Source organism: Nannobrachium achirus (genome assembly GCF_963921795.1).
Source record: "Nannobrachium achirus genome assembly, chromosome: 5".
Lineage (NCBI taxonomy): Eukaryota > Metazoa > Chordata > Actinopteri > Myctophiformes > Myctophidae > Nannobrachium > Nannobrachium achirus.
In genome coordinates this window covers 46,019,305-46,091,393 of record NC_137814.1, presented here as the reverse complement: position 1 = coordinate 46,091,393, position 72,089 = coordinate 46,019,305, and the positions used below count along the sequence as shown (strand labels likewise).

Sequence of the window (72,089 nt, the reverse complement as noted above, 5' to 3'; positions counted from 1 at the left end):
ATCCATAATCACGCGTCACTCCCATAACTCTATGCTATGGTCATTGGTCACTCCCTTCTTATTATAACTCTATGGTCACTCCACATAGTTCAGTCCAGTGGTCAACAACCTAGCTGTCATGCAGCTACATTTCCATAAAGCAATACAAATTTATAGACATGTTCTCCATTTAGTACAGTATGAAGAGTAAACTTCTCAGTATTGTTGTTGCAAAAACCTTCCCTTCCCTGAAGTAACCAGTTAAATCTAAAAGCCCCTGATTGACTTTTCACATCGTTTCCGTGATGACAGTTTGGTGTGAGCTGACACCATACTGTTACTGACATCATGATACTGTTGTGTTGTGGATGAAAAAGTTCACTCATCATTATCAACATAAATATCTCTTCTGAATCAGTGTTCACCTTTATATGAACTATCAAATTCCACTTGTGATTCTTCTACTGGCCATTTCATATTCTTTAAATAAACCTGCTATATCAAAATTCTATCCAAATAGTACATTCATATTTTTTACTGTTTATTGAATAGATCGATCCCCATTTGTTAACAGGTTACATTGTTGGTATGACATCAAAATATTGTAAGATTATGAAAGTTACTTAATATAAAATGTGTACTGCTGTACAAATACAATTTCGTTTTAGCTTTGTTTTGACTACATTTTTCTAAACCTGTCTGTGATTTATTTTGGTAAAAGTGTGTACATGTTTGCTGTGCTGCTTCTTGTTGCAGTCAGAGGTGAGGTGACCTTGTCAAAAATGATGTTAGCTGATTAAGGAGACAATGTCAAAAGATTCATTTTAAATTAATATACATTTTATTAAATTTAATAAGAGCTTAGGCATAACAGTAAGAAAAATGTCACACTGGCATAACGTTCTACTTTACATTGGTTTCATCTGGTACAATCTTCACTCAAGGACATCACCCTATCTCAAACAAAAAGATCAAGGCTCGAAGATGTGATATCATAAGGCAATCAACGTTGTTATTGGTTCGGATTCAGAGTTGCATTGATCAGTACTATTCGCATCTATACAATAAAAAGTTACAAGGACAACATTTCAACTGTGATGCCTCAAACTCGGCCAGGTGCTCCGGTGAACACAAATGGCCGTGTTTGTAGGTTGAGAACCAGCAGGGGAGGGTGTTCTGAGGTAGTCCAAAATGTGATTATTTTCTGCAAGTTTTTCTGTACTTGTACATACGTAGCTAACTCCCACATGTTTCATCATTGTTAAGTACAGTAATGATACGACATTGTTAAATATAACAATGACAATTTATGAAAGAAACATTTGTGTGGAGGGGTCTCAGCTTTTTTTAAGAAGTGGGGCTCCATGAAAGTAAGGTTGGGAACCACAGGTCTACACCCTCCCCAGACCAACAGTAGGGGTTGACAGTGATAGGGACCATACAGAATTGGCAAGTACGTAATTGGGGAAGATGAAAAGAAAACCCCAAATAAAACAGATCAAACTAAAAACTTAAACAAGAAGAGTTCTTGGCGGAGTTCATTTCTTGTATTTGCCGATGTGTTCACAAGCAATGAGTTCTTGGCGGAGTTCATTTCTTGTATTTGCCGATGTGTTCACGGGCAATGATGAGTCTCTGAATTTGGGCTGTACCCTCATAGATCTAGAAAAGCAGATAAAGATTCCAACAGTTAATGATCTACAACTTTCCAATGACATTTTTTGGTGTCACAGCAGTGAATTGATGCATCATCACCACCAACCTGGTAGATCTTGGCATCCCTCATCAGTTTCTCTACTGGATAGTCGCTGTTGAAGCCGTTGCCTCCAAACACCTGAACCGCATCACTGGCCACCTGGTTGGCGATGTCTCCGGCATATGCCTTGGCAATGGAGGCGAAGTAAGTGTTTCGGCGGCCCACGTCCACCTCCCAGGCTGACCGCTGATAGCCCATCCTGGCCAGTTCCACCTTCATGGCCATTTCAGCCAGAAGGAATGACACAGCCTGGTGCTGTGGATAAACAAGACAAAGCAGTGTTTTTGAGCGGTGGTCACAACGCTCCTATACGTGGCCGTGTGTGTGGGTATGTCTGTCTGCGTGTCTGTCTGTCTGTATGTAGCCTACAGTACCTTTTTTGACCACACATGTTAAGGGAGGGGCGCTGTTGTTCAGGCCAGAGAGACACACACACACACACACACACACACACACACACACACACACACACACACACACACACACACACACACACACACACACACACACACACACACACACACACACACACACACACACACACACACACACACACACACACACACACACACACACAGGCGGCCTGAGTGACATGCATTTTATTATTAATATTTTGTTTAATATTGTTTTAATATTTTTTATTATATATATATATATATATACACAGGTATATATATTTGTTTTGCTGTTGCGCAGCCTCCACGACCACCGCTCAGTTCACACGGGTGTGATTTTAGTTACAGGTTACTGGTCAACTTGTGGAGATGTCCTATCATTTGGAAGATGGCTAGAGACAGCATCAGTTTTTCCACTTAGTTTTAATAATTCGTACTTGTGAATATACAGTAGGTCTGCCCCTTTTGAATATTCACATTTACACTATATACATGAATGTTAATAACATTAGTTAAAACAACTTTAAATAACCTATAAACTCCAAATTATTGACCGTAAAACTAACATTACGAATCTCTACAATGAATAATGTGACCTACATTGGCAATGGCGGTTCCAAATGTCTTCCTCTCCAATGCGTAATTGGTGGCTTCATCAAGTGCTCTCTGTGCCAGTCCTGTTGCCCCTGCTGCTACCTGCATCACATCAACGATCATCATCATCAATTAACAATACTGTAAATTCTGTGAGTAGTGTATGTGTATACAGTATGTGCTGTATATAAATACGTAAAATAAATGTCCAATGATATTCTGGGGTGAACATTCAGTGAAGATATTACCTAAAGCTCACAATTGCGCCATGTTGTGAGCTTGTACATCGGCTATTTTCGGAAGAGATTTGGCGTAGAGGAAAACTACAGTACGTATACAGGGTTAAACATGCAACACTTCCAGCCACTTACTGGTGGCCTGGTTTTGTCAAAGGCTCCCATAGCAATTTTGAAGCCATGTCCCTCTCCGATGAGGACATTCTCCTTGGGGATCCTCACATCCTCAAAGGTGATACCTCTGGTGTCTGAGCACCTCTGGCCCATGTTCAACTCCTACATGGTCGGAGAAAAGATATGTTATGGAGTGTTTGGGATACATCAAGGTTTCTCAAAGCAGACTGGATTGCAACATTAAGGTTGAGTCTTGGGGCCATCTGGACAACTTATAATACGTTGATTTAATATTTAATACATTTGTGGAAAACTAACAATTCAAACCCTGATGAGAACCAGTGCCAGAAATTAGGTTTCCATACAGTAAATGCATTCTTACCTTCCTACCAACTAGAATACCAGGTGTGTCAGCATCAACAATAAAGCCAGTAAATGCCCTGCTGGTAGGGCATTTAGGGTCAGGATTAGTGCGAGCCAGGAGGAAGTACCTGGGAATATGGACAAACACAAAGGTTAACTTCCTGGAGAACACAAAGAGGCATAGTTTGCATTTGCAACAGTTACTCTTTTGCTACCTCAATATTGGATTGTTGTAAGGTACTCTTGCTGTTAACACATTTTGGTTATATATAGAAGAGAACATTGTGTGAATACACACCAGTTAGCTTTTCCTCCATTTGTTATCCACATTTTCTGTCCGTTAACAACATACTCGTCTCCCACTTTAACAGCTTTGGTCTTGAGGCCAGCTACATCGGAGCCTGCCCCGGGCTCCGTCACACCATATGCCTGTCAAAAACACAACAGAGGAGCCCACATTTCATCCTGTCTTACACTTAATTAATTTAATGTTGAACAATCGTGAGAAGTTGACAAGCAATACTTACACACATAAGTGGCTCCTCTGCCATTCTGCCCAAGTATTTCTTCTTTTGTGCATCATTACCAGCAAGGATAACTGGCATTTGCTGTGTGGATCAAGATGACATTAGTAAAAAACAAAATAATATTTGGGATAAATAGACAGAGCCGAATCGAAATAAATTTGTCTGTGTAGTGTAGTATGTATCAGCCCTTAGACACAGGTTGCTCATGTTGTTTGTAGAACAGGTTTGTTGGGTTCTTAATTTGTAACATTGCTTCAAAGTGTCAGACTGTTTCTGTGCAACTCTACTGACTCAACCATGTCAACTTACACCAAGAGAGTTTGCCTCAATGGCAGTCTGGACTCCTGTGCAGCCATAAGCCAGCTCTTCTGTGATAAGGCAGGCATCAAAAATTGACAGGCCCATTCCACCTGGAAACAAAAGATTTGTATTTATTATAATTGTTCATCTAGGAATATGTATTTGTGGACTGTAAAGTTTGGGATCAGACCAAAAATGTTGGCTATTTTAAGTTACAAACTAAGCAACCGAGCGATAATCAGAGAGTAAAACAAGTAGGCTACATACCATATTCCTCTGGAATGTGAGAGTTCATCAAACCAAGCTCCCATGCTTTCGTGATGACTGGCATGGGATACTGTAAAATTAATTATAGCAACAAAAAGTTAGTGATGGTCAATCCTGGACAATCTATAAACCCTCCCAAAAAACACATTGGAAATGTTTGATCATACCTCAGTTGTTACTGTACTAGTAGCACTGTGTTGTTGTTTGTATATTATAGCATTGGAAAGCCATGTCCATGCTGCATGTGTCACAGTGTGTTAAGTGGTTAAATGGGCCCCGTCTGTGTTGCTTTGTCAATTGTTTACAGGTGGCCTACCGTGAACATATGCATTGTGAGGCTTTGATACTTTCACTTTGCCAAAGTGGTATCTGTGCCAATCACTGGCATGCCATGGTTACCCAATGAATCTCGATAAGGCCTGTGCTATAGGGAAACCCAAATCTCTTCTCACTCGCTCAAGTCCACACTCAGTCCTCCAGCTTAACCCAAAAATCGTTTGTATCCCAAATTGCTTTTAGAGGGGACAAGATCTGAGTGTCTCTCCAAGCCGCTTGGAGCATCAAATGGCAAAGTGTACACAACAGCCTGTTCTCATCCGCTCGCCGGAAGCGTTGACTGCCTATTTGTTCTGTTATTGGATAGACCATCTCCTTGGGATATGGGATACCATGGAAACCATGACTACACCCGTCTGTGAGATAGACTTCAAAGTGATAATTTAGAGGTGACAAAACTTTGATCTGCTTACTCATATCATAAAATGTAAACATAACATGCTTGCATGCGTGTTGAACAGGAAGTGAAAGTGTCCCACTTGATTAAACTGCAGAGATACTGAAGTACATTTACTCAGCCGCATCGTTGTATAGGCCGCAGGGTTCAAAACATGGGAAAAAAGTCGTGGCTTATAGTCTGGCAATTACGGTATATATCATTCTGAACTTTGATCAAAGTTACTGAAGCAAAAATAATGGGTTGATCTTTATACAACCATGCTGCTGTTTGTTGTGCATTGTGTGGGCTAGAAAACAGCTCATATATGAGAAATCCAACATCTAATATGCTGGCCAAAGTGGATGGACACTAGGGCTGCAAGCGAACCTTCGGAGATTCGAACGTTCGTTCGTTACGTTGGCAATCGAAGTTTATTTCGAAATTAATGGGTTCAGGTTTTTTTCTTTTTTTTCTTCTTTTTTTTTTACACGAAAAATAATTTTCAGAATGTGATAGGCCTATTCAGAATATCACAGTAGTAGAGATAGCCAAATACGAAATAAGTTAGGCCTACCGGTAAACACTAACAGTTAGTGGTGACCGTTATAGTAGTAACGGTCACATAAAATGCACCAGAACAGCTTGGAGCGATCAAGGACCGTCCTCCGCTCCAATTCCGCTCCTGTTTGGGGCCGCGAACCATTACAGCGCCTCGCTAACACGCTTGTTGTCGACAGTAGACTGAGTAGAGTGAGAGCAGCTGAGCTGGGCAGAGACAGACGTGTGTGCTTTGAACAGCGAACACCCAGCCATCCACGCACCCAAAGATTAAACAGCCTTTCTCCTAAGCATGAGCAAAGATGGATTTCATTGCAACCCCCTAAAGGATCTATAATGCGATTTCTGGGGTTGTTACATCGAGACCAGTTTAGCCCGAACGCGACGAGCTCCGACGCAGTCACCAAGTCTAATCATCATCCGTGCAACTCTGCTATACATTGAGCCTGTTCGTCAACAAACTGCGCAACATTTTCTCCGATTGGGTTGGATTTTCCAAGTGTTAGCCTAGGTGTTAATGCGGCCACGCATCCACGTGTTTTCAATGGATAAAACAGCGCATTTAAAACATTTCCTACACTCTTTTAGCTGGTTAAAGGTACAGTACGTTCGATGGTTCGAACGTTCGGTTTTTATTCAATTAAACGAACCATCGAAGGTTCGATGGTTCGTTAGGAAATTCCCCCCGAAGTTCGAATCCCTAAAACAGGGCTAGATTACTGCCCTAATGGACACCTGTGCAAGTGTGTCATGGAACAAACCATGACATGATGATGACATGGGAGGAGCGAGCAGGCAAGAATGTGAGGAATTGGAATGTGGTTGTCAGTCCAACCTGCTCGATTCCTCTGGACTCATCTAATTGGGACTTAGGCGAGAGTACTGTGTTAGCCGTGTTTGGATCTTCCACCCTCTTATGAGGCTCCTAACTGTTGTTTTTCAGTGAATAAAGCATAAATGTGTTGAGAGAGATATGATTGACAGGTTCAGAGGGGTCATCATTCATGGTTTCTTCTGCTTCCCTGCTTTTGCTGATGGTAGTTATTATACCCACCTCGCCACTTCTGTCATAGTCTGCAGCAACTGGAACAATCTCTTCACGGGCAAACTTCCTTGACAGTTCCTGGAACTCTTTTTGCTGGTCAGTGAGTTCTGTTGACAAAAGCAGAAATATGGGTCTGGGCTACATGTAGTCTCGCATAGCCAGACAACTATCCCATATTCCCCGAATGCTGTATAGAGTCTGGAACTACCTCCCGAAACCCAAGTAAGGGAAGCTGGCATTTCCATTCACGAAAATATATTTCAAAATATCTTCCATTTCTGCTAAGCAGCAAGCTTTACATGCTTAGATGATTTTGATTTATATTAGGATAGATCCTTGTGACTGTAAAGACGAAACAGAAGTGGTGAGGAGGCTTCACATGATCTGCTTTATATTTTACTCATGATCAGAGCTGTCAGGGATGCTGACAGAACCCTCGCTAAAAGCCACAGGACAAAAGTCCACTCGTCCTCGACAATCTTCCCTCCAGGCCCCCAAACTGGAATAAACTCCCTGTCGCACTTAGAACAGACTCACTCCCTAGCTTCCGCCGTGGACTGAAGACTCACCTTTTCAGACTCCACCTAAACCCATAGCACTACTGAAACACTCAATGACCATACATGAAGCTTAGCCGCAAATTGCAACACTAGATTTTATTTTAATCGGATGAATCTAGGGTTGCAATACCTCCCATAGGCAGCCAATGCATCAAAACAGTTTTTTTGCTATCTGATTGTATTAAACGCTGTCAAACTCACCAATATTGCGGCTGTATGGAAAGCTTGGAGTATCTTCTTTCCATCTACAAAGTGTTTGTTTCATAAAAATCCACCGTAGACATGTTATGAGCTACTTTCTATCAAGAAATTGGCCTCAGGTGATCAAGTCCTGGAGTTTGGAAGCGCTCGTGGAAAATCGCTCAAAGGTCCTGTGACCCCCTGGTTCTAAATGTCACATAATGCAGGAGGCAGCGGGACGTTGCGTAATAGAAGACGAGCGCTTCCGAAGTTCAACACTTAGAAAATAAACCATGTCTGCTCGGATTTCTTGACAGAAAGTAGCTCATAACATGTCTACTGTGGATTTTTATTAAAGAAACACTTTGCAGATAGAAAGAGGATACTCCAAGCTATCCATACAGCCCCAATATTGGTGAGTTTGACGCCGTTTAATACAATCAGATAGCAAAAAACTGTTTTGATGCATTGGCTGCCTATGGGAGGTATTGCAACCCTAGATTCATCCGATTAAAATAAAATCTAGTGTTGCAATTTGTGGCTAACCGGAAGCATATGCAAATTGTGAGAGGCAACAGCCTGGCCACGCGAGACTGGTCTATATGCAACTATACATTAACTTAAAAGATCTCTAATGCTGCATTCACACTACGAAAAGCCAAGCTAATGGTTTGCTTGGTAATTCAATGTATTCTCTATGCAAACCAGCTTTAAACATTTCCAAGCTTTTTTTCCAGCTTGGAAATATTTAAAGCTGGTTTGCATAGAGAATAAATTGTATTACCAAGCAAACCAATAGCTTGGCTTTTCGTAGGGTGAATGAGGCATAAGTCCTGGCTAGAGATGTTACCGATCAATCGGCAATGGATCGGATCGGGCCGATCAAAGCGTGATCGCGATAATCGGTGGTTTAGATCAAAATGTAAATTCACCGATCCGATCCGATCGGTGCATCCGATCAACCAGCCGTTCAGTATGCCCACTTGAGGCCATTTTGGGGTATTGATTTCCACAGTGCTGAAGGAATAATTAGTTACTGCTATGATAATAAATACATAGTAATGCTGGTAAATAACTATAAGGTAAATATATAAATGATATATGATATATGAATATATGAGTGAATTAATTAATTAAAGTTAAAACATTAACATTTAGAAAATATAAATAATATATAAATAATAACTTGATCGGATCGGTGATTGATCGGTATCGGGTGATCAAACTTTTGTGATCGGTGCTCGGTGATCGGTTCCAAAAAACCTGATCGGACCATCCCTACTCCTGGCTCAACTCACCAAATGAGAAACCCAGCGATGACAACTGCTGGGGTACAAACTTTGCACTGGCAGCAGTGCTCTGGAGCCGGATTCCGGCCTGCACACCAGCTTTCAGTACCTGAAGGTGTCAACAGAGAAGAGTCGAATCAGGACAGCATTATTTTTTCTTCCTATCGCCAAAATAAAATGCCTGGGTTTCCGAGGCTAGGACAGCATTAACAAACATGGGGTTAAATTCGTTCTACTGTGTCTAAACAGCAGCCATCAAAACCCCCATAAAAGGGCACCTGTCTGCAATGTGCAACTGGTCCTAGAAAAGGATCCTAAGCTTGACACCAAGTTATTCAGTGTAGATGATTTCTTGTATATTGTTGTTTGTCTATACATGTCCTGATGAACAAAGGACCACAATGGAAACAAGCCCTAGGGGCCTTAAGGCTTTAGGCGGGGGTTATCCTTTTAGCACAGTTGTATAATCGTACCACTGTACTATTTGCAAACGTAATAACTTAATAATTCAGCTAGTTGACGCCGAGATCAATATTCAATCAAAACAATCAAGCAACCCTGACCTTCAAGGGACAACGTCACATAACCCCATTCTTGGGAAGGGTGGGCGTGAAACACAAACACATATCAGACACTGCTGATAACAACTACTCAGCTGCTGGTAATAACTAAAACAATAAAACGCTTATGACACCAAGTAAACATTTAGCCTAACATCGTCAGCAGATCCTCATATGAACGACGTTTATTACATTTGCTTGCAATTAAAATCATGCCTAGATATGTTATGTTGTCGTTGACATGCCAGACTGAATGATTACAGGTATTAAGTTACTGGTGAATGGACCAAAACGCATTGTATTGATGTCGGTGTCAACTAGCCGCCTATAGCTATGTTAGTGACGTCGATCGCTTTTGCTCAGTTATTAAATGTTTAACTTGAACTTGCACAAAACATGACAAAACATTGAATCTGTCGCTTATAAAAACTTTGAAATCCGTTTTTGTAAATGAGAATATCAACTTATACATTTACCTTATTGAGGAGCATTGTTGATGTCTCTACAAAAATGCCTTGTCTCTCTTGGAAGAAAAGACCTACTGCCAAATGCCAGCCAATGGCAACACTCCCTTTAATCACATGGTGGGTCTGTTGGAGACCTTTTCCCTAGTTTCCTTTCGCGCATGCGTTTGTCGTGCCAAAAAGAACAGATCTACAAGGTAACAACGCGTAGCGGTGCGACTCGTTGTTAGCTTGTAGATCTACCTAACCTAACCTTGCATAACCCAGATATGAGATCAAGTAAACGTCGAAATTAACCTTCTGTTTTGCAACAATTACAAGATGTCATGTTCAAAATTAAACAAAAATAATAACCCATCATCAAATCCAAGGAAAACTAATGGGGTTTTGTTGCAGTCTTTATAATATGGAGACTTGCAGTCATGTAAGCACAATAGCTCCACCTGTTGGTGTTTTGTTCATGTTGTCTACTCTGAATATTATCTGTCCCATATTTTCTGAACACTTAAGAATGGATTACACTTTAATATGAGCATTGATTTTCCAGGAATCCTTAACCCTGTTAAAGCGTGTATAAAAATTGCACTTTTCCCCACACCATTGGCCTAGATATATTTACATAAAACCCACCCATATCAATCTCAAGTGGTTAAAAATGACTACAGCAATATAACTTGTTTTATTGTTCCATATACCTGCAGATGGTGCTGACAGCATGTGATTTAAAGGGATATTTCACCTTCAACAGGGAGCAGTGGAAGGGCCTCTCCACATACACACACTCTAAGAAAGGATTCTGTGACCGAGTAAATAGCACTATTAGAAAAAGTTATATTTACTCAATAAAATCACTGAATATCATGTATGTGATTGTTTGAGTAGGTCACACCAAACAAAATGAGTAAAAATCCAACTGTTCTTTTTGAGTTAGATGTACATATATTATTTGAGTTAATTTCATGAGAATAAATTAGTATTTGACCAACTGATTGTATTCATGAATTATACTCAATTTGTTTTGGTAATTTTCCTTCATAATATTTGAGTATGGAGTACTTATATGGATCAATTTAAAAAGACCCTTAATTATTATTCATTCCAACTTAATAATCTTTCATCTCTCACAACAACTTAAACAATTGAGTAGATTATGACTAAGATTCAAAATTGTACACAAGGGTTCATGGGAAAAAAAGGGTTCATGGGAAAATTCTACTGGAACATTCTGTCAACAAACAGCAGCAGCACACATCTTCTTCAACAAGAAACCTGGAGAGTGTTTGCAAATATTGGTAAGTAGATTTACTGTATCTTTGTGCATATAGGCTACACAAATGTATTGGGTATAACTTATGTTATTTACAAAGGTTTGCAGCTAGTTAAGGTTACAGTGAGAGGAATGTGCAAGCCCTCTAGTCATTGTGACTTTTTGCATTTATTACAAGCTATGCACAGCTGCATACAATGGTGTGTACAATGAAGATAAAATGCACAGGTATAGGCCTACATTATTATCTACATGTCTTCTTTTTTACTCTCTTCCCCTCATCTCTGTCTTCCAGGTTAGTGCAAAGTTCAGGATGATCACCACACTGAATCTTGAGCCAAAATGTATGGCAATGTTGGACTTCTATACCCCCAAACTACTGTCCATGTTCCAGTCCAAGAAGGGCAGTTTGGGCACAAATGAGTATTGTACTTCAGGTATGAAACTTTCATTTACTCTAACTGCTTTAATTATATTTCACCTGGCTAATGACAATAATTACTATATTAATTTATGCTAAACTCATCTTTATCCCCTGCAACTCTCTCTCTCCTGATTATTCATTTCTAAATGTATGTCTTAATAGCTACTAAGGCAGAGAGGAATCCCCAATCAACGAACACGAGAGGTCATCATCCGATGTCTCATCGACCATCTGGAAGAAGATAGTGTCAAGATCAAGGACTTTCAAGTTAGTAAAATAAATGTTTTGACGTTTTAATGTCATCGTGGATGAGACCATCACATGCAAAGGAACAGCATAGTGATGTCCAGAGAATGAGGTTGTGACATTGGCTGAATGGCTGTTGCATCCGTTGCATGTCTGGTCCAACTGATTAAAGATTATGCCCAGGGCTGCATGTGTGGAGACAGCTAGGATTGCTCAATGTGTGTCTGTGTGTCTTGTAACATTTAGCCTGAAAGTGAGCTCTAAACAATTATCTTCACAATGTGTGCAGGAAGGAAGCTGCTGGTGCACCTGTCAGAGTAGAAGAGAAGTTGACAGAGGAGGTGATGATGAAGATGAAGATCTACCTGCTGCAGAACCAAGAGAACTCAATGAATGAACCTACTGATGTAGGTATTGTGATTAAGGGCATCACTGCCCTCAACAATCTTGGGGGTCTGCTGCTATCTGTTGGGACTGTTCTATGCCTTTAATCTGAGATACCCCAAGAACCTCAGATATGGTCTTGAGATGTTCCAAAAAGTACTAGTTGAGTTGGATCCTGGACACCTTTCAGCCAAAGTTCAGAGACTGAAAAAATGTCTGCTTGCCGACTACTGTTCAGCAAGATGCTCTCAGAAAGTGGGTATAACCTACTGAAAGTGGATTTATTGTCAAAACAGCATTTTTGCAATGGTATTTGTTGCTGATAGTAATTAGTTAATGTAAAGTGTTTTGTTTCTGGTGCATTCGAGTCATAATGCAAACAGGTCAGTTTAGCATATAGACATTACACGTGTGCATAGTCAATATGTTTAAATGTTGAGCTACTGTAAATGCTTATTTATTATTTCATATTCCAAGTTGTGATTTTCTTTCATGCCAAATGGCCTCTGACTGTCTTTAATGTATTTTGTGGTTATGACTTACTGTTCATTTGATGGGCTCATTGTTCTTATGGTGCATAATGTTTGACAGACTGCTTACTTACAGTATGCACAGTTCAATTAGAGGTACTTATATACAGTATTGTGAACACACACTGCTCTTTAGTAAACAGAATTTTAAAAGTGTCAGGGATACCCCTTTCCTGATCATTATCTTTAAACATATTGTTTTTGCAGGCATTGTTGCATGTCATTTACATATACTAAAGTATGTTGAATGTTCATACTTGATGTGGTGTTACACTGGTCACAATTAGTTGATTAAAAACATAATTATCTGCATAATTATTTCATGTGTATTCATTTGACATCATGTACTCCTGGAGTAAAAGGTAAAGTAAATGAAAGGGGTAAATGGTACTATATGAATTAAATCAATAAAAGTAAATGAATAAAGTAAATGTGACATATTTGTTTTGTTAAATCATACTCTAATATTCAATTAGATCTACTTAATATTTCAATGTATTTACTTGTAGTCTTTTGTGGCATTGACTGAATAATTTAATTATATCTACTCAATTTCTTTAGGTCATTGTACTCAATTTTAGTTGTTAATAAGTACGTAAAAGTTTTGGTTACTTTTACTCAAATTAATTGAGTATCATCTACCTGATTTCATAACAGTAATATTTACTCAATATTTTTGAGTGTAAAAATGTTTCACCAATAAAATTGAGTAGAGCCTAGTTTTTGTTTTTAGAGTGCACCCATTGTAACTTCAATTCATTAAAAACACCCATTATTCTTTCTGGTGACTCATACTACCCTCCTAAAACGTGAGCAGGCCGTGTTTTTTCAAAAACTTTTCATTTATTTTTAATAATTATTTGGGAAAATGGAAAAAATGAAATACAAAAAAAGAATTAAAAAAATTAAAAAGTTATGGAAAAAGCACAGCCTGCTCACATATTGAAGGCAATACGAGTCACCAGAAATAATAATGGGTGTTTTTAATGAATCTATCATGGTTAAAATGAAGTTTGAAGTTACAATGGGTGTGTGGGGGGAGAGGCCCTGGTAACATTTACATCAAATATCTAAATATTCAATCAAGCTAATGTAAAAACTGCTCAGGGTATTAATAAAAGCCTGATTAGATGATAAAATTACCAAAAGTTTTTTTGAAAGTGAAATATCCCTTTAAGTAGTTCATAGCCAAGTCCATTCTCAACTACTAGCTGGGCTTAAGCCAACTACTGTCACTTTCTTTTAGCACTACAAAAAAGATGTTAACGCACATTCAGCTTTTGATGAATCCTTCATGTGGCCCTAATCTTTGGGCTGAGGTTGATGATCTGCAATAGATCACCTTTTCCCAATCAGTGGGTCGGGACCCATTTGTGGGTCACAACCAATTTTTAACAGTAAAAAGTGAAAATAGCCGATCTACAAGCTCGCAATGTGTTGTGCACTTGTAGATCTGATATTTTACCTATTTTGGGTCCCAGGCAAACGTTCTCTCTTTTGGGTCTAGACCTGAAACGTCTGGGAAACACTGATCTAGAGTGAATAACCTTTGCAGTAAATTGTCCATCAACTTGACAATACAGTATTGGCATTAAATACTTCTCTACAGTGGGTAGTGAATTGATAGGTTCTAAAAGAAAAAACGCAGACAACAGAACAGGGAGATTTGGACTTTATTATCAAACTGTTTCTACATGCTTATTTGCCTTTCTTGGCCTTTATTTTCCTCATGTAGAATTCAAGTTCCTTGCCTTCCAGGATGTAGCCATCTGCCCTGCCACACTGGCCGGGTCTGGAAGCAATGCAGGCTGCAGGGAGGAGAGGAAAATGACAGGATTTAACAGCAGAACTTGTTTTCATCCATAAACTATACCAACCCACACAGAAAAAACAACCCATTAATTAACATGTGTGTACAGCGTTATTAGCCCAAACTACAGGGCACGTATTATATTCCAAATTATTTTCTTTGCAGGACTGTTCGATCTCAGAGTCTCTAATGTCATCACTTGCACTCAGTAGCAGAACTGGACAAAGTTATCCTCACAGAAAGACATGTACTCCTGCATCATTTTAAATACACTGCCATTACTTTGGCAACTAAAATTTGACCAAAATAATTGGAAACGGCACATTCAAAACAGTTTTCTGGACTCACCGAGAAGTTTGCCCTGCTGGAACTGCTCCTCCAAGAGAGTGCTGATCTTGCATGTCTTTTTGCGTTCATCCAACTTCTTCTGGATCTTCTTCGACCTTTTCTTGTTCAGAATCTCCTCCTCCTCAGAAGTCTGGAGTGTAAACAAGCACAATACATTAGCCAGGCATACACTCCGGTTCAACACTGCAACGATTATAAGACATTCGGTTCCATTCCCCCCAACCTGTCCTAAGCAAAGCATTTTGTGCCAAGCACTCTTAAGCTGTGGTTGCACTTGATTTTTCAACACTTTTGTCATCCAATATGCCAACACATTAACTGTCAATTCTGTAAGCTCCAGAAGTGGCTCTTGTTCATAATCGTGATCCAAAGAGCCAGACCACATGCCAAGGCACATCTAAGTTCAAATCTCAGTGAGGTGTTACTGTGGGCAGTTGTGGGCACAATCGAGACAATTTAACCTATGCAAGTCCCTCTCCCATACTGGAGTGTGGCTCCAGTACTTAGGAACTAAATGCCTGCATAAAATAATCCCCATAACAGTACAGAGGTACATATCTTTTGATCCTCTAATCAGGATAAGTTCAACTGAACTTACATTATCTGAACTTGCATACATTTTCAAACAGGCCGTGGGACATTTCTCAGCAATACCCTGCCCGGTACAACCAGTCACTAACTCCATGGAGCAGTTGGCGTTCGGACTGTGTATTGCTCAAGGGCATGAACTTTTTGGACGTTATTTTGCTTATTCACTTCCCAGCCCAGATTCTCCTGCTGGTGCAGGGGATCGAACCTTCTGCCACAAGCACGTTCATTTAACCTTTGGGTTTAGGCCACCACTGTCAGAAGGCTTTCCGTCAACCAAGCGACGTCAAGCAGATAAAGAAAACAATGTTTCCGTCCATCAGCCTTTAAGTTTTAAAAAACTATAACCACAACCATGAGTGTGAGTTTTTTTTTTTACTTAAAATGTGTTTTCTCACTCAACAGTAAACACAAAGTGTAAGTGCATAGAGCTGTCTCCATCCTAAAATGACAATTTGAGGACTTTGTCAAATATTAGACATAAATTGTAACAAAAAATAGCTGATCTACATGCTCATAACGCCTTGCGAGGCGTTGTGATCGGCTATTTTCACAATAGAACCGTATTATACGAAATGTAATGTCTCAACTCTTAGAGCTTGTCAGGGTGGGGGGGTCCCCAAGTGAAAATTCTCAGATCGCAGCCTGAAAAGGTTGAGAACCACTTAATTCAGTAGCAGAACTGGCAGTTATCTTAATAGAAAGACCATATTATTAAAACCTATAACGTTTTATCCCCAGGAGTTGGGCTTAACATTCAAATACAGCTTTCAAAATAATAACACCACAGAGGACTACAGGTACACTACCAATACACCAGCTTCATGGACAATGTTTTGTTTTTTATCTCACTTGTATACTAGTTTTCAAAACCGTTTTATTCTTGTAAAACAGACTTATTTCACCAGTGCTAATAGACATACCAGTTTGGCTCCCTTCTTGCGTCCCAGAGGAGTGGCGTAGTGGGCCTCATACCACTGCCTGAATGGTACGCTGTCAACCAGGATGATGCAGTTCTTCACAAGAGTCTTGGTTCTGACCAGCTCATTGTTGGAGGCATTGTAGACAACATCAATGATCCTGGTTTTGCGTGTGCAGCCTGTGGACAAAGAATCCAGTGTATTAGCCTAAACTACAGGATACGTATAATAACATGACAAATTATTTTCTTTGCAGGACTGTTCGATCTCAGAGTCTCTAATGTCGTCACTTGCACTCAGTAGCAGAACTGGACAAAGTTATCCTCACAGAAAGACATGTACTCCTGCATCTTACGATACATTGCCATGATGAGACACTGAAAGACTTACACTCAGAGCCCCATGAGAAGTTTCCAGCATCCAACCTCAGGGCACGGTACTTCTTGTTTCCACCGCGAACTCTCACGGTATGGATACGGCGAACACCGATCTAGGAGAAAAGAGGTTCCCAGTTTTAGTATGCATTCTAACAAACTGGTCCGATAGATTCATGAATGAACAGCACATGTGTCAGAGTAACTATGACAAGTAGCATTGATAGGTCCAAATGTTAAACCAAAACGGCCTAACTGAAACCTACCTAAGGTCAGGTTTTCATCACTCACGCAGCATTAAATTGAGGGTCAGGTCAACAGGTGGTTCAGATGCTTTGCTCACCTTTGTGTTTGCAGGTGGGCGGCCAAGCTCATACTTCCTCTTCTTGTGGTAGGGCTTGCGTTTGCCGCCGGTCTTGCGGCGTTTATGCCAGTTGTCCCTCGAAATACCTGCATGGGGTCAAGGAATAAGGAGTTTTAGATGAGGAAAACGTACAATGACAGCTTCAACAGCAGATCAAATGTATGCTTGAGCAATCAGTTCTCCAAGGTGTTATCCGCACATTTACATCGGATTCCGTGTAATTCATCATGTCACTCAAGGCAAGCAATTGTTTGGTATGATGTTGTACATGCGAGGTCTAACGTGGGTTGGTTGGTGCCATGACGCTAGCTCAACCGCTTGCGTTAGCATGTTAACTCACATTACAAATAGATGGATATTTAGCGTGCAGGCTACAAAATGTAAATGTTTGGGCAAAGCAAATGCCGAAATATCCGTTAATAATGTACGCTTGTAACATTCGTGGAAAACGTTGTGTACCAGCTAGCTGCCCGATGTATCCTGGTACTAGCCTGCGATGCTAACAGGAAGAGTTAGCAGCGATACCCAACATTACAACTCGCAGCAAATACTTTAATGTCCAGACAGCAAAGTGCTCAACATATTGCCGATATATATACTTACACTTAAACTAAACATTAGACAACGACACTAAAAGCCGCAGGTATAGTTTAAGTAAAGCGGAGCATAGCGTCAGTAACCAAGGCCTGTGTATGCGAGCCGCCATGTTTGTGAGCAATTCAGACATCATGTTTAGATTATTCCACAAAACCAAGAAAATATGTCCATTAACTACTAAGATGATCTTGTGCGTGTTAATATGATATTAAGCTTCAACATGGCAAGCCGTTATTTTAATTTTCCTGCTGTAAAACATTAGATGGATAAAGATTCTCTCTCCAAACCGAGCATGAAAACACGTACCCATTCTGAGGCGCCGGCTAGAAAGAGGACCCGCAAGGGTTCATGGGAAGGTTTGAAGCTTCCATTTATCGCGATAATCTACGAGAGTATCCGAGTCTTCTCATGATTTATTGATTGAATACTTTAATAGTTACCGTATATTTTTTTCAATTGTGGTCCATAACTCAATAGAGTTGTATCGGATACCTATTTTTATATTTTATTTTATCATCAACACCAATGTTACTGAATATACTGATAAATACCAGCCAGCCAGCCCCCCCCCCCCCACACACCAACCACCACCACTGTAAAATGGCCTATCCGTGTTTCTCAAATCCTCTTAACTCTCTGACAGTGTACAAAAGGAACCAAATGGACCCATCAGGGTTCATTTCGCTCACTATGCTGTCAGAGTTACAGACTATACCACCACTGTTATATATCATTATATCAAAAAAAGTTTGACCACTTTAACCTTATGACCTGACTCTGGATAAGTGGTGAAATAGGTGCCGATCTACAAGCTTTTTTGATTGATTGAAGTTTATTAGCAGTTTGCAATAGAAAAAGTAGTTTCATGACAGCACAAATCACTGGTACAAGGTAAGGTCAACTAAAAGGAGATCCTAGAAAGCCTTACGGCTTAAAACACAGGAACCACTTTACGTATCTCATATAACATTGAAAGACAGACGGGTAGAACAACATAGGCAACTTTATCTACTAGATATCCTAAGGATAACATCAATTTCAAAAGCAGAAAAAGCATAACATCAATTACAAAAGCAGACAAAATGGGGGGACAAGAGGGGCGGGTGAGAGGCAGCACGACCCTAATTAGTTTGTTCTAGGCTGTTTGGAGCGTTAACTTAACTTTAAGGCAACTGGGGCATCGCGAGGATTCCGTAATCAATGAGGGGCCCAATACATGTAATATTGATCATTGGTTGACTTTATTGATTACCTGGTAGTCATTTTTGCAACCCAGGTAGCAGATGTGTTTTTTTTCTTGCTATCACAGTGTCACCTACTTTAATTGTGAAGTTCTCCACTTTGCTGAGTTTCTGGCTAGATCCAAAGAAAGAGGATACAGCTTACAAGCTCGCATAGGCTTATATGTTTTTTTTGTCTAAAACATTAAAATAAAAAAGGATGAAAAAAAAAATACAAACTGGGACAACATATTTTGGGACACCAAATACATATTACTTTGGGGGTCCTTGACATAAAAAAGGTTGGAGAACCACTGCTCTTTTCCAATCTAATAGTATTATTATATCTATTTATTTTCTATTTTTCTATTATTATATTATATAAAATATTATATTTTATATCTATATTATATTTTTTATATTATTTATTTTATTTATATTTAATTAAGTAAACATGGAATCACACTACGGGATCAACATCAATAAATACATTCATAATAGTAATATTAAAATCCAAAAGAATTATAACAATAATAATGACTATAAACAGTAATAAAAAGGTGAATAGTCAAAAATAAAAAGGAACACAAGAACAAAGAACCATTATAAACACTGGCAAATGAAAAAAAAAGACACATTGTTTGTACAGCAATTAATTCTTTTAAAAAAAGAGGAAAAAAAGAAGAAAAAAGAAAAACTCCCAAATTAGTAGGAGACAAAAGATGGAAAAATCTTGGCAAGAGAGCATTAATAGTCTTCTCCCTCGCAGTTTTCATTCATTCGCATTCTTCGTCTTGCCTCTCTGGCTCGTTCTGCTCTTTCCACATTTCATTTGTTTACACCAATGGTTCTCAAAGTGGATTCCAGGGACTCTGTGGGTTCCTTAATGCGGGTCTAATTTGACCCATACAAGTCTGTAACTCTTAACAGCATACAAATGTACATTTGTATGCTGTCAGAGTTAAGCGGAGACCTTGAAATGTAAAAGTTTGAGAAACACTGGTTTACACCATGGTGTTCAAGTCCATAATGAGTCATTTAGTCAACCTCCTCTATGGTTGGGCCCTCAGAGCTGTCTTGTGGCGGCATTCCTCCTGGCATTCCCCCTGGCATTCCTCCTCCCTGATGCATCTTGGTCATGATGGGGCTACACACTTTCTCAAGCTCTTTCTGCTGGTGCAGGTACTCCTCTTTATCGGCCAACTGGTTGTTCTCCATCCAGGCTATGGCCTGGTCACACAGATCAGCGACCTTCTTCTGGTCCTCTTCACTGATCTTCCCTTTCATGTCATCCTGCACAGTGCTCTTCAGGCCATAGATATAGGTTTCCAGGGAGTTCTTGGCAGCCATCCTGTCCCTCTGAATGTCATCCTCATTTTTGTATTTCTCAGCATCCTGCACCATCCTCTCAATTTCCTCTTTGCTGAGCCGGCCCTTATCATTGGTGATGGTGATCTTGCTCTCTTTGCCTGTGCTTTTATCCGCTGCAGACACGTTCAAGATACCATTGGCGTCGATGTCAAAGGTGACCTCAATCTGCGGAACCCCTCTAGGAGCAGGTGGGATTTCTGAGAGCTCAAACTTGCCCAAGAGATTGTTGTCCTTGGTCATGGCTCTCTCTCCTTCATACACCTGGATGAGGACCCCAGGTTGGTTATCAGAGTAAGTGGTGAAGGTCTGGGTTTGTTTAGTGGGGATGGTGGTATTGCGTTTAATGAGGGCAGTCATAACCCCTCCAGCTGTCTCGATGCCCAGGGACAGAGGTGCAACATCAAGCAGCAACAGGTCTTGAACATTTCCTGATGTATCGCCTGACAGAATTGCAGCTTGGACAGCTGCTCCGTAAGCCACAGCCTCATCTGGGTTGATGCTCTTGTTCAGTTCCTTGCCATTGAAGAAATCTTGCAGCAGCTTCTGGATTCTAGGGATTCTGGTGGAGCCTCCAACAAGGACAATATCATTAATCTGTGCCTTGTCCATTTTAGCATCCCTGAGGGATTTTTCAACAGGCTCTAATGTTCCCCTGAAGAGGTCAGAGCACAGCTCCTCAAAGCGAGCCCTAGTCATGGAAGTGTAGAAGTCAATGCCCTCAAAAAGAGAGTCAATCTCAATGCTGGCCTGAGAGCTGGATGACAGGGTTCTTTTAGCCCTCTCACAAGCGGTACGCAACCTCCTCAAAGCTCTCTTGTTTTGGCTGATGTCCTTCTTGTATTTCCTCTTGAACTCCTCCACAAAGTGGGTGACCACGCGGTTGTCAAAGTCCTCACCACCCAGGTGAGTGTCTCCAGCGGTAGACTTCACTTCAAAGATGCCATCCTCAATTGTCAGGATGGACACGTCAAAGGTGCCCCCACCCAGGTCAAAGATCAGGACATTTCGTTCAGACTTGCCTTTGTCCAGTCCGTAGGCGATGGCAGCTGCAGTTGGCTCATTGACTATTCTCAGTATATTCAGCCCTGCAATGGTACCAGCATCCTTTGTAGCCTGCCTCTGTGAGTCGTTGAAGTAAGCTGGGACTGTAATGACAGCATTGTTCACCGTCTGGCCCAGGTAAGCCTCTGCGATCTCTTTCATCTTTAATAGGACCATGGATGAGATCTCCTCTGGGTTGAAGGATTTCTTATCCCCCTTGTATTCGACCTGAACTTTGGGCTTTCCTCCATCACTCACCACGTTAAATGGCCAGTGCTTCATGTCTGCCTGCACCACAGAATCTTCAAACTTTCGGCCAATCAGTCGCTTGGCATCAAACACAGTATTGGTAGGGTTCATAGCCACCTGGTTCTTGGCTGCATCTCCAATGAGTCTCTCGGTATCTGTGAAAGCCACATAGCTGGGGGTGGTCCTGTTTCCCTGGTCATTGGCAATGATTTCTACTTTGCCATGCTGGTAAACCCCCACACAGGAGTAGGTGGTTCCCAGGTCAATACCAATAGCGACACCTTTTGCTGCAGACATCTTCTTGAATTAATTTTATCTATTAAATAATTAGCAGTTACAATTGCTGTTCTATTTTTTATACTATCCAATTCTAGAAGTCACAACAAAACCGACAGAAATGGCAATGAGCCTAAGTTTTACAAGCATTATATAGATGGGGTGTGATGTCAGTATGTCTGACATACATGTATCCTAGCAACTCCCCTTTGCTCATAACAGAGCATAGATTTCTTTTGAGTGGTGCTAACCATTCCTACGTCTGGCTGTGTAGGTATGAGCACGGAATTCCATGTATGGAGATAACTGACAGAACAGCCCATACAAGGAGATAGGCACCTGTGTTTAATACCATGAGAAGTGCACAAGTGCAATTATTTCATTTCTTTGGGTCATATCCCCTGCACTTTGCAAATATTGTACCTTGCATTATGACACTGACTGTAAGATATATTGCAGTCTAAAGTTAAAGTAAAGTTCTTGTTTACTTAAAAAGAAAAGTATTATATATATCCTCCCCAAGTCCATCAGTGTGTGGCAAAGAGACTGAGGTGAAAGAATGAGGCCCAGAGCCAGAGTTTTTTCACCTGTGTTCAGTGCGGAATGGAATGCAAATCCGGCATTGGTCTATTCAGCCACACCCTGCGACAAAATGCATCAGAATCACTATACAGAGCGCCACTCCATAGTCTCCTGAGACTGAAGGATGCCAATGATGACCATTAGCCTGAGCTGAGTCAGGTTCACATCAATCGGAACCTCTCCCTTCGCTATACAGTCCAGAGAGCTATATAGTGGATTGAGGTTCCAAACAGGGCTATGAAAAAAAAAATGCTTCTGCATAAGAAATAATGTATTTTTCAATTTATCATTTTCCTTCTATTTCCATTGTATTGCTCCAGTTATGAGAACATATCATCAACAAGTATCCCAACTCATTTCATGTTTATTATTATGAAGTTGGTTTGTGGAGTCCTGGACGCAAAACCCAAATCACAGATTCATGATTTCATATAGTTCTTTATTATATACAGCTATGATTGATTGGCAATTGTGTAGATGTGGTATTAAACTTGGTAATATTCCTCCACCGGTCACTTTAAGGGTATGGGTGTGTAGAGCTCCTTTAGTGAAGAAGCAAGAGACTTTACTCCTCCCAGGGGCTCATGTCTGTGTCAATAGCCACGCAGTTATAAGCAGCATAGCGGAGTTTATCCTCGCAAACCTTTGCACTGCAGGACAGAGAGACAGATGACAGGAGAGAGAAATGAAGGACACACTGGGGATTAGATAGCAATTATATCCCAGTTCAAAATAAATGTGTATGTATGTATGCATGTAAAGCAAAATGACAAGTATGAAATACAAACGTCAAATACAAAATAAAAAAAAAAAAAAAACTTGAAATGAGATTCTTTATATTTTTGTGACAAATGGATAAGTGATCGTTTTTAAATGGACCACAAGTCCTTTGGGTAGATTTCAAATTCTGTTAATCTAAAGATTCAGAATGAATGTTGGTATTTACCTTGGGTAGTTGGGTAAATAAAGGGTACTAGAGCACGTGGACGACTGTGGCAGTGCATCTGTTGTTTCAGAGCTAGTGAAGAGAAGAGGGAAAAGATTGTTTTTAGAAAAACGAAATGACAATTATCATAGTTCTACAAAGATTCCCCCCCGAACTACAGTTGACCTAAACCCGTGTTTATTTGGGCAGTAAGGCTCTACTTACCCTTGCTTGTCAGGAAAGATATAGATTGGAGCAGGTAGACGACTCCTACCGGTCACAAACCTCAGAAACCGGCTCCGGTCCTCTGAAAGCACAATTCACCAAAACTCTCATTAACAAATATATTTGTTTGCCGGTAACCCACAATGACCCCGATCAAAGTGTCCGGTAACCATCAGGGTTAAGTCTAGCTTTAGATTTAGATTCCCAGTGAATGAATTCATGTTTATAAAGTATATTCACTATATTCATTAGACACAGTGCAAACCTCATGTCCTATTATGTTACGGATGAGATACCAGAGGGCAAGTTAAAGCATCGAACATATACAGTAGAATAGTGAACAAAGTGGGTAAACTGACCATTGGTGAAATTCATTAGAGCTTCCCACAAGTATTGCACTCTAACATCAGTTTGTTCAAGGTCTTCATATCGAGCTGTTGAGGAGAGAGGAACATCAACATAAGCAATGTAATGTTTTACTATAATATGTGATAATGTTTAGGCAAGGACCAAATGATAAGTTCTGTTTCTACCTCACGTCCATCTACTCCAGGGTTCCCCAATAGGCGGCCCGCGGGTCATTTGCGGCCCCCACCAACCCCAGTAATAATGGTGGTATAAGAGTAGCAACAACACTAGTACAGTATATCGTCGTTGTCGGGTGGAAACCCATATTTCCAAATGTTCACGTTCTTTTGCAAATCATACAAGGCCGTCGCACATAAGTAGTGAAAACAGCCGATCTACAAGCACACAACGCCTCGCACCGTGAGGCGTTGTGTGCTTGTAGATCGGCTGTTTTCACTAGTTTAAATCATTTTTAAAATGATAAATTCAAAACAAACGGTTTTGGACATACAAGATTTTCACCCGACAACGACGAAAACTGTCGCTGGGGTAGTGGGAACGCCACCGTCGCCCCCTGCAATGTTGTGGCCCTCGGCTTGGTACCCTAGACATAATTCGGCCCTTGGGGAAAACTAATTGGGGAACCCTGATCTACTCTCTGATATGTAATCTTGGTATCATATGGAAGTAGGAAAGTAATTCATTGTTTACGTCATTACTGACTGTGCTAACATGGGTTGATGAGTGACCTCCTAAAGAAACACTCACTGAGTCGTTTCAGAGCTTCCACAGTAATCTCTGGATCTCCACACACTTTTTTCTCCACTTCTTGCCAAGTAAGCAGGTCCAACACAGCCTGAGGTACAACCTTCAACAGGCCCGCCTGCATGGCTGCAATCTGAAACACACCCACAGGCACACGCATGTGGCCATGCAAGCAGTACAAGAATATTTAGTCTAGAGCAATATGTACATAAACAGAACATAATCAGATAACCAGAATTCTTACAAATATGACACTGTGGACTCCTCGGTAGTATATCTCTATATACAGTATATAAACGAAATAAGGTACATTTCAGTGAAAGGAGGGATATGCACACAGACACACACACACATAACACACCTGTTGTTTGCTCTCATCTAGCCGGGCTTTCTGCACCAGGCGGATGAAGTCCTTGCGGTCCTCATAGCGGACTGCTATGTTGCTCCCCCCAGGGATGAGCTCCACCATGTGTCCATCGCTCAGAAGGGTGGTGTAGACCAGCTCCTCACCAAACTTAAACTCGAATGTGTCCTGGTCCATGTTCTCCATGGCATCCAGCAGCTTTACCTGAATACCACATGATGCAAACCTACATCAACACCCATTCAGCTATACGACTTTGTGTGTAGTGAGATTGAATGCAGTGAATGCAACGTTTTTTCTTCACAATTTCTTCTTTGTATCATGACCATTTTTGCAGATTAGGATGACGCTCCAGAGAGAGAACTGCAGACACAACCATCTTGCAGCCCTATTCCGTAGTGCTTACCAGTACAGAGTCAACAGCAGGGAAGTCCTTGTTCCAGCTCACTGCCTCTCCAGTCAGCTGTTTCCACACCAGCCCAGGTAGAGCCAAGACCTGAAGGAGACAGAAGAACCCATTTCATAACTTTCCACAATCAGCAAATCATAATTACTGTAAGGTGATAATAATAATACAACTTTATTTGTATAGCACCTTTCATGACATGAAATGCAGCTCAAAGTGCTTTACAGAGCAGAAAATGAAGCACAAGTGCTTAACAGAAAAAAATACACATGAATACAATAATAGCAACCTGTTTAGCTAGCCAACAAAGTACGGTAATGTCACGAACCAGGAAGTCTTTGCCTCGGAGAGCAGCTCCCATGAGCTGCCCAATCCACTCAAACTTGTGAAACTCTTTACAGGACGGGTTGGGCACATAGAAATCCCTGGCCTCTCCAGACCCCTGGAAGATATACAATGAAAATATCAGCAATAATATCAAACTGAAGTATCCATAAATGACTGCCAGATCCTGTTTCAATGAAGGATAATTGCTGTTACTGTGGGAGGAGTAGCGTAGTAACAAGAAAGCTCTTCGTTCGAAAGTACAATAAGGCAAACTCTGGTGACTGGGGTTTGATTCCGCCACGGTGCCTTGTGGGTAGCCGGCAGGGGAGGGCTTTTGTGTGACTGCACTAGCATCTGCTACAAGTTTGGTCAGGGCACCTGCTCAGCATGGAGCAGGACTGGGATGGATAGTACTGTCCTCCGGACTGGGAGGGATAGTGTGTTCCTACGCATGTGATATGTCCTGTCCTCCCAGTAAAACTCCTCACTGTCAGGTGAAAAGGGTCTCCCCAAAACCAACAACTAACTGTATAGTTTGCCAGATAGGGACTATATACATGAGGGAACTGGCAATGACTAAATTAGGGAGAAAAAACTATCAGAAACTAAAAGAACACAGGGCAAACTAACAGGATGTTGAGGTCCACTGTCATGTTGAACGCATTAAGCAAGAAGTGGACTACCTGGTTTGATGTACGGGTGAAGAACGGCAAAGGCATGGGACACTCTGCGGAGCAGGGGCAGAGCTCTTCAGACATGTCAGCCAGACTGTCTCGAAATCCACCCCCTTGGTCAATGATTCCCTCTGCGATGAATTTACACTCCCACCACTGGTCATATCGTGCAGGCCACCTGACAGAGCAAGAGCAATTATTTACTGTTAATTGTTCAAATATAATGTCAAATTGTCTGAAAGCTACATCTTAGCGAAATGAAATATTACGTCAACGTAAGAGGGAACAATGCCCCAATTAAGGGGATCTGTTGATGATAAAGACTTGTGTGTGGTTTCAACTTTCATTGTGGCTTACAGTCTTGCCATAATCCGTCCTAAACATGTACCTGTAGCCGTCTAGGAGTGCATTTGGCCTAATCTAAAGAAATTACATATATATATATATATTAAAAAAAGGTCACCTGTAATCCAATGTTTTCTCAAACTTGTCAGATGGTTTGAGACCGTCATACACCTAGAATGTGTGAAGATAAAAAAAACAAGCTTTGTATACATAATATACACATATACACTATAATAGTTTCCTTCGTTTAAAGGACCACTTCACCCCTTTTCTACCATATGTTAATATAATTGCTTCTCACTAATGCTCATTTGTAAGATGGCACCATTTCTGTCTGCTCAGAGTTGAGCTTCGGACAGTTCAGAAACATGCCTACCAATGTCATCAGTGGTAAGCGGGTTTGGTAATTGCAGTTATGCAGGTACACACAACACAGATTTGATGAAAAAACAATTGGTTCCATTTCAGCATACCAACATTCCAGAAAGAAATACCGCAGTTTCTATTAGCTTGGAATCTCTGTCGACATTCATTTAAGGTGGTAATAAAAAGTGAGATAAAGGTTAAGTGATGTCACAAACTAAGAAGTGCTATTACCTGTGTGAAGACTGCGTTCTTGCAGCTGGGCTCTAACGAGGGGTTGTCCCTGTGTTCCATGGCAAGGCGCCGGTTGATGTAAAGGCGGGGCATGAAGTTGGGTTTACTGGTCTCTGAGTCCTTCAGGCATTGGGTGATGAGAGCCGACCTGCGCTTTGATAGCAGCAGGAATTGCTTTATACTCTAGGGGGAGCCAGAGAACATGCAAGTGAATGAAAAACAAGTGAGGCTTTGGATGGAGTTGTACAGTAACAGATTTATTAACACAGTCACTCCGAATCAGAACATCATTAAAAGTAAATAAAAGGCCTAATATTATGAAGTTGCTTCAACTTGTACATCATCAATATAGGATTGGAAAGGTCAGCGCCATAATAACATGTTTGCAAAATATTCATGTGCCCTACAATAATCATGTAAAGGAGAAGTGAAAGGAAAAGCAACAAAGTGTCCGTTCAATATGAGTTTAGATACAGTTTCCACACAACTCACTTTGATCTGATTGAAGGTGCCCAAGCTGTAATCCCAGGCAGGAACCAGATGTGGCAGCAGACTGTCCAGAAGAGAGATGAACCTGCAGAACAATACATAAAAAAGAGACAATATGACACAAAGCCAGACAAAAAAAAAAGAAAAAGACTGATGAGTGAAGATTAAGAGCTACAACCAAATCGTCTTCACAAGTAAACTAGCCCATACCTAGTGCTGCCAGCAGTTAGAATAGCATTTGAGGGGAAATATCTGGACAAGAATCATTTCCCACAGCTTTTGCAGGTCCCTACCTCTGAATGACCAGCGCCCTGCGGTAGAGGGCATCGGGAGGCGTTCCCTCAAGACGGGGGTAGCGCACCAGGTTGGAGGACTGGAAGACATCAGCATTCAGGCCTAGGTCCCTCTCACACGACGACTTGATCTTTAGGCCTCGGATCCGAACATCTATGCCCTCATCTGCATGGGGAGCAGGAGAAGGAGAAGACGGTCTCAGGTTTACAATATCACATCATCTCATCATTATTTTAGTAAGAAATGATTGGAGTCAGATTGAATTTCCATTTCCAATGACCACCTCAAATTGACAGATACTGTACCAAGTTGAAATGAGTCATAATGGAAGTATCTGCATGAAACACTGCAAAAGAAGTAAGGAAGAAGTACAAACCCTCACCCCTACATTCTTCTATCCGGACCTCAATGACAGGCAGGTGGGATGTCATATCTTCCAGCACACACACTTCTCCAATCAGATTGCTAGAAGCAAGATGAGAGGGAATTAAAAAAAAGGAATGCATTTCCACCAGACAGTGTGGGAAAACTATAAATATATCAAGTATCGACCACATGTACAGTATTGTAACTTGTACATTTTCTGTTTTTAAAATGCTTACTCGTCTATGGTGACATCACTCAGCTTTTTCAGGTTGTCCCCCTCTCCTCCGTACACTGTGATTCTCTTGGGCATGTAGTTGTCATCCGTGGAGTCGACAGTTAAAATCAGCTTACTGCATGGCATAACAGAAGAATATAAAAACAATGCTTTGGCATGCCCTGATGCCCACTGCATTGTTAATAGGAGGAAAGGTTCATGAGCCACTTGACCATAGCAATAAGATACTCACCTAGAGAATCTAAAGATATGCCACATGCCCCATGTAAAACTCTACAAAATATTTATGTGTATATATATACACAACAAATTCACGTTCGGTTCGATATTTTGGTGTCACGGTTCGATACTTTTTCGATACAAAAAATAAACAGAAATGTCCTTGATTTATGAATGTCTTTTTATAACTACGTATTTTTTTGTTTTAACTTTGAAAAATATACTCAACATCTAGGGTAGCGGTTCTCTAAGTGGGCTCGGCACTGCAGACCCCTAAGGGTCCTTGAGGGGGTTCCAGGGGAATGTGGATGTGGAGTGGTTGTATTGTATTGTTCGGTACAGGGTCATTCGGTTCGGTACACCCTCGTATCGAGCGGTTCAATACGAATACATGTATTGCTGCACCCTTATTATATATGGGTGCTACAACTTATAATACCATCCTCTTTTAACAACGACATTGTATTCAGAGTTGTACTCTGAAGACAACACCACAGAGCTGAAATATTTGTTATTTTGTTTCATCTCTGCTTCTCTTTTTACTGTACAGTATAGTTAATGATACTCTGTGGCGTCTGTCTTACTTGACCACGGTGCCTCTCTTCATGTGGAGACGGATCCAGTGCTGTCCCTGCATGCCGTCGCTCTCCCAGTACGTTTCTGTGTCTCCATCTGTGAGACAGCTGGCACCACCGCTGGGGTCCTCCTACACAACACAGATATCAAGTTGATTCAATAAATAAAACATATTCACTGCCACCTCCGCTGGGGTCTTCCAACATAGATATACTTAGGGGTGGGCGATATGGAAAAATACAATATCACAATATTTTCCCAAGCTGTACTCTCTGGGTTCCTTTTGGGAGGTCTAAATTGAACTTTACAAGTATGTAACTCTGACAGTATACAAATGAAACCAAATGGACCCGTAAAGGAGACCTTGACATTTTACATTTTGAGAACTACTAATTTAGACCAAAATACAGGTTTAAATTGAATTCTCCAATGAATCTCTGTATTAACGATTAAACATTGTATCACAATATATATACAATATCTCTGAAAAGGCATATCGTGGAGACATTGTATCGTCTCAACGATAATTATCACCATATCGCCCACCCCTAGATATACTGTTAAGTCTGTTAAATATGTAAAACATACAGTAAAACATACAGACTCACTGGCAACTCCTACTCCTCCTATATAATGTACACAGATATCAAAACACATACATTCTCTCATTAAAGGCAAGGCCAATTAGATTAATATGCAGTATTGCAAGTGTATTTGTGGTCATAAGCAACTCAAAGTCCTCCTTCGGTAGTTTTATAGTGCCAAACCGTAGTGGTATACAGGTATGTGTACATTGATTCTAGAGACACCAGTGACCATTTTGGACTGACCGAGGGAACAACACTGCCACAATGTTGCGGTCTGAAAGAAGCATTTTACTCACTGAACATGAAGATACATCAATGCTGGTCACACACTGTTTCACACTGCCAAGATTCTCATCCTCCTTCCCTATGTGGTCGTAGAAGTAGTGCACCAAGTCCTCATCACATTCATATGTCCAGGTAGGAGGCAGATATCTGGCAAGATCCAAGAGAAGGGAGAGTCAACTGTTTGCAATTATTTATCCAACCTGTCTGCCAATATTTGTTCTGCTTTATCTCAGTTTAGTTTGACAGACCCCCCCCCCCCTTCCTTTATTTAACCAGATTAAACAACTTAAGAACAAATTCTTATTTACAACCGTGGCTTGGCAAAGGGCAAGCTGGCAAGGTCTCTTGAGGGAGAGGGGAAAGGGGGCTAAAAATAATCAACAGATTGAACACAGAAGCATAGTAATGGAAATAGATCAACCCATTTAGGCCTAGAATTATTGAATGCTTTAACCAGTGAAAAATAGCAGATATACAAGCTCACAGCTGCAAGCTTGTAGATCTGCTATTTTTTGAAAAAGTCGTGAAAATGTGTGCAAATCTTTGAATATAAGTATTTTCAAAGCGAACGTTTGTAACTCAAATTTTGCTTCTGGGTGGTCCCTGGAACTAATTTTTTTGAGATGCGGGTCCGTGGCCAAATAAATATCATTTTGGGGGTCCTTCACATGAAAAGGTTTGAGAACCACTGACATAGTAGTCTCTCAAGAACAGGCTAACTGAGCTCCATTTAAGTGAAAGGGACCTTTTCTTTGACGATGGCTGGCCAGATTGCTGACATAGAAACATAGGTTTTTCAAAAAGTCTTAGAAGGATTCAAAAGACACTTATAGAATCGGGTCAAAATTCAAATTTTCACGATTTTCCAAAAATAGCAGATCTACAAGCTCGCAGCGCGGCACCGTGAGCTTGTATATCTGCTATTTTTCAATAGTTAAAGCTAATGATACGCAATAATGTGTACCCGTTCTAAATGGGTTAAATAAACAAATCAATAATATTATATTATACAGAAGAAAAAAAACACATTCTGGCAGGAGAGACAAGAAAACGATAAACACTTGTTTCAGTCCCATTCCGCGTCACACAAACCCAACTCACCTAAGCTTCTGGATGGCAGCGTCGTCGCTCTCTGCCACCTTGGGTTTGAAGCCCAGGTGCAGGGTGTGCTCCACGTCCACCACCTGCTCCCACCTGTCGCAGGGCTTGTGGTCGTAGCCGAAGAGCTGCTGGTGTCTGGCCATGGTGTCCTGGGACTCCACAGGCACCAGCCTGTCGCCTCCATCTGTGTGCTTACACACCAGGATCCAGCCTTCCTCCAGCTCCTGGCCCACACGGTGCTCCTCCAGTTGCTCCTGGAGAGGACGCAGGATGAGGAATGAAGCAGGGATGGGACGATATGAACATGTCCTATCACGATTATTGTGATCAAAGGAATTGCGATTTACGATATTATTGCGATAATCGAGATATCCCCAACATCCATTATCCTGTGGCAGAACATTTGCCAAAAAATTGTAGATCTACAAGCGCACAACACGTCGCAAGACGACGCGTTGTGAGCTTGTAGAATGGCTATTTTTTGGCAAAGAGATTTGGTAGAGAGTGAAAAAAAGACTGTATCAAGTATAAAAGTATGATTTACCAATAGAGGGTTTAAGTGGTACCGGATATGCAGCTCGGCAAATAAAAGGTGAATTGATCCCAGTGCATGACGGAGGATGATTTCACGATGAATTAAATCTCCACAATACGATTGAGTGTTTTTTATCACGATAAACGATAATATCGCTTATCGTCCCATCCCTAGAATGAAGGCGGCAGCATCTTTTTAACCTATTAAGACCTGAGGCCGATTCTACAAACACCCTCTAAATGAGTAGTTCTCAAACGTTTTCCTAATTCAAAACGTTTCAAGAATCTTTCTAAAATGTTCAAAATCTGTTGGTATAGTGTGAGCTTGTATATCTGCTATTTTTTAGCCAACGGCGTCAACGCAAAAATCTAAAATTACGCAGATGCTTTCCCGGTTTTAAAGGGTTGACTATCATAAAGTCCTTTCTTCTGGAGACTGGAGAGACATGGTAGGGTGAAAGTATGATTTTTTTTGTACCCATGATGACACAGCAACAGATCAGTGTGCAAACATCAGGCCGATGCTGGGAGAAAACATCTTTAAGACATTCAAAATAGATACGTTGGATGGGATCTTGTGAGTGAGTGTGTATGTGTTAAGAAAAGTCTTGCAAGGCAGTTTAAAGGAGGTCAAATGGATCTAACAACAGGATGATGAGCAGAACTGGACGCATCTCGCACTGCCAACTAACCCGGAGGAGGTGCGAGCGACTGCTGCTTACCTTGTTTATTTTGACCCACAGGCCTTGACTGTTACAGTATTCTTCCCCCGTCGTCCTGATACACGTCCCTTTCTTTGGTTCAATGTTGTACTTGCATAACTTCTTGCTGATGCTCTGATGGGGACTTTCCCACACAGAGACCAAGGTCTTCCCGGCGGTCGAGGCGCCGGCTGCGGAAGCGGACGAAGCGGCCGCGGACGAGGACGAGGAATCCTTGCAGATCTTATAGCACACCTCCTTGGGCACGTAGCACAGACACTGTGGCAGGGCTTCGCTGTTCCTGAAGCACTCGATGCACTTGTTCAGGAAGCGAATCCTCCCCAGGAGGACGCGAGGGTTGTCGCCCAGGGACATCTCTGTCAAACCCCGGCTCTCCAACAACCGGTGCACGGGTGGGTGGGTGGGGGGGGGGGGGGGGATGACAGTCAACACAGCGGGGGGGCGTCACCTGACATTACAGCGTTCACTCCTGCCTTTGTTTTCATGCAGTAATACAGTTCCTGTCGCACACAAAAAACAAACAAGACAAAGCGGAACATTCTTATGAATCGAGGCTCTAGGCCAGTTGGTACCCCAGCAACCATGAATGCTGCCATAAGAGGGATGGTGACGCTGTGCCTAAAACAGTGGTTCTTAAAGTGTGGTCCGGGGACCCCCAGGGGTCCTTGAGGGAGTTCCCGGGGGTCCCCACCAAATGGACCCTTACAAGTTTGGTTCCATTTGTACACCCTCAGAGTTAGATTAACACTGATTTTACTATAGAAAAGTGCGGTCCCAGAGATAGAAATGCCATTAAATGGGGGCCGCAGCCTAATGCATGTCAAACAGGGGGTCCTTTGAATTAAAATGGTTGAGAATCACTGCTAGAGTCATAAAACTCTTCTCTTATGGGGGTCCATAGCATATACCGGTATCTTCAAATGGGGGTCCGCGGGCTAATAAGTGTCAATTTGGGGGTCCTTTACATGAAAAAGTTTGAGAACCACTGGCCTAAGATCACAATACTTCGTCATACGACGGTGTCGCAAGGGCATCGCTTGCCGACAAGGGCTGCACTTCGCTATTCAGCTCTTCTTGTCAGCAAGCGACAACGTCGAAGATCAGCCCTTGTCAGCTGTCGGCAAGCGACATCCGATCTTCAAGCTAATATAAATATAACGCCCAATCAAAGTTCCTGTTTCCCTACAGTCAGCTACCGTTTACGTTAGCAAAAAAGCACAGAACGTTGACGTTAGCGAGTGGACTGAACTGATCTGAATGGTTTCACTATCTATTTGCTGTAACGTACAGCCAGGGGGAAATGTGCAGTGTTGATTTAAAGAGATAACATGTATCTAGGTGTACTGCTGCTGGATGAAGGTGTTTACGTACCAGAAGTGTTCAGAGAGGTGAGGTAAGAAGACTTCAAGACTCGCTGGCTTCTTGTTGCATTGCGAAAATAATACGGAAGAACCTTTGATCCTTTTTGAGCCTCCCTGAGTTCCGTGGTGTGACCATAGTGACTGGTGTCTTCCACACGTCAAAATAAAAGCTCCCTCCGTGAGCCAGCGTTTCAACATCAAACTTCATAATAAAGGTTACACAGTACCGCAGCTGTCATCTTTTCATCCAGTGGTTCTCAAACCTTTTCATGTCAAGGACCCCTAAATTGACACTTATAGCTCGCGGACCCCCATTTGAAAAGATATGTTGGGGACCCCCGAGAAGATTTTTATTACGGCTGAGGGCTCCAGCAGTGATTCTCAAACATTTTAATTTCAAGGACCCCCAGTTTGACATAGGCCTACTAGTACATACCCCAATTTAATTGCGACCGTCAGGTCGCAGTTACTATCAAAACCTCCACCGGCTGTCAGTCAGTCTGTCTGTCAGTCACACGTCACACTTTTGCCCTTCTCATATCTCTGCCACCGTTGCCCCGATCCATGCCCCCAGAGCTCCAGGGACCCCCTGGAGCCACCACCAAAAAGTGCAAAAATGACCAAATGACCACCCCAACGGGGCAGCTCACGGAGAATTCCCAGGGACCACAGACTCCTGGTGCTCCAGAACGGATGCAAAAGTGGTCGCCACTGCAGCGCACATAAAATGCTGTAACTCGGGCTAGGAGCGACCGGGACAGCCGGGGCCGGTACCTACGCGTCCGCCTCGGTGCCGAGGAGACAGCCGTGCGTACAGCACCACAGACAGCCGTGCGTACAGCACCACCTAGCGGCCGACCCACGCCATTGCAGCCCGCTAAAAAGGCCATAACATGTGACCTGGCGGTCGCTTATCTCCTAATTAGGGAGTCTTACTGGTGGTATTTCTATCTCAGAGAAAATTTTGTTTAACTCTCAGAGTGTACAAATGGAACCAAATGGACCTGTTAAGGTCCAGTCTATGAGTAACAGATCTATTGAGAGGTGGGGTCCCCAGACCCCACTTAGAGATCCAATGCCATAAACAGACAGTCGACTATAAGAACGATTTCACATAATGAAGAAATTATTCGAGTACATTACTGGACATTATACATTACCACAATTATAGTGTGTACATTGAGTGGACAGAAACTCATGTGTTGTGTGAACATCCTCTTTCCATGAAACCCACAGGCACGCTGCCCAGGGAATGACAGTGTTTGTGTATTCTCCCTTATTTATTGTTATTGATTGCTGTTATCCATAACACAGGATATTATACTTACATTACAGGAAAATATGATGAATGAGTGACACCAGGGATGTTTGGAATTCATAGAGACAGACAATTACATAGAGCATGGCCTATTACATCTGGCCTACATCTTAGCACAAAGTCCTCAAAGTTTGTTGTATGCCCCTAAAAATGTCCAGGCTGCGTGTCCTACATCTGGTACAAAGTGCTCAAAGTTTGTTGTACGCCCAGGGTCACATTGGTCAAGCTTCGCAGGACGCTTAATGAAATTAGCTCATAAATAGCACTTCATGCATTCCACTCCTAACATTAATATGCACCATTATATTCTAGATATTACAGGCAAATTAGACTATTAACAAAAGTTCTTCTTAATTATCAAACTGTCTCTCTAAATACAGACACAGTGACCAAGATAAAAAGACAAACAGCAGGACGAAAATTAGGTTAGAAAAAGTACTCCTCGGAGCACAGGCCTCTGCCAGGTCAGGTTAGGTAGGTTAGGTAGACAAGATGTGACGGTTAGCAAATCATTAATAGAAAGTTTTGACTGTATGTTGTAGATACCGGTATGTTCATATGTATGCAACGAATGTTTCTATGAAAATCCACTATAAACCAAGGTAAAAAAAAAGAAGAAAAGAAAGTATTGATTATGGTCATAGACATGTATTGATTGATTGATTGATTGATTGATTGATTGATTGATTGATTGATTGATTGATTGAATACTTTTATATAGAGCATCCAAAGCGCTTTACAATATGTATTACATTCACTCACACATTCATACCGATGGCAGAGGAAACCATGCAAGGCACCAACCTGCTCATCGGGAGAAATTAGTGGTTCAGAGTCTTGCTCAAGGACTCTTACATACATAAATACATACATGCTGTATATACAATACATTGATGTCCCATTTAGAAAGAGGAATCTACAACAGTGTCAACCAAATACAAGAACATGAATGGCAATCATTTTGTGCTCATCTCAGATAACCACAGGACAGTATCAATTTATTACAGTAATATTGTCAATATTAAAAGCAGGGGGCTCCCCCATGCTATTTCTATGCTGACTTATAGCATTTACGTTTTCAGTTGCTGTAATAAAATTATGGGGCTCCGCCATATTATTTCTACGTTGACTTTTAGCATTCACGTTTTCAGTTGTTTTAAAATTAAGGGGCTCATCCATGCTACTTCTACGATGGTTTATAGCATTTGCACTTTCAGTTCTTAAGAACACCTTTCTTTAATCTGCCAAAAGGCCTCTTTTGCTCAAACCATGACTGCATTAATCTTATTTTTTGCATCTTTTTAGATCTTTTTACAAAGGCATAGAATGTTTTGGATATTGTGTGCTACTCCGATTCAAAATGTACAGGCTTATGAAGCTTTTGTCACACCCTTGTCTTGGCTCAACGGAATATTTTTTCTCATCATCATAGATCTCTCTACGTCACTTTCCATCTCTGCTTAAGATATTTAGCCTAATTTGAATGCTCTGACACAGGTAGTACCGGGTTTACAGATTCACCAGCAGCAATCTAACAAAGACTGACCTGACTTTTGGCATGGCTTTGGCAAGGTCAATTTCAAGGGATATTTTATTATAAGACAGTCAGACAGAATACAGTGTATGTCTAGGAAACAGTAATACAATTCACATGTGTCAAATCAAACTGATTTGTCCCAATGGCTATATGATTCTTCTTGCATTCTTCAAAACAATTCTACGCTTTTTGGTCATTTTCATTCAATATGTTCCACAGAAATCTTGATCATGGGTTTTTCTACTTCTTTCTGATTGGACACATTTGTGTCCCCATCGAGAGAGAGTAGTTGGACATTATTCCCATCGGTATCTAGACAATCTCCCTCTTTTGGGCAATCTAACAGGGATGGAAGGCTCCCTCCTCGCAGAATGCCCTTTGCTTTACGCATGAGACCATCACCCAGATACCCTCTGAGAGGTAGGGTCTCTAATGGCGTGTCTGATGGATGGTGGACTTCAAGGTCTTCAGCACTCATCCTGAAAAGGACAAACAAGACAAAGCCCTTTATTAATACAGAGCAGATCCACAAAGATACAAACAGAAAATACATAATCAAAACCACCTGTTTTTAGATATAGGCTTTGGTCTTTTTAAAAAGTCCTTTATTGACAGTTACAGTACAGTATTATTTATATCACCATAATGATGATGATTATTATTAATTCATGATTTTATGTATTTATTTATAAGAATTCCACCAATAATGGCATGCCCAAGATAGAGACACCAGGTTGAAAGAGGTTATGTAACCGCCTCAGAACCGTATTAAGGCATGATCAATCAGCATTGGTTGCCATGCTTTTCACGTTGCTGGTGTAATCAGCATGGGTAATCATCAGTAATTATTTTGAGAAGCTAATGCTGATGTAATTAGTAATTAATTAGTAATTATTCTAAATTACCCATAATATAATAGGTACCGGTAAGGTCTGTGACTCCGTGTCATTAAGAGTAATCCATTATTGATGACTTTATTGTGATTTCGAATCCTTAGATTGTTATTTCCTACTGAATAATAACTGTTACGCATATACGCAGGCTATAGTTAGGCATTATTAATTCATCCCTTAGTTACCTGCTAAATGGAACAGATGAGAAAAAATCACACTCGTGTGAACTGAGCGGTGGTGAAGGCTGTGTGTGTGTGTGCGTGCGTGCGTGCGTGCGTGCGTGCGTGCGTGCGTGCGTGCGTGCGTACGTGTGTGTGTGTGTGTGTGTGTGTGTGTGTGTGTGTGTATGTGTGTGTGTGAATGTGAGTGTGAGTGTGCCTGGCCTGAACAACAGCGCCCCTTCCTTAACATGTGTGGTCAGAAAAGGTATTGCAGGCTACATACAGACTCAGGCTACATACCGTACAGACAGACACTCACGCACGCATACCCACACACACGGCCACGTATAGGAGACGGTGTGACCCCTGCTCAAAAGCTAAAAACAGCCATGCATGATGAACACTGTTGAGTGTTGCTCCATTTGTGACATAGAGTAGTAGTTCTCAATGTGGGGTATGGGGACCCAAAGGGGTCCTTGAGGGGGGTTACAGTGGGCCCCCAGCTAAATGATTGATATTTAGGAACCAAATTTGCATTTGTTATATTGTTGATGTTCTGACATATTATCTTGTTTATTATTGTGATGTTATCTGCTTATTGTAAGTCGCTTTGGATTAAAAGCGTCTGCTAAATGCCTAAACTGTAAACTGTAAACTGTAAATTGACCCTGTCACCCTTACGGGTCTGTAACGTGTACAAATGGAGCCAAATGGATCTGATTTGTACACTCTTTGGGTTAAATTAACACTGATAGGCTATACAGTGTAGTCTCAGTCAAAATCATATCAAATGGTCTAGCACTAAAACATGAAAGTTTACCTCATGTCATAGGTGGAACCCTTGAAAGCAGGTTTTGTGTTGACTGTGGACGCTGTGTATGGGACGGAGAAATATCCTTGTTCCCAGTGTTTGTCCTTCACCATTGGGGGGAGATTCTGATGCATGTTGTCCACTGCCAACATTGACACCTGTGGATAGAAAATCAAATAGCAGTATAAACGTAACCTACTGTATATCAATGCAAAAACTCTAATAAAGAACAATAAAGCTTGTTTCATTAAGGGATATGGTAGTCAACTCCCCACTGACATTTATATTGAGATGGACAGTAGGGAAGTTGAGAGGGAAATGGCATAGGGGAGATTTAGAGTAGAAGGCTCAAAGATTTTATTCTGGACACAATAATGTGTCGCAATGTGTCACGCCACATTGTGAGATCTTGGTGTAATTGGAAAAAAGAAAAGCAAGTCAACAAGTAGGTCGGGAGTGGCTTATTGTCGGTATCAGCCGGTAACACGCAGGAGTCTGTCCCCGTTACAATGCGCTAGACCCCTGGGAGATGGACTGCTGAGGTGGAGCGCCACACCTACCATCAGCTCCCAGTACTTGCCGCACGACTTGCCAAGCCGTGCTACTCATACGCTGAGTTGGCGGTGCCCGGAATCGAACCCATGACCTTGCGGTACAAAGGCGAGAGCTCTACCGACTGAGCTACCTCGGGCACAAAGTTAAGGTTCAAGATGCTTGTTGACACATCATATAGCTGGGATGCAGCAGTGATATTCTACAACAGTGATTTCATCAACATTGTAGATACAATAAGATAATACTTTCCTGTGAGATTACACAGTAAAGACCTTCAGTATTAATTTAACTCTAAGAGTGGAGCCAAAACTGGTGTCAAATGGACCCCTACAGATACATAGGGCACATGTTTACACTCTCAGAGTGATACTGTTAGATGCTGGTACTGTGTACTGAAAAGAAGCCTTGTGGGGTCACCTGGATGTTTCGGTCTATCAGTTTATTTGTCTCAAAGTCATCGTCATCCTCTCCAAATGGATTGATAATGAGTTCCCCCACCTGCAGAAAATATATACTTTATGAGGTCTCATCAGTTTTCATAACAAAAAGTGTTTTGTTCAAGAATTCTCTTGCCATCTCACCTTGAGCCAGCCAGCATAGAAGAAGAACTGGAGCAGAGTGAAAACGGGTATGTACATGTCCATGCTGTGTCCCTTGTATCCCTTCTCAGGGTTCAGAAACTGTCGGCCAATCAGGCAGAAACCAAAAAAGGAGTACACCGCTACGGTAACAACCTGTAATTGATCAGTGAGTTCATTATTATTGCCAAATGCCTGATAAGGGCTTCACTGTTCAAGTTGACTTTCTACCAAAGTGGCTGATAAGCACTGCAACAAATGTAAACCCCACAAAAAAAAACACAAAACAGTGAACAAATGCTAAAATGTAATGTCTCATGTCACATGTCTCTGCTGAAGTAAAAGGATGTCTTTATTCACAAACGCATTCATCGATCATTGACAATGGATCTTTTATTGCAAACGCCTCATGTGTAAAATTGTACTGCCGAGCCTACCTGAGTGTAGACCAGAGGGATGCTGATCCAATCATAGTGGAACAACAGACTACACTTTCCTCTGTAGTTACACAGCTCCTGCAGACAGAGTACCACAGTTAATGTCAGGACAGTGCATGGTACATCTAAAGGGTTCCACTTGGACAGTTATTATTTAGTCCATTTACAGAAACAACAAAAACACTTTACATCCATGAGCAGTCTCAAAGCTATGTCATCCTTCACCCGGCCTTCCTCTCGTGCCTTGGACGCCAAGTTTGTAAACCAAGTCAAAGGCATCCAGTAGTTGTTGAAATCAGTGTGCAGTGACTCCAGCATTTTGAGTTCCTGTGGGGTCATAAAGCCTACAAACAGAGATTAATGTATTATTGGATACAGATATCTTACTCACAGCCTTTATGGAATTCATTCACAAAATCAGCAAAAGAAAAACACAAACATCACACAATAAAATGTATTACACAGTGTTAATTTATCCATTGAGGTCCATCTGGTTACATAATTTGTACACACTCAGAATTAAAGGTTTTACTGTGAAGTCCTTCTAAGGGTCCTAATAAATAAGTCAGTACACATTGCCTACTTCTTACCAGATTCCACAATATGTTCAAAAGATGGGAAGCGTTTGCGGACTCTCGTGCTTATGGAACGCAGAATGAGAACTGATGATAAGTTGGCGTATCTCATGAGCGTGCGTCGCAGAAAGCGACCCCTCTCATCTTTTCCGTGGACATTTCCAGACACCACCATCATCAGGTTGTCAGGGAGCGGGAAGCTGGTATACTGGCCCCACCATCTGTTGAAAGCTAGGCTCACATAGAATCCTGTTACCCAAGAAGAACAACAAAGAACCACAGATGGTCTTAAAATGTTATGCTTATTTAGTCTAATCTTACCTCTGAAGGTAATGTGCATTTGTGCTGTAAGTCAATTCACTTTGCTGGTGGCGTAGCTCATTGAAAACTGATTTTCAGGCTTTACATTTGCAGGAGTAGAGGCCTAAAGCAATTTTGGATTTGCAGAAATAACTGCACCATGAAGCAAAAAATAATTAACTTCTTGTGCATAATTTCTAGTGTTTTCTCCAAAAAGTGAGAAGTCATACACTTTTACACAGTGCCAACAGTCAATCGCTAGTGCCTGCTTGAATTTGACTGCTTAGATTTCTAAGTTTGAGTTTGACTTAAGTTTGAGTTTCGATTAGACATTAGGTCTGGAAAATTGTTGAATTGATTTTGATTTAATGTAGGCTACCATATTATGCTCTTGATGATGCTTGTAGGCAATAATTATGTTTAGAGAAGCATGGCTTTTCAGCCACATGGTACTTAGTACCATGCTGTTAAACTTAGGATATGGAGGAGAGGGCTTTAAATGTGCTTGAATTTGCCCTTTGAAAACCTATGCAAACCTTTCAACCACATTCAAGAAGCATTCCATTCATATAAACTAATGCCCCTTTTCAATATAAGTCACGCTGAATGCCAAGGTAATTTAAAATAGTGTATAACACTGACTGAGTTGCAAAATGTTCCTCTCTAAATGCAAGACTTTTCTTGAGGCATATTGAGGTAAAGCTGTGGGACTTACCCAACACAAAAGAGACAGGGATAAAGTTGGTATTGGTAAACTGATCACAGTAAAGTGCTACACGTTCAAATTGCTCCTGCTGGAATGGTGTGAGAAAAAACCTGCAAGGGGAAACACATCATTAGAGCTAGCCTTCACTGTTATCAAACCGTTGAATACAGTGATCAGATATACGCCATATCACCTGTAAAACACACTGAAAAAGGAATACATGACACAAAACACCAGGAATTCCTTATAAAGCAGCCTGTAGATGCTTCCCTTCCATCTGAACAGGAGCTTGGAGAAGCCGCCAAACCTTGCATTGGCCACCTCAAGGCTGTAGGAAACTGTCATATTTGGTTTTAAGTCGTATGGCAAGAGCAGGAAAGTCCTGTTAAAACATATCAAGTGCACCTTTTAAAATTGAACATAGATTAGATTAATAGTTTCATTGTAAGTTTGATAGAAGGATGGAGAATTTACTTTTTTTACCTTTAAAGCACCTGTATCCGTTCTAGAATCAAGTTTGAGTGTCCTGTGAGGACTGCACCCTCACCTCTCATTATAAAGCTCAGTAGAGTGCTGTCATCATCCATCATGTGAGCTTTATTGTGTGGGAACCAAATGTATGAAATCCAGTGGTGGAAAAAGTACTCATAATTTTTTACTTTTTTACTTACTACTTGATAAAAATATCAATTGTGCACTGTATAAATAGTGGAGTCTGGAGTCCGGATTAGCCTCTTGAGTAAAAGTACAAAAGTATCGGTATCAAAAGTAGAAAGTACTCCTTATGCCGAATGTCCCATTTGACAAGTTTTCAAATGTATAAAATGTTAAAAAAAATCTTTAAGCAGATCTACAAGCTCACAATGCGTGGCATGGCAATGCATTGTGAGCTTGTAGATCGGCTATTTTCTATGGCTGAAGTGGTTAATGTATGTTTTGTAAAAATCTACAAAGTAACTCATGAGAAAAGTTTTCAAATAGTTGTAGTGGAGTAAAAGTAGGAATATTTGCCTCTAAGATGTAGTGGAGTAGAAGTAAAAGTACAGAAAATTGGAAATACTCCAGCAAAGTATAAATACCTCACAATTGTCTCCAACCTCACAACATGTTGCGTTGTGAGCTTGTAGATCTGCTATTTTGGGGCGAAGAGATTCGGTGCAGAGGAAAAAAGCATAAGTGTGGAGGGTTTAAACTGGTGCTCCTGGAAGGAGCTAAGCTCCAACATCTGGCTTTGTCCAGGCTCTGAAGCATGGCCTACATCCTGGCACAAAGCGCTCAAAGTTTGTTGTACGCCCAGTGTCCGGGCTCTGGCCTACATCTGGCCTACATCTTACTTGGCACAAAGCACTCAAAGTTTGTTGTACGCCCCAGCCCAGGGTCACATTGGCCAAGCTTTGCGGGACGCTTAATGAAATTAACTCATAAATAGCACTGCTCACTTCACACTGTGTGATTTCCTTCTAACCATATGGCACATTAGGAGTCCAACTAGTGGTTCTAAAATGTTTTATTTGCTAGGACCCCCTCAACTCTGAGAGTGTGCAAATGGGTCCATTTGGTTCCATTTGAACACTCTCAGAGTTACAGACCTGTTATGGTCATTCAGGCTCTTTATGAGTTTCTGGTAATATTATTGTCCACTCATTTTGTATGTCTGTGGCAAAAATTACATTTTGACAAAAATGACAACGCTGAGGAAGACCGACCAGGTCGAAGCGCGTTGTTCTCTCTCTCCAGAGAGGTAAATAAACCATGTGAAAAGGATTTCCTTGTGTGCTGGCGACGATAAATATCTCCAATCCCACCCATTCTTCAACCTTTGTCATTGGCTGTTGACTTATTTGTTCTTCACATGGTTTCACTAGTCAATTGTAAATCAGGCTCTGTTTTCCAGGACTGTTTTATTCCTGCTCTGTTTAATCTCGCTAGGCCCATATTTATGAGGCAATCTGTCCTTGGAGCCCAGACAGGTACTAACTATTATACTTCCCTATTGTTGTCCAAATCCAAGTCATGCTCATTTAACTAAGCTGTGTAAGTTTTACTATATGGCATTTATTAGCTACCTATGTGTATGTATTTGTCATGATTAGGCCTACATATCTTCCCCATTCTCAGCAAGTCAGACATGCTGCACTCCCCATTCCTACCACTGGATGTCACTCTTGTAACTCGGAACATTACTCTTGGCCGCAGCCCCTTCTGGCAGTACCATGGAGTAGGCTATTTATCTCCTAACATTTAGGAGATAAATTTAGGACCTAAATGAAACAAAAAATAGAAAGTTATGAAATAAAATAAGAAAAAGGTGGGGAAACTGAATTATGATTTCTAAAAATACGTTTTTATCCAACGATTTTGTAACCCATTTTTCACCAATATAAGGTTAATATCATCACTATTCACTGCACTGCTGCATTCATTCAACATTTTGAGGTCTTTTGATAATGTTTCGTTTAGTTTTTGTCATATTTTAGTCACCTGAAAAGTTTTAGATTGAGTCTAGTTTTAGTCTTCTAAATATAATGATATTTTAATTGACTAAATCTACAGTTGATTTTGTTGCCAAAATTGTATTTTGATGTATGTATGTATGTATGCCTTGATGGCAGCGCGACACGTTTGTGAGATCTAGTAGATCTGCTTTTTTCTAAGTGCAACACAACTGCAACCAAACAAAATGACTTGTATTTTAGTTCTACTGGATCTCTTCTCCACTAGTCCCTCCCTAACATTTTAGTCTATTATTTGATGACAAAATTGCCAATATATTTAGTCTTAGTTTTAGTCATCATTGCTTAGTTTTTATTTCGTTTATTTCGTTTTTCATTAAGCGTCACGCTGGCCAATCACAGCGCATCCTGCGAAGCTTGGCCAATGGGTCCCTGGGCGTACAACAAACTTTGAGACATTTGTGCCAAGATGTAGACCAGGTGTAGGCCATGCTTCAAAGCCAGGACATCTTTTGGGGACCAGACTATTTTTGGAAACCAGACAACAAAGCAAGATGTTGGAGCTTAGCTCCTTTCAGGAGCACCGCTCAAAAAGGTAGTTCTAGTCGACGAAATCAACACTGGTGAGGAGGGTATCCCACTTTCATTTGGGAATTGATGTCCTCTGCATCAGACCTAAGGACAATGGCTGCTCTGTGATCCCGCTCTAGATCAAATACATCTCGCTCACAGGCATCCGAGGAGGAGACCCCGACCACTTCTGCCAAGTCATTTCCTGGCTTCAGCCAAAGGACCCACTGATTGGGGCTAAGACCTCTGAGAACCAGAGAGGAGGGAGTGGGTTCCATGCTGATGCCGTTTGGGAAACCCAACGCCATAATTACAACCTCCCACTGCGAGTGAAATTAGAGCTGGGTAGAAAGCAGGGATTTCAGGTAGCTTTAGGTCATTGTAGGGGCAGAGCATACTGAGGGGCCACAAAGGAGGCTCAGATAAAAAAGAAAAGAGCGAGACACTATTCCCACGAGTACAGTTAATATATGATTTGCTGTCCTCTAGATACAGTATTCACCACAAAAAAGAAAAGAATCCTTTCACTATCTTACGAAATCTTTTCTCTCATGCCTGAAGGTCATGAGAGAGACAGAACATCATACATATCTGTAGATTATTTTAATTGCAAATAGCAGACAGTACACATTAAAATCTTCAATGTTCAAAGACCTAGTTCAATGGCATGTCTTGTGACCAGTGTATGGTAATCATCAACATCTTGAGAGGTCCTGGGAGGCAAAGATTTGAACATTATATTTCTTTTTCTCCCAAAACAAAACAACAAAAAACTATGAAATGCATGGTGGACAAAATAATAATAAGCATTAAGCAATAAGCAAAATACACGTCAACATGGATAAATATCAGTGCCTTTGGGTAGCAGTAGTCCCAGTTTGAAAGTTAATGCAACATTCATCTACTCATGACCTGTCGTAGCTGTCATTGAAACAGAGTTCATTCTTAAGGTTGTTGCACACTGATGCGTCTTTTCGTCCGAATATAGGAGCGAATTTCGGAGCATGTAAATAAATAAATCAACCTCACGTTATGTCTATCACGTTTGCACACTGCCACCCGATTCGTATTTATTTTCAGACCACTGGCCCCTTGCTCTCTCTATCTCTCTCTCTCTCCTTGCCCTGAAAAACGAATTTAGCAAAACAAAAAAACGCAGCAGTGTGCAACCAGCTTAACTGTAGTAACAAAAATGTTTTACCATTAATCCACAATCTCTCTCAAGCTCCTTCATATGGGCTGATATGGTCATAGTAGTATAGTATATCTTTAAAAAATAGTATTTTTTACCACAGTGCAATGGTTTCCCAGATTTATAAAACACATTATCATCAGTCATTCATTATCAAGTTCTGCTACATCTGCCCAAATGTTTTGACCTAAACTTTTATAATTTGAAATACATTAAAATCTTACAATATATAGAGAAAGGTGATGAAAAAAAGTTTTTTTTTTGCTTTAGGAAGTTCCCCTCCCACCTTCCTGTCCTCTCTCTTTCTTATTGTACAAGGTCCAATTAATACACAAAACCAGAATGGGTGAGAGTGGGCATTAGGTCTAGTTTCCACCTCCTAACAACAATAGCGTCTGTACATTCTGCACCTTGTTGTTGACCCCAATATTTAGTGCATCTAGTTATTCTTTTGTGTAGTTCCCCGGCACTGTCATTATACTTAGCACCTTAACACAGTGGCCCTCTGTAGCTCAGTTTACTGAGCCAACCTGAATCACGCCACACCACACAGATCACTATCTAACACCAGCATTTTACCAGCATTCTGAGCCTGCCATTTTCCCACTTACACAGTAGAAGCCTCATAGTGTTAATTCAACACTGAGTGAGGACTTTAGTGTGTAAGTGTGCAATTCAGCAAGTGGAGTGGCAGAAAGCCAGCATTTCCCTCTCATGTCTACTTTACAGGGTGCTTTTCTAAATTTGGGCTTATTAATTTGTCTCTTTTATACTGTACATTCCTCATGTCACAAACAATTAATAGTAGCTATTGTAGCTTGATTAGTCACTTGTCTAGCACCTATTAGTGGGGTGGGGTAGTCTTAACCACTTAAGTTTCGTCAAACAGTGAAAATAGCTGATCTACAAGCTCACAAGGTGTTGTAATGTGATGTGTTGTGAGCTTGTAGATCAGCTATTTTCACAGTTTCTTTTGAACATTTTGAAACGTTTCAATGTTGAACTATGTCATTAATATAACTTAGAGGAGTTGTGTGGAAAAAAGTCCTGGAGGATTGATTTTGGGGTTTGTATTGTAAAGTACAACTTGATGACATCACACCGTTGTACTTTACAATACAAACCCCAAAATCAATCTTCCAGTTCTAGGCAACACAGAAGGGGGGGAACTATTTTTCTATTTCCACACAACTCCTCTAAGTTATATTAATGACATGGTTGAAAATGGGTGGTCTTCCCCTTTAAGGTTAAATATGTTAATCTCCAGAGCATCAACTGTGGAAAACCATAAGTAACTGGTAAAACTGGTACTGGACTGTATGTAGCCTACTACACATGTCGGTTACTCGACTCGGTTTGACTTGGGTGTGGCAAAGAGGAAGCAATGCAGATGGCAGGAGCTCTGTTGATTGCATATAGTATGTTGGTCAAACACATCTACAAAATGTGCCCTTTGGAATGGAATTATAGTCTTTGGTGTATTCCGATGGAGTCGAACATGAAATGAAGAGAATATCTTTGTGTAAACCTCAAAAAACAGTGTTCAAAAAGTCTGTATTTGCAGTGAAATGACATGGTTAGGCACTACAAGAGAAAAAGTGGGCCTCCCTTTCAAACAGCAACAGCGTTCCTCAGGTCCCACAGGAAAAGCTTGTGATTATATCACTTCCTCTTACATTGTGATACATCAGTGTTCTGACCAGACTGTCTGTGTGACAACAGATAACTCACTGTCTCTTTCTTGGTCTCTATCACATACTCCCACACACCCACACACGCACTCACACACAGACACGGACGCACACACACACAGACCATTTACTGTCTCTGCGCTAGTGTCACGAGAGGTCGACACTCTCGTACTCAGCATGGTCAGAGTCGTCCAGGTCGATGGCAGGCACGAGACTGTAGTATTCGGTGGACTGGGTCATGTAGGCCTTCTCCCTGTCAGATGAGTCTTTCATCACCTCTGTCACGCTCACTGTGTCCAGCTCTGCCTTGCTGTCTGTCTCCATGCCGTGGGGGCCCTGCCTCACCTCTGATGCGGTGGAGCCGCGGGCAGAGGAGGCATGGGTGAGGGACTCTACCGAGCCCAGCTTAATCTCCACCTCCTCATAAATGTCTCTGGTGCTGCCCAGGAGGGTGGAGGCCGGGCGCAGCAGAAGCTGGTTCTTCAGGATCCCCTCGCCTCCGACGTTCACGGATTTTACGGGCGACTCTCCGGGCGCGGGCTTCTGCTTGGACCGGTGCTTCTGGCCATTGCAGCTGGAAACAGAGGGCTTCTTCTTGGAGGTGCCGAAGGCCGGAGTCTCCTTCTTCTTCCTCTTCCTCCCGCAGCACCAGCAGAGCACCAGGGCCGAGAGGATGAGGAGGGGGAGGATTATGAAGAGCGCGGTGAGGCCAGGCGGGCGGCACACGTCGCTTATCTTCACCGACCACACGTTCCGGCCGGCCAATTTCCTGGGAGACGCGCAGGTCAGGTTCCCAACTAGATCCTTTAGGCCGGTGGTCCTGTTTTCATGATACCCTGCTTGCAGGCTCTCCATCAGGAGACAGGAGCAGGCCCAGGGGTTAGCGTCCAGCTCCAGCTTCAGCAGGTCAGGCTTCTGGAGCACAGAGCTTGGGAGAGAGCGCAGACGATTCCCCTGCAGGCGTAGCTCCTGAAGGCTTTCAGCGCTCTGAAGGAAGCCCTGAGGGAGCTCTCGCAGCCGGTTCATGCCCAGGTCCAGCAGCCTCAGGCTGGTCTGGCCGGTCAAGAACTCCCCTGGCAGCGTGGTTAATCCATTGTGACTCAGGTAGACCTCTCTCACGATGGATACTCCGGTGCCAGCAATGTCAATGTGACTGATGTTACAATGAGAAAGATCCAGGATTTCTATGGTCGTCTCATTGGTAAACACGGGCCAGGGCAAGCGGCCAAACGTGGAGCCAGAGTAGTTCAAGCAGCAGGTCTCTGTGGGCAGCTCTGAGGGAAACTGGTCCAAAATGGTGGCTTCGGGACACAGGCACCCGTCCACAAGTCCATTATTTACCAGCAACATGAAATGCAACAAGAAACCCCAATGGCAGACCGTCTCTGGAACAGAGCAGAACAGAACAGAACAGGACACAGGACAAGTTAGACTGTGAGACTTCATTACAAAGGAGACTGGAATTTGAATGAAGTCATTGGAATACAGTTCATCAATCTCAGCCTCTCTATTAGTCTTTAGTTTGACTCAGCTTGGGAGGGGTTATTTTTTTCTTCACTCTTCACGCACCTCACACACGCACGCACGCACACACACACACACACACACACACACACACGCGCACGCACGCACATGCACACTCACACGCACAAATAGTCCTTTATTTGGATTGTGGATCTTCTCCATACAGTCCCACAGAGACGTAGCAGGGGCCTGGTACCTAGCAACATCTCTAAGGACTCACGGTTGTTGTGATTAGCACGGACGTTGCCATGGCAACACAGATGACTTGGGAGCAAGAGTCCACCTCGTAGCAGGATATGAGAGAGGAAACAGGTGCGATGACTTTGCCGTGCCCGTGCCAAACAATGTATTTTAGAATTACTTTAGTTTAAAGCATGTAACGATGCAGATACTGTACAGTCTTGGTAGTACACGAATAAACGCAGTTCTAAGGTCGACAACATTTGGAGAGTTTTGAATATACTGTTTTAACAGAGTTGTATAAATACACAGGCGAGTACATGGCACTCATTACTTGCAGCAAACTTCCTACATGGTCTTGGGGATGAAGATATTAGCATTTTCAACACAGGGTCACTTTCATATGAATCACACAGGAAGCGCAAGAGAGGATGAGAAAGGGAAACCGCCAGAAAGGGGGAGGGAGGGAGAGAGAGAGAGAGAGAGAAAGAGAGAGAGAGATAGAGAGAGAGAGAGAGAGAGAGAGAGAGAGAGAGACTGGGATGGGTGAGAGAAGTGGGAGTGGTGCCTGTGTTTGCCAGTGACATCACACTTCCTCACCCTTCACAATAGAAGTGGAAAGCGGCTCCACAGTGAGAAGGATGGAATGTGCTAACACCCCAACAACACATAGCCACTGCATTTGCTGGGGTTAAAATAGGAGGGCCCTGGTCAGCTGGAGGTACATGCATGCTGGGCCTGGGACACAGTAGTCCAGTAAACGTTTATATTTTGACAAAAGATACGAGGGGTAATAACTATGAGGGGTTCTAATCCAGGGGCGTCAATTGGGTATGGCAGGGGTAGCTGCCATACCCTGAGTCCAGGGGGAAAATAAAAGTTACTTTTAAATATAAATCCATAAATGTCTCTTTGTCTATCTGTTCTGGTTATTATGTTGTTAAATTACAGTAAAATAACTACAAATGCAAATTTTTACAAAATGGTCACTTTAACAAGGTACCGGTATTATAATTATGTTCTCCAATCTCCACATCTTGACAAAATGGTATATTCCCAGGTTCCGCAGGTCAGCTAAACAGGTGCAATGCATTATTGTTAATTGTGGCACGTTTCTGCCATTTCCAGCCCAAGAAACCGTAGAAACGTGAGGAAAAATAGAATGTACTTCTTAAAATAAAGGTATCATGCCTGTTGCTAAGTTATGGCAAAATGACTGGTGTCTTGCACGCGCGCGCAAGACACCAGTCATGTTGCCATACCTTAGCTTTTTCTGAACTGACGCCACTGTTCTAATCTGAGACAATCGGGACATTCGAACAAATCGTTAATCATTATGGTTACCAAGTGCCATCTGGTGTAAATTGTTATCTTTCGAAATCCCACGTTTAATTACCCAACAGCATTTTAGAATCAAAGCACGGAATGCTTGTAGTTCTCTTTCGTCCAGTATGGCTGCCTGCAACTACTGGTAACCACTTTCTGCCAATTTCTGTACAGTGATGATGGAGTAGGTAAACACTGGAATATATTAACGTTACTGTTACTTCTTTACAAGATCCTTTAACAAGAGAAGATATGTTTTGCTCGGGGGTGACGTCAGCAAGGGCACGAGGTTGCAACGGTCCCTAACGCCAAATCAAAAGGGTTCAGATCTGAGCCATGTCTCCTGCAGGAAGGTTTTTATGTCTCCAGACATAAAAACAGATGATGATGATGATGATGATGATCATCATCACATAGCAACCACTGGCTCTTTCAATGCCGTTTGAAGAAACAATGGCTGCTATGTCACAGGCAGCCATGTTGGAAGACAAGAGAACTAACAAACATAATGTGAAAGGGCCGTATTCACAAAATCACTGTGTGAGATAAAACAGTCAACTTTATCTGTGCAGGCAAAATAAAAGAGAAAATAAAAACCTAATTTGGTCATGGCAGCATCTCAACTCAGAACAAACAAAGAAATAATAAAAACATGCACATGAACAGGATAAGCAAGAGCATCTGCACCTCCACTGGATTACAGAAGTTATACTGTATATACAAAGAGCTCTCTCCTTTGATCTTGGACTGATCAAGTGAAGCATGAAGACTCACAGGAATACATATTGTAGTAAATTGACTTGAGGCAGAGTGTGACTATGGGTTATAAACTATATTGTGTCTATATCAATTGCTGATATTAGAGATACCATTGTCAGAGTACCCATTGTATGGTATGTCTGATGTGTCCCTATGCCTATGCGGTATATAGATAATAGATATATGTATCTATCTGTCTGTCTGTGTCCCTTCTATGTCCACAATCTCCACTTATGGAGTTCCGTGTTAGCCATGCCCAAATATGCAGTCCGGGCCAGTTAATGACGTCAGCACTATGATGTCATATTGACAACATCATGGTATCTCCATAAGGGGATTTGCTGATTTTTTGGACAGCTGCCAATCCAACCAACTTCCCACGCTGCACATCACTCCCTCAGGCCTCCTTTTTACCCTCTACACTAATTCTCTTGAAAATATCTGATCTACAAATTCACAATGCGGTGACCTTGTAGATGTGCTGTTTTCACCAAATGTTCACCAAACGTTCGCCCCAGAATAGGGACGTTAAAGTGGGTTGTTCAAGGCGACAGGTTAAAAAGAGTTCCAATGAGCTTGGTGGTTCTCGGTAGCTCAATAGGTAAAGCATGACGATTACAGTGCCTGGTTTATGTGATCCATTCCCTGTGAAACTCAGTGGGTTAAATATGTCACGACACAACTAAATTATCAATCCATTTTATTCTGACAGTAACCTATACAGTAAAATAGCCCAAAATGGTCCATTTCCCAACTCAATCAAAGTACACCTGGAGGAGCCACCTTCAATAGACAGGTTGTTTTTTGTGTCAACTTAGTCAAACTGATCTAGACCACACTGCATATAATGCAGCTTAATATGTTTTCACAGAAAACTGAGCGCACAGAAACAAATAAACACACACACACGTGTCTCTGCCACAGCATTCGTACATTTGCTTGTTTATTCACTATTATCGGTATGTCCCAGGCAGGCGGAATGATTTTACATTATGAAATGGTGTCTGGCTATTGTGTCCATGTGCAGGATATTATCTCCTAACTCATTTGCATCACACATGGCTCTTTGCCTTGTTCAAAAAAGATAGCTATCAGTAGCTCACATTGAAAAGTAGTTTGACACATCAACTGCATAGATCTAGAGTCTTATTTTACTTTCGGCTTCAGGGGTTGCCACAGCGAATCATCTGCCTCCATCTCACCCTATCCTCTGCCTCCTCTTCTTTCACACCGACTAACTTCATCCTCTTTCACTACATCCATAAATCTCCTCTTTGGTCCTCCTCTAGGTAGTCTCGCGTAGCCAGACAACTATTCCACAATCTCCGAATGTATGCCGGGAGCATTTGACCAAATCGCGGAGGCAACAGTCTGGCCACGCGAGACTATCCTCTAGGCATCCTACCTGGAAGTTCCAACCTCAGCATCCTTCTATCGATATACTCACTATCCCTCCTCTGTACATGTCCAAACCATCTCAGTCTGGCCTCTCTGGCTTTATCTCCAAAACATCTGACATGCGCTGTCCCTCTAATGTACTCGTTCCTGAACCTATCCATCCTTGTTTCTCAGAACCTCAACATTTTAGTTTCTGCTACCTCCAGCTCGACTTCCTGTCTTTTCTTCAGTGTGTCTGTCTCTAAACCGTACAACACAGCTGGTCTCACCACCGTCTTGTACACCTTCCCTTTCATTCTTTGCTGATACTTTCCTATCATACATCACCCCTGACACTTTTCTCAACCTGTTCCAACCTGCTTGCACTCGTTTCTTCACTTTTCCACTCTCCATTGCTCCGGAATGTTGACCCTAAGTATTTAGTCCTTCACCTTCTTTACCTCTAACCTCACGGTTCCACTCTCATTCACACATTCTATTGTATTCCTACGGTACCTACCTACCTACTGTCTTGCTGCGGCTAACCTTTATTCCTCTCCTTTCCAGGGCACATCTCCACCTCTCTAGATTAGAGTACTTGGAGGCAATGCTGTGGTTGGGGTGTTTTTCTTCAAATGTCCTGTTTGCCACTTTTTTGTGTTATTCATAACTTCAGTGCATTCATCAATCACAAACCCTTGCATCCCTACTCCTGGTCATGCATGGCATAATTTGGTGAAAATAGTCAAACTTTCAGTGAAAATAGCAGATCTACAACCTTGCAATGTGATGCGTTGCAACGTGTTGTGAGCTTTAGATCTGCTATTTTCCCGCGAAGAGATTTGGTGTGAATGCAAAAAATTAGGGGGCCAAGGATAAATGACTGGAGGATAGGGTTTAACTGTTTAAACATAGCTGAAACAATTATATCTTGTTTGGGAACACAATCACAGTCTGAAGGTCTGACTCACTGAGGGCAACTAGGCTGATAAGATTAAACAAGACAATCAGCCATGCTTTTGGTCAGGTCAACCATTAGTTCTAAATATTGATGACGTTTACCTTTGGAGTCTGGAGCCAAAGGTCAGGGATCTACTAGCCTACGTATGACAGACTTGAGTCTTCAGGAAACAGCCAACACAATGGACTCCTGTGTGTGTGTGTGTGTGTGTGTGTGTGTGTGTGTGTGTGTGTGTGCGTGCGTGCGTGCGTGCGTGCGTGCGTGCGTACGTGCGTGCGTGCGTGCGTGCGTGCGTGGAAAAAGTACTCAAATGTTTTACAATATGGAAATGTAGACATATTGATACAAGTAAAAGTCTGGAATTCAAAATTGACTTGAGTAAAAGTACAAAAGTATTGGTAGCAAAATGTACTTAAAGTACCAAAAGTAGAAAGTAGGCAATTCATTATACAGAATGTCCCATTTCCCAAGTTTTCAAATGTATACAAATCTTTTGAAAATAGCAAATCTACAAGCTCACAATGCATCGCATCCCGAAGCATTGTTAACTTGTAGATCGGCTATCTTCAAATGGACGAAATGCATATTGGGCTGATGGGGTTAAAGTATGTTTTGTAATAATATTAAACAAAATCTACAAATTAACTACTAACGTTTTCAAATAATTGTAGTGGAGTAAAAGTACAGTATTTGACTCGTGAAATGTAGTGGAGTAGATGTAAAAGTACTGAAATTTGGAAATACTCCTGTAAAGTAGAGTAGGCTACAGTACAGTAGGCTACTTGAGTGAATGTACTTAGTTGACCACTGTTCTTGAGAGTGCAATCAAACAGACCTGTTTGTAGGCTCTCGGAGTTACATGCATACTGAGGATTTTTGGAGCTGTGTGAAACACAGGCTCCCTATACGTGGCTGTGTGGGTCTGTGTGTGTGTGTGTGTGTGTGTCTGTCTGTGTGTGTGTGTGTCTGTGTGTATGTAGCCTGAACTTCCTAAACTTCGGCACGCTACTAGTCCCACAGTTTTGCCACCACACACTCGCGCCATATGTCAAATCGACCGGCTTACTCGGGAATCGTGGGCTAGTAACTTGCTAAGAGAAAGGTTCAATAGTTTAATTGATATTAATTTATTAGTGAATTAATTTTCCCCATTGACTTATAATGGGAATCGCAAAAACTCACATTCAATTATTTGTCTCTCGCAAACCATAGGGGCTAGAGTTTCAAGACTTGGAGAGGAGGTTCATAATGGTTTCAAGGATTAAATAAAAAATAATTGTGTCATTTGGCCGCATGGTGGCGCCATAACACCCCACTTTACGTTTTGGCCCGTAACTCTTGAACCGTAGGTCGGAAAATTAAAAATATTTTTTCCCTGGATTCCTTGGGTCATGACGCATCTCCCCATATAGGCCACGCCCATTTGCGCCATGATAGATTTTCCGCCATCTTGAATTTTCTCCAAAACACACTTTTTGCTCCTTTTCCTACATATTTTCTTCAAATGTCACAAAAATCGGTACACATGATCCACACACACACACACACACATGATCCACACACACACACACACACACACACACACACACACACACACACACACACACACACACACATACACACACACACACACACACACACACACACACACACACACACACACACACAGCTCCACTTCACACGGGTGTGATTTTTACACTGTATATTAGTGTGAGGCGATGACTATTTAATTTGTAGCGTGGTCCACTTACCAGTGTTCTGTGAGAGTGATATGTAAACAGTAGGGATACTTGGGAATGTCTCGGGTGTGTACAGAGGAGAGAGGAGCATGGTTTAATTCTGGAGCATATGAAAGAAAATGACCTCACTGTGTAACAATGTAAGTTGCAGCTACATCCTCTGAGACTTTCCTCAGAGATAACGGCCTATCCAACCTTTACATTGATGCTGTTTATATCTGCATTGTTCTAAATGTAAATGTAAAGGCGAGATATTCCACATCAGGATATTAGAACCACTTAAAGTTGTAGCAGTTGGATATACAGTATGTGTGTGTATAGGCCACACACACACACACACGCACACGCACACGCACACACACACACACACACACACACACACACACACACACACACGTAGGTCTATATACTATACTTGAGGAATACAATCCTATCCTACACACACACACGCACACACACACACAAACACACACGCGCACACACACACACACACACACACACACACACGCACACACGCACGCACGCACGCACACACACACACACACACACACACACACACACACACACACACACACACACACACACACACACACACACACAAGATTATATTCCTCAAGTATATTGGAATTGTTGCAATGGACAATAAAACATAGTAGGCTACCCTGCAAGCAAGCCTGCACTGGCCCTGTCCAGGCCCACTTAGGACTGGCCAAAGGGCCCCCTGTAGGCGGCCCACACTGGGCCCGAGAGGTTTTGAACATCGGCAAAGTGTTGGCCCCAAAGTGCTGGGCCTGCGTGGGCAGCCCTTACTTAGCCCTCACATTGTGAGGGCTAAGTAAGGGCTGCCCTCACAAGCCTACACTGGGCCGGCATAGGCCCACTTGGGGGCCCTGAATAGGCAGCCCTCACTTGGCCCTCAGGAAGCCCTATTTACTGCCCTAACTAGGCCCTGACTATGCCCACAATGGTTTTGTAGTCTATTTCTTCTATTGTAGCAATAATTATGTTTAAACCATTTCAACTACTGTAACTTAAGTTCACTTTAGGAAAAAAAAATAACTATTATTCATCTAAAATGTATAAACAATAAATAACAATAGTCAAAGGGATTAAAATCAATGTATTTATTAAATACAAAACAAATATAAAACAACACAACATACATTCAGTAGAACATTGGGGTTTCCAATTTTCAATACTTTTACTTCACTATATCTTAAAAGGCAGACATTATACTTTTATTCCACTACAATCATTTTAAATTGAAAATTGATTATTATAAAAAACATACATTGACCACCTCAGCCTATACATTTCGGCCATTTGAAAAAAGAGCTCTACAAGCCTGTGATGTGACGCATAGTGAGCTAATAGATCTGCAATTTTCAAGATCTTATACATTTGAAAACTTGTGAAATGGGACATCCAGCATAATGAGTACTTTCTACTTCTGGTACTTTAAGTAAATGTTGATACCAATACTTTTGTACTTTTACTTTGTTGAGTATTCAGGGATTAGGATAACATTATTTACATTCATCTCTTAATTAAATCCCTTATAACTACTCCTTATACCCAGACCTCAGCACTACATGCAACTGTGGGTAATAAAAAAGAAGAAAAAAAAGAGAAAATAAAATGTCAGGAACTGACTACTAAGCAGAAGTGTCCACAATAGCACAGACTAACTTTGCAGCTTATTGTCAAGTGTTGATCTGGGTGGGGTGGATGGTGGAACGAAGGACCCAGAATATTAAGATTGTGTGATTGATTTCAAACAAAAACACACACATTTTTAACAAATAGTTTTTTTAAACAAACTATAAACAACAACAACAAAACAACCAACCTCCAGTCAGCCGTCAACGGTAAGTCCCCTATACCACCAGCCCACCTTGTGACTTGAGCCATGAGTCAATTTTCCAGGATGTTTCTTCTTGTACTGCTCACAAACATTACCCAGGCTTGTCCTTTCTCGTGGCTGTATTCATCTGGAAATATATAAAAACATAATTATTAGATTATCTGCATATGTGTGTGTGTGTGTGTGTGTGTGTGTGTGTGTGTGTGTGTGTGTGTGTGTGTGTGTGTGTGTGTGTGTGTGTGTGTGTGTGTGTGTGTGTGTGTGTGTGTGTGTGAGACACACACATTGTGCTAACATTTTTATACTTCATTCCCATTGAAAAGCTTTCACAGAATCCACAGGTAGAATTAAACTTTGGTTGACCATGCCCTAAGGAACAAACAATAATCAATTTAGTTCAAAAGCTCACCATGCCGTGTCCTTGGAACTGTGACGCAGGAACTCTTCAACTATGGCTTGGATTGGCTTTGTCCCATTTTCTCGTATCCACTGTACCCTATAAATGGAGGTCTGCAAAATGTATCGGCCGGACTTATGTTGTTTTTCAGCCACTCTGACATTTGCAGGACTTGCTCTGCAGTTACATCTGATTCTGTGATGAGCAGAGAAAATAATACATTCTCACTTAGAAAATAGTGGTAGATGAAGACATCCGAGTTTACAATGTAGAGTTCTTTGTTGCAAAGAGCATACAGTCATCCACTTCGAAATGCAAGTGAGTTGAATATACTACATTGTATTGACACCTTGATCTTGCTGTACCTGGCAGGATGACTAGGGTCTCTTCCCTCTTGTGGTGAATTCAACTGCCTGCCCTAGCGCTGTCGGCACCTTTTCCAGACATTGTGGAGGTGCTCCTCCAGATACCCTGATGCTGGTTTATGTATGACTCCTCCCCGGGGTGAACCATTCATCTTAAAGTAAAGGAAATAAGCAGAAAGGAACACACACACATTACACAACAGGCAGCAACACCAAGTTGACAATGTGTGTTCATAATTTGCTTTGTGCATTTTATAGGATATAGTGTATAGTAGTTAGTCTAGCTCAGCTAGACAATCCACCCATGTTAAAACAAGGTGGGGATATATACTGCAGTTAGTTAGCGGCATGAGTATATAGTCTGGCTAAATCAGGCTATATATATATTTAAAAAATGGCTTAATCTTGATTGAGAATACTCACTTCTCTCCAAAGCGCTCCTCCATCAGGTGGGCATACAGTATATGGACCATTGATATAGAGATTGATCAGGAGAGCTTCTTCTGAAGACCACAAAACAAACATTTCCCATTATATATTTTGCTGAAGATCTAACAGATATTTTTTTAATAAAAAAGAGAAGGCAAAATAAATTAAAACTACATAACATTAATTTCAAAATGTAGACTAGACCACCCTCCCCTCCCTACGGTCAATGAAGCAAGGCTGCAAAGCTGCTCGCACAGACAAAGTGAACTTACGAATGTTGCTCCATCTTCCACCAAAGCTTTTTGCTGGTCTGTAGGCAATACTGGTTGTGGTGAGTCTTCTGGTGCTGGTATGGGCTGCAGCAAAATAGTAGGCTCTGGTGTGGGGCTAGAATAATAGAAAAGTATAAAAGTATGAAAAGAAATGTATTAGCACCAGGGTCAGAGCTACATTGTTTAAATGATAAAAAAATAAAGGAGAAAAAAAAAAGAAAAAATTACACAAAACACTGCATACACTTACTATACAGTATAGTTTACCCCAGTGGTTAATCCAGTGGTTCTCAATGTGTGGGTCAGGACCCCCAGGGGATCTACAAGCTCACAACACCAGTTTGCGGTTGAACTTCTGAGCTTGTAGATCTGCCACTTTCACAATTTTACCAATGGAACCGAATCAAACAGTCCATGTGCTTGTCAGGGTTTGGGGGTCCCCAATTCAAATATAATATTTTTAGGGGGTCATCAATTCAAATGTGATTATTTTGTTGGGGTCCCCAGTTCAAAGTGGGGTTTAAAATGCATGTCACAATTTAGACCAGAAGTTAACTACAGGCCCCAGTTTCCTGATATGCAATGAAAGGAGCAATTCCCAGTTTTTAAGGAAAAAAAGAAAAAAATCCTTTATCCCCAAATACCTTAACTAATAACTACATTTTGAAACACACATAACACATTTTGTCTCTTTAGACCTACTCTGGTGTACCTCAAGCAGGTGTCGTTGAAATTTCAGCCGTGGCTTCATACAGTATGAAGAATGCGTTCTCCATTCCAGGAGAAAGAAGCACTCTGTGTCAATCCGTTGCTCTGCAAAATATTGTTTTAACAGAGACACAAACTGTTTTTACAAGCTGTTTTTAAAGGCTGCCTGTTTCAAAGGGATAATGTGGTTATCTAATATGAGATAAATACCAACAACAGTCATGTGTAGTAAAATTCATATTACAGTACATACTTTCAAAAGACATGACCCACTCAGTCAGATTCCATGTAGGCTATATGGTTATCTTTGACAAACTCATCCAACTTTAGGAAAATAAGTAAGGAACAGAAAAATATTTAGGGCAACATTATGATGGTGTGTGAGTGTGCACAAATTGTTAGCCATTTCTCACTAGTTTTGACACAAACCAAACTATAGCTACTAAGAAATAATTCACATATAATTTACACTGTTTTATAAATTGCTAATTTAGCTAGATATGTATTTATGCTCCATTGCACAATGTATTTGGTACCTGAAAATAGCAGATCTACAAGCTCACAAAGTTTACAATAATAACTTGGTGTTAACAGCTGGCCAGCTATGGCCAAAGTTAACAAGTTGAGTTAGCTAAGTTAGCTAATGCCAATATCCACCCTTTGTGGTTTGTGTGAACAATGCTAAGAGAAATGAAAGAACAGAAAATGCTTTATCTTATTGGCTATTATCTTATATTAATGTGAAAAGCAGGTCCTTACTGTACCATTTCACCATTAAATAGCAGTCATGTCCAAATCACTGGTTCATCTCCTCCTGTCATTAGCTGCTGTCCAGTGGTAGTCATGGTGGTAGTGAATGAAAAGGCGGGAACAATAAATAAATACATAAAAAAAGGTGAAAAGAGCGGCAAATTTTGAGGGCTGCCCTCAGTACGCCCGTTTAGGCCCATAGCATAGTTCTACCTTTGGGCCCAATGCAGTTTTTGTGTGGGCAGCCCACATCATTTGCCGCTCTTTTCACACGTACAGGCTGCCCACAGTACGCCCATGGTTAGCCCATGATGAGTCAACAGCTGTGGGCCTCATTTAGGCAATCCCACTATGGGCCTGTGCAGGTTAAGTGCGGGCTGGCATTGCCCTCACTGCCCACACATAGCCTGCAGAGGCCCACCCCTGGCTTGCTTGCAGGGTATATAACATAGGCTATAACCATACATAATGGATTTTTTTTTACAAATGGACTTGACTGTGATTTATTATTAGTGTTGGTTAAGTCTTATGAAATTGGAGGATTTCCCTTACCTTTGAATGCCATGGCTGGCTGCAACCTGTTGCTTCTATGTGCTGCCAGTGCTGCCCTCATGGGCAGCTGAAGCGTTCATTCAGTCAGTGATTTCCACAGGTTCAGTGCAACGGGGACCTCTCCTCTCGCTCTCTCCTCTCCTGTCTCTCTCTCCGCATCACAGAGAGAGAGCTTTCAGCCTTAACCTTTACTGGATCTGGGTGTGTCGCTCCCTCCACCGCTCCACCGACCGACTGACTGCTAAACTCCAAGCGGAATGTGGAAATGCAGCTTCCCGTGTTTGTGTCAGCATGCGTGCGTTAAAGTGCGCGCGCGGGTGAATTACTTTGATCATAAAACGTGCGTGGCGTGCGTGTGTAAGCGTGTTCATCATTCATAATCAGTGCTTGGAACTTTAGATGGGCGCTTATTTGTTGTTCCAGCAGTAGGCTAGCAGAGGTGGTCAGTAGGCTATTAAGTAATGGTAGTGCGCGCTCTGGTGGCTAATAGTCTACAAGTTGTTATTAAGTCGTAGTTAAGTGTGCCTATGCATAGCATGGGCAGACTTATTAAGTGTGCCTATGCATAGCATGGGCAGACTTATTGTTATCGCTCATTAAGTGTGCCTATGCATAGCATGGGCAGACTTATTGTTATCGCTCATATATATTTATTTAAGTCTTTCTGTCCATACTTTTCCCCAAAGTTTGGCACGCTACTCCTCCCACAGTTTTGGCACCACACACTCGCGCCATATGTCAAATCGACCGGCTTCATCGGGAATCGTGTGCTATCAAGTTGCTAAGAGAAAGGTTCTATAGTTTAATTGATAATAATTTATTAGTGAATTAATTTTCCCCATTGACTTATAATGGGAATCGCAAAACTTATTTTTCTCTCGCAAACCATAGGGGCTACAGTTTCAAGACTTGGAGAGGAGGTTCATAATGATTTCAAGGATTAAATAATAAATAATAGTGTCATTTGGCCTCATGGTGGCGCTATAACAGCCCAGTTTACGTTTTGGCCTGTAACTGTTGAACCGTAGGTCGGAAAATGAAAATTATTTTTTCCCTGGATTCCTTGGGTCAAGACGCATCTCCCCATATAGGCCACGCCCATTTGCGTATGGGTAGATTTTCCGCCATCTTGAATTTTCCCCAAAACACACTTTTTGCTCCTTTTCCTACATATTTTCTTCAAATGTCTTAAAAACCGGTACACATGATCTATGAAGCCACGCGATAAACATAGTCAAAGGATATTTCGATAGTCCATACCATTTGTTCGTAACACGCTTCCAAAGTTAGCGGGAGGGGCCCGTTTCACAAACGATAGCCATAAATCACAAACAATAAGTCGAGTCACCACCGAATTTCAACCACAGGTCGGGGGCGGCATACTCAACTAATCCCCAAAAGCATTTCCACTTCGACCCATAGGGGGCGTCACAAACGCGCGAAACGTAACCGTTTCGTGCCAGAACGCGTTTTTCAGGGGGACCGACCCTCTCAAAACGAAACACGGACGACTCGGCGGACGGTCTCACGGTCCGAACCGCCGCACAAGGTCGCGCATTTAGCGAGCTGCAGGCACACTTGTCAAAATTGACTCTGTCAATTCTAGTTAAGTGTGCCTATGCATAGCATTGGCAGACTTATTGCAATCGCTCATTAAGTGTGCCTATGCATAGCATGGGCAGACTTATTGTTATCGCTCATATTTATTTACTTAAGTCTGTCCATACTTTTCCCCAAAGTTTGGCACGCTACTCCTCCCACAGGTTTTGCACCACACACTCGCGCCATATGTCAAATCGACCGGCTTACTCGGGAATGGTGTGCTATCAAGTTGCTAAGAGAAAGGTTCTATAGTTTAATTGATATTAATTTATTAGTGAATTAATTTTCCCCATTGACTTATAATGGGAATCGCATTCAATTATTTTTCTCTCGCAAACCATAGGGGCTACAGTTTCAAGACTTGGAGAGGAGGTTCATAATGATTGTAAGAATTAATCAAAAAATAATGACATCACTCGGCCTCATGGTGGCGCTATAACGGCCAACTTTACCTTTTGCCCCGTAACTCTTGAACCGTAGGTCGGAAAATGAAAATTATTTTTTCCCTGGATTCCTTGGGTCATGACGCATCTCCCCATATAGGCCACGCCCATTTGCGTATGGATAGATTTTCCGCCATCTTGAATTTTGTCCAAAACACACTTTTTGCTCCTTTTCCTACATATTTTCTTCAAATGTCTTAAAAACCGGTACACATGATCTATGAAGCCACGCGATAAACATAGTCAAAGGATATTTCGATAGTTCGTACCGTTCGTTCGTAACGTGCTTCCAAAGTTAGCGGGAGGGGCAAGTTTCGCAAACGATAGCCATAAATCACAAACAATAGGTCGAGTCAACACTGAATTTCAACCACAGGTCGGGGGTGGCATACTCAACGAATCCCCAAAAGCATTTCCACTTCGACCCCTAGGGGGCGTCACAAACGCGCGAAACGTAACCGTTTCGTGCCAGAACGCGTTTTTCGAGGGGACCGACCCTCTCACAACGACACACGGACGACTCGGCAGACTGTCTCACAGTCCGAACCGCCGCACAAGGTCGCGCATTTAGCGCGCTGCAGGCACACTTGTCAAAATTGACTCCGTCAATTCTAGTTAAGTGTGCCTATGCATAGCATGGGCAGACTTATTGTTATCGCTCATATTTATTTATTTACTTACTTAAGTCTGTCCATACTTTTCCCCAAAGTTTGGCACGCTACTCCTCCCACAGTTTTTGCACCACACACTCGCGCCATATGTCAAATCGACCGGCTTACTCGGGAATGGTGTGCTATCAAGTTGCTAAGAGAAAGGTTCTATAGTTTAATTGATATTAATTTATTAGTTAATTAATTTTCCCCATTGGCTTATAATGGGAATCGCATTCAATTATTTTTTTCTCGCAAACCATAGGGGCTACAGTTTCAAGACTTGGAGAGGAGGTTCATAATGATTGTAAGAATTAATCAAAAAATAATGACATCACTCGGCCTCATGGTGGCGCTATAACGGCCAACTTTACGTTTTGCCCCGTAACTCTTGAACCGTAGGTCGGAAAATGAAAATTATTTTTTCCCTGGATTCCTTGGGTCATGACGCATCTCCCCATATAGGCCACGCCCATTTGCGCCAGGATAGATTTTCCGCCATCTTGAATTTTGTCCAAAACACACTTTTTGCTCCTTTTCCTACATATTTTCTTCAAATGTCTTAAAAACCGGTACACATGATCTATGAAGCCACGCGATAAACATAGTCAAAGGATATTTCAATAGTTCGTACCGTTCGTTCGTAACGCGCTTCCAAAGTTAGCGGGAGGGGCCCGTATGGCAAAAAATTGCCCTAACTCACAAACAATAGGTCGAGTCAACACTGAATTTCAGCCACAGGTCGGGGGTGGCATACTCAACCAATCCCCAAAAGCATTTCCACTTCGACCCCTAGGGGGCGTCACAAACGCGTAAAACGTAACCGTTTCGTGCCGGAACACGTTTTTCACGGGGACGGACCCTCTCACAACGAAACACAGACAACTTGGCGGATGGTCTCACCGTCCAAACCGCTACACAAGGTCGTGCATTGCAGGCACACTTGTCAAAATTGACTCTGTCAATTCTAGTTAAGTGTGCCTATGCATAGCATTGGCAACTTATTGCAATCGCTCATATTTATGTATGTATGTATGTATGTCCATGCTTTTCCCCAAAGTTTGGCACGCTACTCCTCCCACAGTTTTCGCACCACACACTCGCGCCATATGTCAAATCGACCGGCTTACTCGGGAATGGTGTGCTAGTAACTTGCTAAGAGAAAGGTTCTATAGTTTAATTGATATGAATTTATTAGTGAATTAATTTCCCCCATTGACTTATAATGGGAATTGCCAAAACTCACATTCAATTATTTTTCGCTCGCAAACCATAGGGGCTACAGTTTCAAGACTTGGAGAGGAGGTTCATAATGATTTCAAGGATTAAATAAAAAATAATAGTGTCGTTTGGCCTCATGGTGGCGCTATAACAGCCCACTTTACCTTTTGGCCTGTAACTGTTGAACCGTAGGTCGGAAAATTAAAATTCTTTTTTCCCTGGATTCCTTGGGTCAAGACGCATCTCCCCATATAGGCCACGCCCATTTGCGCCAGGATAGATTTTCCGCCATCTTGAATTTTCTCCAAAACACACTTTTTGCTCCTTTTCCTAAATTTTTTCTTCAAATGTCACGAAAAGCGGTATACCTGACCTATGAAGCCATGCAATGAACATACTCAAGGGATATTTTGATCGTCCGTACCGTTCGTTCGTAACGCGCTTCTAAAGTTAGCGGGATGGGCTTGTTTGGCAAACAATAGCCATAAATCACAAACAAAAGGTCCAGTCAACACTGAATTTCAACCACAGGTCGGGGGTGGCAAACTCAACGAATCCCCAAAAGCATTTCACTTGGCCACATGGTGGCGCTATAACGGACCACTTGCCTCGTAACTCTTGAACCGTAGGTCGGAGAATTAAAATTATTTTTTCCCTGGATTCCTTGGATCACGACGCATCTCTCCATATAGGCCACGCAAATTCGAACACTGCGAGATTTTTCACCATTTTGAATTTTCTCCAAAACACACTTTTTGCTCCTTTTCCTACATATTTTCTTCACATGTCACGAAAATGGGTACACATGATCTATGAACCCATGCAATGAACATAGTCAAGGGATATTTTGATAGTCCATACCGTTTGTTCGTAACGGGCTTCCAAATTTAGCGGGAGGGGCCCGTTTTGCAAACAATAGCCATAAATCACAAACAAAACGTTGAGTCAACACTGAATTTCTACCACAGGTTGTGGGTGGCTTACTCAACGAATCCCCAAAAGCATTTCCAATTCGACCCGTAGGGGGCGTCACAAACGCACAAAACGTAACCGTTTTGTGCCAAAACGTAACCGTTTCGTGCCAGAACGCGTTCTTCACGGGGACCGACCCTCTCACGACGAAACGTGGACGACTCGGCGGACGGTCTCACGGTCCGAACCGCCGCACGAGGTCGGGCATCTAGCGCGCTGCAGGCACACTTGTCAAAATTGACTCTGTCAATTCTAGTATTGACTTTACAAGCGCACTCTCTAAACTTCGGCACGCTACTCCTCCCACAGTTTTTGCACCACACACTCGCGCCATATGTCAAAACGACCGGCTTACTCGGGAATGGTGTGCTAGTAACTTGCTAAGAGAAAGGTTCTATAGTTTAATTGATATTAATTTATTAGTGAATTAATTTTTCCCCATCGACTTATAATGGGACAATGCAAAAAGTCACATTCAAGTATTTTTCTCTCGCAAACCATAGGGGCTACAGTTTCAAACCTCGGAGAGGAGATTCATAATGATTTTAAGAATAAATTGAAAAATAATTACACCACTCATCCTCATGGTGGCGCTATAACGGCTCACTTTACGTTTTGCCCCGTAACTCTTGAACCGTAGATCGGAAACTTAAAATTATTTTTTCCCTGGCTTCCTTGGGTCAAGACGCATCTCCCCATATAGGCCACGCCCATTTGCGTAGGGATAGATTTTCCGCCATCTTGAATTTTCTCCTAAACACACTTTTTGCTCCTTTTCCTACATATTTTCTTCAAATGTCTTAAAAACCGGTACACATGATCTATGAAGCCACGCAATAAACATAGTCAAAGGATATTTTGATAGTCCATACCGTTCGTTCGTAACGCGCTTCCAAAGTTAGCGGGAGGGGCCCGTTTGGCAAAAAATTGCCCTAACTCACAAACAATAGGTCGAGTCACCACTGAATTTCAACCACAGGTCGGGGGTGGCATACTCAACGGATCCCCAAAAGCATTTCCACTTCGACCCCTAGGGGGCGTCACAAACGCGCCAAACGAAACCGTTTCGTGCCAGAACGCGTTTTTCGAGGGCACCGACCCTCTCACGACGAAACGCGGACGACTCGGCGGACGGTCTCGCGGTCCGAACCGCCGCACGAGGTCGCGCATTTAGCGCGCTGCAGGCACACTTGTCAAAATTGACTCTGTCAATTCTAGTTAAGTGTGCCTATGCATAGCATGGGCAGACTTATTGTTATCGCTCATATTTACTTACTTAAGTCTGTCCATACTTTTCCCCAAAGTTTGGCACGCTACTCCTCCCACAGTTTTTGCACCACACACTCGCGCCATATGTCAAATCGACCGGCTTACTCGGGAATGGTGTGCTATCAAGTTGCTAAGAGAAAGGTTCTATAGTTTAATTGATATTAATTTATTAGTGAATTAATTTTCCCCATTGACTTATAATGGGAATCGCATTCAATTATTTTTCTCTCGCAAACCATAGGGGCTACAGTTTCAAGACTTGGAGAGGAGGTTCATAATGATTGTAAGAATTAATCAAAAAATAATTACATCACTCGGCCTCATGGTGGCGCTATAACGGCCAACTTTACGTTTTGCCCCGTAACTCTTGAACCGTAGATCGGAAAATGAAAATTATTTTTTCCCTGGCTTCCTTGGGTCAAGACGCATCTCCCCATATAGGCCACGCCCATTTGCGTAGGGATAGATTTTCCGCCATCTTGAATTTTGTCCAAAACACACTTTTTGCTCCTTTTCCTACATATTTTCTTCAAATGTCTTAAAAACCGGTACACATGATCTATGAAGCCACGCGATAAACATAGTCAAAGGATATTTCGATAGTCCATACCGTTTGTTCGTAACGCGCTTCCAAAGTTAGCGGGAGGGGCCCGTTTCACAAACGATAGCCATAAATCACAAACAATAAGTCGAGTCACCACCGAATTTCAACCACAGGTCGGGGGTGGCATACTCAACGAATCCCCAAAAGCATTTCCACTTTGACCCCTAGGGGGCGTCACAAACGCGCCAAACGTAACCGTTTCGTGGCAGAACGCGTTTCAGACACAGGCATTGCGATTGAGCTGTGCTGTACTTTACTGCACTGTATTGTACTGTACCGTACCGTACTGTATTGTACTCTCTCTTCTGTACTGTACTGTACTGTACTGTACTGTACTGTACTGTACCTTACTCTGCTGTAGTGTACTGTACCTTACTGTATTGTAGTGTACTGTATCTTCTGTACTGTCTGTGCTGTAGCTTACTGTGCTGTAGTGTACTGTACCTTACCGTACTGTAGTGTGCTGTACCTTACTGTATTGTAGTGTACTGTGTCTTCTGTACTGTACTGTATGGTAGTAGCGCGCTGCAGGCACACTTGTCAAAATTGACTCTGTCAATTCTAGTATTTAAGTCTGTCCATACTTTTCCCCAAAGTTTGGCACGCTACTCCTCCCACAGTTTTTGCACCACACACTCGCGCCATATGTCAAATCGACCGGCTTACGCGGGAATCGTGTGCTATCAACTTGCTAAGAGAAAGGTACTATAGTTTAATTGATATGAATTTATTAGTGAATTAATTTTCCCCATTGACTTATAATGGGAATCGCATTCAATTATTTTTCTCTCGCAAACCATAGGGGCTACAGTTTCAAGACTTGGAGAGGAGGTTCATAATGATGTCAAGGATTAAATAAAAAATAATAGTGTCTTTTGGCCTCATGGTGGCGCTATAACAGCCCACTTTACCTTTTGGCCTGTAACTCTTGAACCATAGGTCGGAAAATTAAAAATCTTTTTTCCCTGGATTCCTTGGGTCATGACGCATCTCCCCATATAGGCCACGCCCATTTGCGCCAGGATAGATTTTCCGCCATCTTGCATTTTCTCCAAAACACACTTTTTGCTCCTTTTACAACATATTTTCTTCAAATGGCACAAAAAGCGGTACACATGATCTATGAACCCTTACAATGAACATACTCAAGGGATATTTTGATAGTCCATATCGTTCGTTCGTAACGCGCTTCTAAAGTTAGTGGGAGGAGCCCGTTTCGCAAACAATAGCCATAAATCACAAACAAAACGTCGAGTCAACACTGAATTTCAACCAAAGGTCAGGGGTGGCATACTCAACGAATCCCCAAAAGCATTTCCACTCGGCCACATGGTGGCGCTATAACGGACCACTTGCCTCGTAACTCTTGAACCGTAGATCGGAAAATGAAAATTATTTTTTCCCTCGATTCCTTGGGTCAAGACGCATCTCCCCATATAGGCCCCGCCCATTTGCGTAGGGCTAGATTTTCCGCCATCTTGCATTTTCTCCAAAACACACTTTTTGCTCCTTTTACAACATATTTTCTTCAAATGTCACAAAAAGCGGTACACATGATCTATGAACCCACCCGATGAACCTATTCAAGGGATATTTCGATAGTCCTTACCGTTCGTCCGTAACGCGATTCCAAAGTTAGCGGGAGGGGCCCGTTTCGCAAACAATAGCCATAAATAACAAACAAAAGGTCGGGTCAACACCGAATTTCACTTAAAGGTCGGGGGTGGCATACTCTACGTATCCCGTAAAGCATTTCCACTTCGACCCGTAGGGGGCGTCACAAGCGCGCGAAACGTAACCCTTTCGGGCCAAAACGCGTTTTTCACGGGGAACGACCCTCTCACAATGAAACGCAGACGACTCGGCGGATGGTCTCACGGTCCGAACCGCTGCACGAGGTCGCGCATTTAGCGAGCTGCACTGCAGGCACACTTGTCAAAATTGACTCTGTCAATTCTAGTTAAGTGTGCCTATGCATAGCATGGGCAGACTTATTGTTATCACTCATACTTAAGCCAGACACACACACACACATGGATTTCCCCAAAGTTTGGCACGCTACTCCTCCCACAGTTTTTGCACCACACACTCGCGCCATATGTCAAATCGACCGGCTTACGCGGGAATCGTGTGCTATCAACTTGCTAAGAGAAAGGTTCTATAGTTTAATTGATATGAATTTATTAGTGAATTAATTAACCCTTACCTGTCCCCATTGACTTATAATGGGAATCGCATTCAATTATTTTTCTCTCGCAAACCATAGGAGCTACAGTTTCAAGACTTGGAGAGGAGGTTCATAATGATAGTAAGAATTAATCAAAAAATAATTACATCACTCGGCCTCATGGTGGCGCTATAACGGCCAACTTTACGTTTTGCCCCGTAACTCTTGAACCCTAGGTCGGAAAATAAAAATTATTTTTTCCCTGGATTCCTTGGGTCATGACGCATCTCCCCATATAGGCCCCGCCCATTTGCGTAGGGATAGATTTTCCGCCATCTTGAATTTTGTCCAAAACACACTTTTTGCTCCTTTTCCTACATATTTTCTTCAAATGTCTTAAAAACCGGTACACATGATCTATGAAGCCATGCGATATACATAGTCAAAGGATATTTTGATAGTTCGTACCGTTCGTTCGTAACGCGCTTCCAAAGTTAGCGGGAGGGGCCCGTTTGGCAAAAAATTGCCCTAACTCACAAACAATAGGTCGAGTCACCACCGAATTTCAACCACAGGTCGGGGGTGGCATACTCAACGGATCCCCAAAAGCATTTCCACTTCGACCCCTAGGGGGCGTCACAAACGCGCCAAACGTAAACATATTACTTAGACAAAATCTCTGGACTTTGAGCTTTAACTCAAAAAACACCATAATAGTTCTGTTCAATATTACAATGGGAATCCATTAAGAATGTCTTACTCTACCTCTGATAACATCTTTGTAAGATTTTACTGTACAAAAGTGGAGTAATATAGCTTTAAAGTCACTACAAAAACACATTATTTAGAGAAAATCTCTGTACTTTGAGCTTTAACTGAAAAAACAACATAATAGTTCTGTCCACTATTCCAATGGGAATCCCATAAGAATGTCTTACTATGCCTATGATAACATTTTGGTAAGATTTGACTATACAAAGGTGGAGTAATATAGCTTTAAAGTCACTACAAAAACATGTTACTTAGTCAAAATCTCTGGACTTTGAGATTTAACTGAAAAAACACCATAATAGTTCTGTTCACTATTACAACGGCAATCCCCTAAGAACGTCCTACTGTACCTCTGATAACATCTTTGTAACATTTTACTGTACAAAAGTGGAGTAAGATAGCTTTAAAGTCAATCCAAAAACACATTACTTAGAGAACATATCTGGACTTTGAGATTTTAAATCACACACAATAGGTCGAGTCAACACAGAATTTCAACCACAGGTCGCGGGTGGCATACTCAACAAATCCCCAAAAGCATTTCCACTTCGACCCAAACGTAACCGTTTCGTGCCAGAACGCGTTTTTCACGGGGACCGACCCTCTCACAACGAAACACGGGCGACTTGGCGGATTGTCTCACCGTCCAAACCGCTGCACAAGGTCGCGCACAGCAGGCACACTTGTCAAAATTGACTCTGTCAATTCTAGTTAAGTGTGCCTATGCATAGCATGGGCAGACTTATTGTTATCGCTCATATTTATTTACTTAAGTCTGTCCATACTTTTCCCCAAAGTTTGGCACGCTACTCCTCCCACAGTTTTTGCACCACACACTCGCGCCATATGTCAAATCGACCGGCTTACTCGGGAATGGTGTGCTATCAAGTTGCTAAGAGAAAGGTTCTATAGTTTAATTGATATTAATTTATTAGTGAATTAATTTTCCCCATTGACTTATAATGGGAATCGCATTCAATTATTTTTCTCTCGCAAACCATAGGGGCTACAGTTTCAAGACTTGGAGAGGAGGTTCATAATGATTGTAAGAATTAATCAAAAAATAATGACATCACTCGGCCTCATGGTGGCGCTATAACGGCCAACTTTACCTTTTGCCCCGTAACTCTTGAACCGTAGGTCGGAAAATGAAAATTATTTTTTCCCTGGAT

At 41.8% G+C, this 72,089-nt stretch overlaps 5 protein-coding genes across 6 annotated transcripts; all 5 read right to left on the bottom strand.

Annotated features, from left to right (window-relative positions):
- Positions 1–779: 779 nt before the first annotated feature.
- Positions 780–9,981, bottom strand: acadm (acyl-CoA dehydrogenase medium chain). Its single transcript, XM_080726478.1, has 12 exons — positions 9,915–9,981; positions 8,888–8,987; positions 6,859–6,956; positions 4,532–4,601; positions 4,274–4,374; positions 3,965–4,045; positions 3,736–3,866; positions 3,457–3,565; positions 3,096–3,236; positions 2,731–2,826; positions 1,742–1,990; positions 780–1,641 (listed from the first exon to the last, which is right to left on the bottom strand). The coding sequence occupies exons 1-12, from the start codon at positions 9,927–9,929 to the stop codon at positions 1,570–1,572; spliced, it is 1,263 nt and encodes a 420-aa protein (XP_080582604.1). The 5' UTR covers positions 9,930–9,981; the 3' UTR covers positions 780–1,569.
- A 4,429-nt stretch (positions 9,982–14,410) lies between these two features.
- Positions 14,411–18,099, bottom strand: rps8a (ribosomal protein S8a). Its single transcript, XM_080726067.1, has 6 exons — positions 18,061–18,099; positions 17,137–17,243; positions 16,810–16,909; positions 16,423–16,598; positions 14,912–15,041; positions 14,411–14,561 (listed from the first exon to the last, which is right to left on the bottom strand). Exons 1-6 carry the CDS (start codon positions 18,062–18,064, stop codon positions 14,452–14,454), a joined length of 627 nt encoding a protein of 208 aa, XP_080582193.1. The 5' UTR covers positions 18,065–18,099; the 3' UTR covers positions 14,411–14,451.
- A 1,913-nt stretch (positions 18,100–20,012) lies between these two features.
- On the bottom strand, positions 20,013–21,932 carry LOC308284663 (heat shock 70 kDa protein-like; the record flags this gene model as incomplete). The annotated part of the gene is made up of 1 exon (XM_080725362.1): positions 20,013–21,932. One exon carries the CDS (start codon positions 21,930–21,932, stop codon positions 20,013–20,015), a length of 1,920 nt encoding a protein of 639 aa, XP_080581488.1.
- Positions 21,933–22,950: 1,018 nt separating this feature from the next.
- On the bottom strand, positions 22,951–34,320 carry hectd3 (HECT domain containing 3). 2 transcript variants are annotated; one of them, XM_080726262.1, is made up of 20 exons: positions 34,249–34,320; positions 32,878–33,377; positions 31,622–31,875; positions 30,532–30,667; positions 29,657–29,778; positions 28,855–28,968; positions 28,629–28,717; positions 28,252–28,417; positions 27,962–28,043; positions 27,470–27,652; positions 26,991–27,043; positions 26,537–26,705; positions 25,855–25,968; positions 25,527–25,616; positions 25,118–25,324; positions 24,760–24,889; positions 24,003–24,077; positions 23,644–23,725; positions 23,440–23,511; positions 22,951–23,143 (listed from the first exon to the last, which is right to left on the bottom strand). In XM_080726262.1, exons 2-20 carry the CDS (start codon positions 33,229–33,231, stop codon positions 23,059–23,061), a joined length of 2,577 nt encoding a protein of 858 aa, XP_080582388.1. In that variant the 5' UTR covers positions 33,232–33,377; positions 34,249–34,320; the 3' UTR covers positions 22,951–23,058. The 2 variants fall into 2 exon arrangements, with proteins under 2 accessions (XP_080582388.1, XP_080582389.1); XM_080726263.1 differs by having other exon boundaries at positions 28,635–28,717.
- A 3,013-nt stretch (positions 34,321–37,333) lies between these two features.
- On the bottom strand, positions 37,334–42,454 carry best4 (bestrophin 4; the record flags this gene model as incomplete). Its single annotated transcript, XM_080725836.1, has 10 exons — positions 37,334–37,343; positions 37,438–37,572; positions 38,968–39,116; positions 39,931–40,011; positions 40,095–40,247; positions 40,529–40,606; positions 40,718–40,872; positions 41,119–41,352; positions 42,119–42,219; positions 42,303–42,454. The coding sequence occupies 10 exons, from the start codon at positions 42,452–42,454 to the stop codon at positions 37,334–37,336; spliced, it is 1,248 nt and encodes a 415-aa protein (XP_080581962.1).
- Positions 42,455–72,089: the final 29,635 nt, after the last annotated feature.

Excerpts from the sequence above, each read along its gene's own strand:
- acadm (XM_080726478.1), bottom strand. Across the intron at positions 4,046-4,273 it reads TTGAGGCAAACTCTCTTGGT|CAAATGCCAGTTATCCTTGC; the intron begins GTAAGTTGACAT and ends TGATCCACACAG. Across the intron at positions 3,867-3,964 it reads CAGAGGAGCCACTTATGTGT|GCATATGGTGTGACGGAGCC; the intron begins GTAAGTATTGCT and ends TGTTTTTGACAG.
- rps8a (XM_080726067.1), bottom strand. Across the intron at positions 16,910-17,136 it reads GCCCACCTGCAAACACAAAG|ATCGGTGTTCGCCGTATCCA; the intron begins GTGAGCAAAGCA and ends CTTTTCTCCTAG. Across the intron at positions 14,562-14,911 it reads CCAGCAGGGCAAACTTCTCG|CCTGCATTGCTTCCAGACCC; the intron begins GTGAGTCCAGAA and ends TCCTCCCTGCAG.
- hectd3 (XM_080726262.1), bottom strand. The coding sequence starts at position 33,231 with ATGTCCCTGGGCGACAACCCTCGCGTCCTCCTGGGGAGGATTCGCTTC. Across the intron at positions 28,418-28,628 it reads AGAAGAATGTAGGGGTGAGG|ATGAGGGCATAGATGTTCGG; the intron begins GTTTGTACTTCT and ends CTCCCCATGCAG. Across the intron at positions 27,044-27,469 it reads AGAACGCAGTCTTCACACAG|GTGTATGACGGTCTCAAACC; the intron begins GTAATAGCACTT and ends CACACATTCTAG.